Source organism: Elephas maximus, chromosome 1, assembly GCF_024166365.1.
Source record: "Elephas maximus indicus isolate mEleMax1 chromosome 1, mEleMax1 primary haplotype, whole genome shotgun sequence".
Taxonomy (NCBI): domain Eukaryota; kingdom Metazoa; phylum Chordata; class Mammalia; order Proboscidea; family Elephantidae; genus Elephas; species Elephas maximus.
In genome coordinates this window covers 183,511,248-183,583,336 of record NC_064819.1, presented here as the reverse complement: position 1 = coordinate 183,583,336, position 72,089 = coordinate 183,511,248, and the positions used below count along the sequence as shown (strand labels likewise).

Below are 72,089 nucleotides of genomic sequence, written 5' to 3'. Positions count from 1 at the left end.
TGCAAAAATCCTCGACAAAATTCTAGCTAATAGAATTCAACAACATATCAAAAAAATAATTCACCATAACCAAGTGGGATTCATACCGAGTATGCAGGGATGGTTAAACATTAGAAAAACAATTAATGTGGTCCACCACATAAATAAAACAAAACACAAGAATCACATGATTTTATCAGTTGATGCAGGAAAGGCATTTGACAAAGTTCAACACCTATTCAAGATAAAAACTCTCAGCAAAATAGGAATAGAAGGAAAATTTCTCAACATAATAAAGGGCATTTATACAAAGCCAACAGCCAACATTACCCTAAACGGAGAGAGCCTGAAAACATTCCCATCGAGATCGGGAACCAGACAAGGATGCCCTTTATCACCGCTCTTATTCAACATTGTGCTGGAGGTCCTAGCCAGAGCAATTAGGCTAGATAAAGAAATAAAGGGCATCCAGATTGGCAAGGAAGAAGTCAAAGTATCTCTATTTGCAGATGACATGATCTTATACACAGAAAACCCTAAGGAATCCTCCAGAAAACTACTGAAACTAATAGAAGAGTTCAGCAGAGTATCGGGATACAAGATAAACATACAAAAATCAGTTGGATTCCTCTACACCAACAAAAGAACATCTAAGAGGAAATCACCAAATCAATGCCATTTACAGTAGCTCCCCAAAAGATAAAATACTTAGGAATAAATCTTACCAGAGATATAAAAGACTTATACAAAGAAAACTACAGTACACTTCTGCAAGAAACCAAGAGACTTACATGGTATGTAAGTGGATACCTTGCTCATGGATAGGAAGACAGCATTATGAAAATGTCTATTCTACCAAAACTGATCTATACATTTAATGCAATTCCAATCCAAATTCCAATGACATGCTTTAATGAGTTGGAGATACAAATCACCAACTTCATATGGAAGGGAAAGAGGCCCCAGATAAGGAAAAAATTACTGAAAAAGAAGAACAGAGTGGGAGGCCTTACTTTACCTGATTTTAGAAAGTGTTATACTGCCACAGTAGTCAAAACAGCCTGGTACTGGTACAACAGATACATAGACCAATGGAACGGAATTGAGAATCCAGACATAAATCCATCCACATATGAGCAGTTCATATTTGACAAAGGCCCCAAAACAGTTAAATGGGGAAAAGACAGTCTTTTTAACAAATGCTGCTGGCATAACAGGATATCCATCTGCAAAAAAATGAAACAAGACCCATACCTCACACCATGCACAAAAATGAGCTCAAAATGGATCAAGGACCTAAATATAAAATCTAAAATGATAAAGATCATGGAAGAAAAAATAGGGACAATGTTAGGAGCCCTAATACATGGCATAAACAGTATACAAAACATTATTAAGAATTCAGAAGAAAAACTAGATACTGGGAGCTTCTAAAAATTGAATACCTATGCTCATTCAAAGACTTCACCAAAAGAGTAAAAAGACCACCTACAGACTGGGAAAATTTTTTAGCTACAACATTTCTGATCAGCGCCTGATCTCTAAAATCTACGTGATACTGCAAAAACTCAACTGCAAAAAGACAAATAACCCAATTAAAAAATGGGCAAAAGATATGAATAGACACTTCACTAAAGAAGACATTCACGTACCTAACAGATATATGAAGAAATGTTCACAATCATTAGCCATTAGAGAAATGCAGATCAAAACTACAATGAGATTCCATCTCACTCCAACAAGGCTGGCATTAATTCAAAAAACACAAAATAATAAATGTTGGAGAGGCTGTGGAGAGATTGGAACATTTATACACTGCTGGTGGGAATGTAAAATGGTACAACCACTTTGGAACTCTATCTGGTGTTTTCTTAAAAAGTTAGAAATAGAGCTACCATACAACCCAGAAATCCCACTCCTTGGAATACATCCTAGAGAAATAAGAGCCTTTACATGAACAGATACATGCACACCCATGTTTATTGAAGCTCTGTTTACAATAGCAAAAAGATGGAAGCAACCAAGGTGCCCATCAATGGATGAATGGATAAATTATGGTATATTCACACAATGGAATACCACTCATCGATAAAGAACAGTGAGGAATCTGTGAAACATTTCATAACATGGAGGAAGCTGGAAGGCATTATGCTGAGCGAAATTAGTCAGAGGCAAAAGGACAAATATTGTATAAGACCACTATTAGAAGAACTTGAGAAATAGTTTAAACTGAGAGAAAACATTCTTTTGTGGTTACGAGAGTGGGGAGGGAGGGAGAGTGGGAAAGGGGCATTCACTAATTAGATAAGAGATAGGAACTACTTTAGGTGAAGGGAAAGACAGCACACAATACAGGAGAGGTCAGCACAACTGGATTAAACCAAAAGCAAAGAAGTTTCCTGAATAAACTGAATGCTTTGAAGGCTGGTGTAGCAAGGGCAGGGGTCTGGGGACCATGGTTTCAGGGGACATCTAAGTAAATTGGCATAACAAAATCTATTAAGAAAACATTCTGCATCCCACTTTGAAGAGTGGCATCTGGGGTCTTAAAAGCTAGCAAGCAGCCACCTAAGGTACATCATTTGGTCTCAACTCATGTGAATCAAAGGAGAATGAAGAACACCAAGGACAGAAGGTGATTACAAGCCCAAGAGACAGAAAGGGCCACATAAGCCAGAAACTACATCATCCTGAGACCAGAAGAACTAGATGGTGCCTGGCTACAATTGATGACTGCCCTGACAAGGAACACAACAGAGAACCCCTGAGGAAGCAGGAGAGCAGTGGGATGCAGACCTCAAATTCTCATAAGACCAGACTTAATGGTCTGACTGAGACTAGAAGGACCCCAGTGGTCATGGCTCCCAGACCTCCTGTTGGCCCAAGACGGGAACCATTCCCGAAGCCAACTCTTCAGACATGGATTGGACTGGACAATGGGTTGGAGAGGAATGCTGGTAAGGAGTTAGCTTCTTGGATCAGGCAGACACTTGAGACTATGTTGGCATCTCCTGCCTGGAGGGGAGATGAGAGGGTGGAGGGGGTTAGAAGCTGGTGAAATGGACGCGAAAAGAGAGAGTGGAGGGAGAAAGCGGCCTGTCTCATTAGGGGGAGAGTAATTGGGAGTGTGTAGCAAGGTGTATATGGGTTTTTGTGTGAGAGACTGACTTGATTTGTAAACTTTCACTTAAAAAAAAAAGTACAATAAAAATTATAAAAAAACAAAGGCCTCAATTCTTCTTCAATCTTTCCCATTCATCGTCCAGCTTTCACATGCATATGAGGCAATTGAAAGTACCATGGCTTGGTTCAGGTACCCCTTAGTCCTCAAAGTGATATCTTTGCTTTTGAACACTTTAAAGAGGTCTTTTGCAGCACATTTGCCCAATGCAACAGGTAGTTTGATTTCTTGACTGCTGTTTCATGGGCGTTGATTGTGAATCCGAGTAAAATGAAATCCTTGACAACTTCAATATTTTCTCCATTTGTCATGAAGCTGGTTATTGGTCCAGGTGTGAGGATTTTTCTTTTCTTTATGTTGAGGTGTAATTCCTACTGAAGGCTTTGAATTTAGTAAGTGCTCCAAGTCTTTTTTGCTTTCAGCAAGCTAAATTCCGTCACCTGCATATCACACGTTGTTAATGAGCCTTTATTCAATCCTGATGCTGCACTCTTCACATAGTCTTTCTTGGATTATTTGGTCAGCATACAGATTGAATAAGCATCGTGAAAGGATACAACCTTGGCATACACATTTTCTGGTTTAAACCATGCAGTATCCCCTTGATCTGTTTGAACAACTACCTCTTGGTCTGTGTACAGGTTCCTCATGAGCACAGTTAAGTGTTCTGGGATTCCCATTCTTCACTGTGTTGTCTATAATTTGTTGAGATACACACCATTGAATGCCTTTGCAGGCTCAATAAAACACGGGTAAATATCTTTCTGGTATTCTCTGCTGTAAGACAAGATCCATCCGACACCAGCAGTGATATCATTCCTTCCACGTCCTCTTCTCAATCAGGCCTGAATTTCTGTCAGTTCCCTGTCGATGCACTGCTGTAACCACATTTGAATGATCTTCAGCAAAATTTTACTTGTGTGTGATATTAACAATATTGTTCGATAATTTCCACATTCTGTTGGATCACCTTTCTTTGGAATGGGCACAAATATGGATCTCTTCCAGTCATTGGCCAGGTAGCTGTCTTCTAAATTTCTTGGCATAGACCAGTGAGCACCTCCAGCACTGCATCCATTTGTTGAAACATCTCAATTGGTATTCCATCAATTTCTAGAGCTGTGTTTTCTGCCAATGCCTTCATTGAAGCCTGGACTTCTTACTTCAATACCATTGGTTCTTGATTATATGCTAACTCTGAATTGGTTGAACATCAACCAATTCTTTTTGGTACATTGACTCTGTGTATTTCTTCCATTTTCCTTTGATGCTTCCTGCATCGTCCAGTATTTTACCCACAGAATCCTTCAAAATTGCAACTTGAGTCTTGAATTTTTCCTTCACTTCTTTGAGCTTGAAAAATGCTGAGAATGTTCTTTCTTTTTGGTTTTCTAACTCCAGGTTTTTGCACATTTCATTATAATACTTTGTATTCTTGTGCTGCCTTTTGAAATCTGCTCAGCTCTTTTACGTCATCTTTTCTTCCAATCCCTTTAGCTACTCTAAGTTCAACAGCAAATTTCAGAGTCTCCTCTGACATCCATTTTGGTATTTTTTTCTTTCTTGTCTTTTTAATGACCTTTTGCTTTCTTCATGTATGATGTCCTTGATGTCATCCCACAACACATCTGGTCTTCAATTATTAATGCTCAATGCATTAAATCTATTCTGAAATGGTCTCTAAATTCAGGTCATATTTTGCCTCTTGTGGACTTGTTTTAATTTTCGTCAGCTTCAACTTGAACTTACATATGAGCAACTAATGGTCTGTCCTGCAGTAGACTCCTGGTCTTATTCTGACTGATGACATCTAGGTTCTCCTTCTTCCCTTTCCACAGATGTAGTTGATTTTTTTTCCTGTGTATTCCATTCAGTGAGGTCAACCTGTATAGTCACCATTTATGTTGTTGAAAAAAGATATTTGCAACAAATAAATCAGTGATCTTGCAAAATGCTATAGTGTGATCTCCAAGGTCTTTTCTATCACCAAGACCATTATTTTTCAATTACTGATCCTTCTTCTTTCTTTCCAGCTTTCCCGTTCCAATCACCAGTGATAATCAATGCATCTTGATTGCATGTTTAATCAATTTCAGCCTGCAGAAATTGGTAAAAATCTGTTTCTTCATCTTTGGTATTAGTGGTTGGTGTGTAAATTTGATTAACGGTCAGATTAACCAGTCTTCCTTGTAGGCATATGGATATTGTTCTATAACTGATAAGGTTGTACTTCAGGATAGATCTTGAAATGTTCTTTCTGATGATGAATGCAACACCATTTCTCTTCAATTTGTCATTATCAACATAGTAGGCCATATGATCATCCAATTTAAAATGGTCAGTATCAGTTTGTTTCAGCTCGCTAATACCTCGGGTATCAATCTTTATGCATTTCATTTTTGATGACTTCCAATTAACCTGGATTCACACTTGGTACATTCCATATTCCAATTATAAATAGATGTTTACAGCTGTTTCTTCTCATTTTGAGTTGTGCCACATCAGCAAATGAAGGTCCCAAAAGCTTGACTCCATTCACATTATTAAGGTCAACTTTACTTTGAGGAGGCAGCTCTTCTCCAGTCATATTTTGAGTACCTTCCAACCTGAGGAGCTCATCTTCCAGCAATACATCAGATAATGTCCTACTGTTATTCATAAGGTTTTAATTGGCCATTTTTTTTCAGAAGTAGACTACCAAGTCCTTCTTCCTAGTCTGTCTTAGACAGAAGCTCCACTGAAACCTGTCCACCATGAGTGATCCTGCTGGTTTTTGAAATAACAGTAGAATAGCTTCCAGCATTCCAGCAACATGTGAGCCACCACAGTACGACAAACAGATGGATGAGCGGTGGATCAAAAAACATAACAGATGGGAATTTTTCACAATAGAAAGACCCTAGGCTTCCATTATAAGAGGGCAACCAGATGCCCACTCAGTGAATTGAAAACAAAAAAGTCCTACACTTAAACACATTTTTAGTTAAATGTCAGAATGTTAATAATGAAGCATCATAGGTAAAACAAAACCCATTGTCACTGAGTCAATTCTGACTCACAGCACCCCTATAGGACACAGTAGGCTCTCCAAGGAGTGGCTGTGTGATGGTTATTTTTATATGTCACCTTGGCTGGGCTATGGTGCCCAGTTGTTTGGTCAAACACTACTCTAGATGCTGTTATGAAGTAGTAATATGTGATTAAATTAGTTGGCTCTCTGGTGAGGACTGAGTTTCTTGGATCAAACAGACACATGAGACTGTGTGGACACCTCCTGTCTGGAGGGGAGATAAGAAGGCAGAGGGGGACAGAAACTGGCTGAATGGATGTGGAAATACAGGGTGGAGGGAGGGAGCATGCTGTCTCATTAGGGGGAGAGCAACTAGGAATGTATAGCCAGGTGTATATAAATTTTTTGTATGAGAGGCTGACTTGATTTGTAAACTTTGACTTAAAGCACAATAAAAAAAAAAAAATTAGTTGGCTTTCAGTAAAGTTGGTTACCTGGAGGTGGGCCTCATCTAATCAGTTAAATGCTTTGAGACCACAAAGTGTTTTCCTAGGGTGTATTCTGCCTCCAGACTATACATAGACATTTTCAGAACTCCCTCCCTGATCTATGCATCTTGGCACCTACATATTTTGTACTTGCCAGGCCCCTATATTGTGTAAACCAACCACTGTGTCACCAGGACCCCAATCATATATAGTTTCTTGTAAAAATAATAATAATATCACGATCAAAAATGTATTTTCTAAAGAAATAAGATAACTGGCAACAGAATTCCGATCTTCATCAATAAATGCTAGCAGCGTTGGAAAATTTCCTTTAAAACTCTAAAGAGAAGATAGCAACAACACACAAAACTAGATGGACTTCTTCTTGATACATACTACTACATGGATGAACATTGAAAACATTATACTGAGTGAAATAAGTCAGTCACAAAAGGACAAATATTGTATGATACCACTTATATGAAATATTTAGAAAAGGCAAGTATATACAAATCAAAGCTTATTAGTGGTTACCAGGAGTGGGTGCAAGGGAGGGGTAAAGAAAGACACAATGCTTAGGGAACACTCGGCATCTGTAAAGTTTTACAGAAAAATTTGGAAATGGTTAACGACAATGGTCGAACAACATGAATATAATTAATGTCATGGAACTATACATGTGAAGATTGTAAAAACGGCAAATATTTTGTTACCTATAAGTTTATCACGATTAAAAAAAAAAAGACCTAGATGTACTTCAGAATGATTTATTTAACATACTGTTTTCATCTAGAAAAAAAAAGCAATTTGGAACAAGAAAATTTTGACTCAGAAAAATATGCTGATAGAAAATGCTATATAACACAAATTATCAACCAAGTGTGGAACCAGAATAAAGACATCATTATTAGACATGTGCACTTACATTTTACTGAGAATTTCCTTGTGTATGTGCCCCACTGAAACAGTGGTACGTGACAAAAGCAGAGGAAATCACAGAATTCACGAGATAGTGAATGCAAACCAGAAACCTAACTGCCTATCAGACAAGATTAAATAATGGAGGGTACCACAAGGGGAAATCTAGGGAAAAGGAGATATTCATAGATACTGTCCTTGAGATAATTAGAACAATTTAAATACGTAATAAAGGGCACAAAAAGCCAAATGAAAATGGAAAGAGCTACCCTAGGAAAAACTCTTTATAATTCACTAGTTGACTGTGCAGTTAAAAATAATTACATTTCCATAATATAATAAACGCTTCTTTATTTGATTTATTTGATAAAATATCAAACTGTCTTAGGGTTCTCTAGAGAAACAGAGCAAGTATATGTACATATATATGTAATACAGAGAGAGAGAGATTTAAGTAATTGGCTCACACAATTATGAGGGCTGGCAAGTACAAAATACATTAGAAATATATATATAACCTATTTTATAGGTAAGATGATGGCTGCTAGCCAAAGGGTCGGCAGTTTGAATCCACCAGGTGCTCCTTGGAAACCGTATGGGACAGTTCTACTCTGTCCTATACGGTCGCTATGAGTAGGAATCCACTCAACGGCAACAGGTTTGGGTTTTTTTTTTTTTTTTTTTTTTTAAGGTGATGGGAAGAGTGAATTGTGAGGGAGTTCTGGACAAATGTCTATTTATAATCTGAAGGCAGAATGTTGTTGTTGCTGTTGTCAGGTGCTATTCAATTGGTTCCCACTTATAGAAATACTGTGTACCACAGAAGGAAACACTGCCCAGTCCTGTGCCATGCTCACAATCATTGTTATGCTTCAGCCCATTGCTGCAATCACTGTGTCAATCCATCTCGCTGAGGGACTTCCTATTTTCCACTGACCCTGTACTTTACCAAGCATGATGACCTTCTTCAGGAACTGATCCCTCCTGACAACATGTCCAAAGTGTGTAAGACAGTCTTGCCATCCTTGCTTCTAAGGAGCATTCTGGTTGTACTTCTTCCAAGACAGATTTGTTCGTTCTTTTGGCAGTCCAAAATATTCTCCAACACCACAATTCAAAGGCATCAATTTTTCTTTGGTCTTCCTTATTCATTGTCTAGCTTTCACATGCATATGATGCAATTGACAATACCATGGCTAGGGTCAGGGGTATCTTAGTTTTCAAGGTGACATCTTTGATTTTTTTTTTTTCCAACACTTTAAAAAGGTCCTTTGCAGCAGATTTGTCCAGTTCAATGGGTCTTTTGATTTCTTGACTGCTGCTTACATGGGTGTTGATTGTGGATCCAAGTAAAATGAAATCCTTGACAATTTCAACTTTTTCTCCATTTATCATGATGCTACAGTTGTGAGGATTTTTGTTTACTTTATGTTGAGGTGTAATCCATACGGAAGGCTGTGCTCTTTGATCTTCATCAGTAAGTACTTCAAGTCCTCTTCACTTTCAGCAATGAAAGTTGTGTCATCTGCACAACCCAGGTTGTTAATGAGTCTTCCTCCAATCCTGAAGCCCCATTCTTCTTCATATAGTCCAGATTCTTAGACTATTAGCTCAGTGTACAGATTGAATAGGTGTGGTAAAAGGATACAACCCTGAGGCACACCTTTCCTGACTTTAAGCCATGCAGTATCCCCTTGTTCTGACCAAACAGCTGCCTCTTGATCTATGTACAGGCTCCTCATGAGCACAATTAAGTGTTCTGGAACTCCCATTCTTTGCACTGTTATCCATAATTTGTTATGATCCACATAGTTGAATGCCTTTGCATAGTCAGTAAAACACAAGTAAATGTCTTTCTGGTATTCTCTGCTTTCAGCCAGGATCCATCTGACGTCAGCAATGATATCCCTGCTTCCGCTTTCTCTTTTGAATCTGGCAGAATTTCTGGGAGTTCCCTGTCAACATACAGCCCTAGCAGCTTTTGAATAATCTTCAGCAAAATTTTACTTGTGTGTGATATTAATGACATTGTTCGATAATTTTCACATTTGGTTGGATCACCTTTCTTGGGGACAGGCATAAATATGGATCTCTTCCAGTCAGTAAGCCAGGTAGCTGTCTTCCAAATTTCTTGGCATAGATAAGTGAGCACTTCCAGCACTGCATCCATTTGTTGAAACATCTCAATTGATATTCCATCGATTCCCGGAGCCTTGTTTTTCACCAATGCCTTCAGTGCAGCTTGGTTCTCTTCTTTCAGTACCACTGTTTCCTGATCATATGCTACCTCTTGAAATGGTTGAATGTCAACCTATTCCTTTTGGTATAATGACTCTGTGTATTCCTTCCATCTTTTGATGCTTCCTGCATCGTTTAATATTTTCCCCATAGAATCCTTCACTATTGCAACTTGATGCCTGAATTTTTTCTTCACTTCTCTCAGCTTGAGAAATTCCAAGAGTTTTCTTCCCTATTGGTTTTCTATCTCCAGGTCTTTGTACATGTCATTATAATACTTTGCCTTCTCAAGCTGCCCTTTGAAATCTTCTGTTCAGCTCTTTTACTTCATCATTTCTTCCTTTTGCTTTAGCTGCTCAATATTCAAAAGCAAGTTTCAGAGTCTCTTCTGACATCCATTTTGGTCTTTTCTTTCTTCCTGTCTTTTTAATGACCTTTCTTTTTTCCTGTATGATGTCCTTGATGTTGTTCCATAACTCATCTGGTCTTCGGTCCTTAGTGTTCAACACGTCAAATCCATTCTTGACACGGTCTCTAAACTCAGGCAGGATATACTCAAGGTCATACTTCAGCTCTCATGGACTTGTTCTAATTTTCTTCAGTTTCAACTTGAACTTGCATAGGAGCAATTGATGGTCTGTTCCACAGTTGGCCCCTGGCCTTCTTCTGACTGGTGATGTTGAGCTGTTCCATGGTCTCTTTCCACAGATGTAGTCGATTTGATCCCTGTGTATTCTATCTGGCAAGGTCCATGTATATATACAGTCGCCATTTATGTTGGTGAAAAAAAGGTATTTGCAATTAAGAAGTCATCGGTCTTGCAAAATTCTATCACAAAATCTCTGGCATTGTTTCTGTCACCAAGTTCATATTTTCCAATCCTTCTTCTTTGTTTCCAACTTTTGAATTCATATCACCAGTAATTATCAATGCATCCCAATTGCATGTTCAATCAATTTCAGGCTGCAAAAGCTGGTAAAAATCTTTAGTTTCTTCATCTTTGGTTTTAGTGGTTAGTGTGTGAATTTGAATAATAGTCATATTAACTGGTCTTCCTTGTGGGCTAATGGATATTGTAGTATCACTGACAGCATTGTTCTTCAGGATAGATCTTGAAATGTTCTTTTTGATGATGAATGCAAAGTCATTCCTCTTCAAGTTGTCATTCCCGGCATAGTAGACCATTTGATTGTCTGATTCAAAATGGCCAATACCAGTCCATTTCAGCTCATTAATTCTTAGGATATCGATGTCTATGCATTCCATTTCATTTTTGACGATTTCTAATTTTCCTAGGTTCATACTTCATACATTCCGTGTTCCGATTATTAATGGATGTTTGCAGCTGTTTCTTCTCATTTTGAGTCATGTCACATCAGCAAATGAAGGTCCTAAAAGCTTGACTTCATCCATGTCATTAAGGTCGGCTCTACTTTGAGGAGGCAGCTCCCCTACATGTCTGTTAGTTTGCCATGCTGTGGGAGTTTGGGTGTTGCTGTGATACTGGAAGCTATGCCACTGGTATGAAGATACCAGCAGGTTCATCCACAGCAGACAGGTTTCAACTGAGCTTCCAGACTAAGACAGACCAGACAGAAGGGCCCGGCAGTCTACGTCTGAAAAGAATTAGCCAGTGAAAACCTTATGAACAGCAGCAGAACATTGTCTGATATAGTGCCTGAAGTTGAACCCCCCCATGTTGAAAGGCACTCAAAAGATTATTATGGAGGCAGAATACACCTTAGGAAAACACTCTTTTTGCTCTCAAGGCATCCCACTGATTAGATGAGGCCCACCTAAAGGTAACGAACTTTACTTAAAGCCAACTAATTTAATCACATGTAACTACTTCATCACAGCATCTAGATTAGTGTTTGACAAAACAAATGGACACCATAGCCCAAACAAAATGACATATAAAAATAACCATCACACAGAATATACTTGCACATTGCAAATGTATTTAAAAAGTAATCAATTGATACAATTACAGTAAGAGATGAAAGGAGGAAAGGAGGTCATGCATGTTGGTGAAATATTCACCTACCAGGGCTGGAAATCAATAGATAGTATCTCAATTTGGTAAATATAAAAAACTTGTCAAGAGATATGAAAGTATCAAATATATATGAAAGATACGAAAATAAATAGCATAAAATCTATACAAAGAAACAGTGAAAATGTTTAAGTACAAATTATGCTGAGCTGTAGAAACAAGGCTTTGGAAAGGTGATGGAGGAGGCGCTTGCTTTTCATTACGTACTTTCAGAATTATTTGATTTTCCCCTTGCCTTTGTGTTGTTTTATAATTATAACACAAAACACAAATGTATTATATTTTAAATAACACTCTACAATGTATCACTATTAAAGAAATAATTTTCTCATGAACATGTATAAATTAAGATAGTATAATAAATTATTTCTATATCCTACTTTGGCTTTTTTGTTCTTCAGTCCTCTTGGAACCAAATAATATGGTAAGTGGCTATGGAGAACTCGAGGGGAGGGCTTCTGTCCCAAGTCTTGATGATCCATACTATACTCGATGAAAAGCATTTTTTTAAGTATACTCGGTCTTGAAGTTTTGTTACGATAGTCTTCAAAATTAATCAAGGCTAATATATGGAAAATAAAATAAAATAAAAATAAATAAATTTTTTAATTTTTTTTAATATATGGGAAATCCAGGTACTTCCTAGAAAACAAAAAGATAATATTTTTTTAACTCCATCTCTTCATCAGTAATAATGTCATTTATTATGGGACCTAGGATTTTTGTTTCTTTGTTCATTTTACCAATTTAGGTACAGTTTTCCTATTGTCTCAGTGTTCCACTGAGTTCATACTAAGCTAAAAAGGCAAAACCCAACCCATTAGTCCAAACCACCATCATCCTTTATTTAGATTCCTGCAATAATAAGTAGTCTCTGCTCTTTGGACCATATTTTATTATCCTCTTCCAGTCTATTTTTCACATAACAGCAGGAATTATTGTTTTGAAACATAAATATGATCATATCATTTTTCTGTCTAATGCTAATTGCAGTTAAAGTTAGAATGAAATCTAACCTGATTAGCATGACCTACAAAGCCCTCAAATTTTGGACCTGCCTCACCATCTACCACATTTCATATCCCTTCCTAATTCATCCACTATGTTGTAGATACATGAGTATTCTGTCTATTCACAGAACTTACAAAGCTCGTTCCTGCCTTAGACCATCTGCACTTGCTATTCCAAGTGCCTAAATTGTACAACAGGCAGTATGGGCTTAGTTACTATTTGTTATTTTGTTTTTCCTTTTAATAATACCACCTTGCTAAAGTTTCATGGTCTCTGTCAATTTATAGACCATGTATTTTCTAAACTTGCCCTCATGTGTGATTCTCTTTACACTGGGCGCTCCCTCAGTCCCAATTTTAAGCATGACCTTTGGAGCTATAGAGTAATACAGAGCATAAAATTAGGTTTATACAGAGCATAAAATTAGGTTTATTACTGGACTGTAAAGGACTATGAAGGATTACTTTCAATATATGCAAGTTCTAGGAAGGTGTAGAGTGCATCTACTTTATTCACCGTTTTAACATCATGCCTGACTCAGAGTTGGTGTTGGTTACGGATTGAATTGTGTTAGAATACTCATTCCTATACCTGTGCATGTAAAGTAATGCACTTACCTTACATTTTATGTAATGTAGAGGTCCTTAGGTGGTGCAAATGGTTTGAGCTCGACTGCAAACCTAAAAGTTGGCCGTTAGAATCCACCCAGCAGCACTGACTTACACTTGACTTACAGTGAAGACTTACAGTCAAAAAAATGCTATGGAGCAGTTCTACTCTGTAACACATGGGGTCACCATGAGTCAGAATCTGCTAGGCAGCAACTAACAGCAACAAAATAATGTAATGTAATCATCTTCCATAGTGCAATATAATGTAATGCAATCAATCAATTGCAGTGAGGCCAGGGTAAGGTGGATCCTAAACCTAATCACTTTTGATTTATATAAAAAGCAGCGTAGACACAGAAACACATGCACACAAGCGGGAAGACAGATGTCATGTGGGGAATCACCAAGGAATCAAGGAATGTTCAGGGCTACCAACAAGAAAGGAATTAATATGGCTGAGACCGTGTTTTGGACTTTAAGCCTCTCGGGGGGAAAAAATTTCCTATTCTTTAAATCCACTGACTTGTGGTATTTGTGTTACAGCAGCAGTAACTAAGACAGTGTTTAATAAATATTTGTGGAATACATAGTTCTTAGTTTTTTTCTCCCATTTCTTGTCTGCAGCCATGAGGACTAGGGTTTATCTAAACTAAACAAGCATAGCCCTTGACTGTATATATAAATATGGTGTCGTAAACAAAAAAATAGAGGATGAATATTTCTTATTCTAATTGCCTCTGGTCTTTTTGCCCTGTCCACCTGTCATCAGACTTTAAAGTGAAAGATAAGTATTCCACTTAAAGTGATACAGAGAAGACTAGACATATTTGTTATAGTTTGCTGTTATTGATACATTCTCTTCCTGAGTGGTGCATACCAAACTGTGCTGAAGGAAACTTAATGGCAAGAAATTGCAAGGGTATTAAATACTAGTTTATTCATAGAATCATTATAGATGCATCCCTTTGGAATTCTTAAAAACTTTTTGTCTTTTTTCTGAACAAGCATGCTACTTAATAAAATGACACACTGTATAGGAGCCAAATACTACGGTTTTCATATATCCTCTAAATTTTGGAATTGGGTGCTTTAGCTATTAAAAATGATCTTATTTTCACAGCATCCTTAAGCCAATAGAAAGTCTTACAAAAATATTCCTAGTTAACATTAGCTTCTGGTTCCTTTGCCTTTATATTATAATGTCTGGCTTACCAGATTTTGGATAGGATATTATGAAGACATTATCATCTCTAATTTCTAAGTCTTCTACCTTTTCCAAAGAATCACGATCAACCATGTATTGGTTAAAATAACATCCCTTGAATTTTAATGAATAGCCGCCAGTGTCTTCCATTATTAGTTAACCTGCAAAAAAGACAGATATTATACTTCTTGAGATAGCTATTTAATATAATTCTATAGCATAATTGTTATTCTAGTTCAATATAGTAAGAATTCTATTTCTGGACTATTTTTAGTAAAAGGGCATTAAAACCAAAATAAGACACCCTCAAGTTGATTCCAACTCACGGTGGCATCATCAGAGAGAGAACTGAGCTCCATAGGGTTTTCAACTGTACTGATTTTTCAGAAGTAGTTTGCCAGGCCTCCGTCCTGAGGTATCTCTAGGAGGACTTGACTCTTCAACATTTTGGTTAGCTGCCAAGCACATTAACTGTACCACCCAGGGACACCAAATGGGTACTACAAAGTATTATTACTTCTAGACCCATAGTTTTTATTCAAACACATTGGAAGTGTGTTTCTAATGGATTGGACATTCTAATGGATTGGACATATCCTTTGTTAATAATCATATGGGTATATGTACTTAATATGTTACTTTTAAATTTATTATAATTATTTTTAATACATAGTAATATTAGACAATCATACTTTAAAAAGACGTGAGAGCCCTCTCTTTCCACATTCCTTTTCCCCCACTTTTCTTCATTTTTTTCCCCTCCTAGCTCTGAGACCTCAGTGCCCAGTGTCAAAGAGGTGCTCAGGAAAACCAAAAAATCAGTGCAATGGGTTCCATGCTGAGGCAATGCAGAGTTCATAGATGCTGTCCAGTGAGGGGAAGCATTGTCACAGGAAAGCAGTAGAGGAAGTCCACCCAAAGCCCTTTGAAGTGGGAGGTGAAAGAGAAGGATGTCTAGTAGAACAATCCTTGTTGGTGTATATAGTAGCTAGTTACCAAAGAAATGAGGTGGTGAAGGAATACTGGAAGTAGCTAGTGGAAAAGGTGAGCAAAACAGGTGGGGGAAGAAGGAAATGGGAGTGGATGTTCAATGGATTTCATTGGGACAATACACTGATTGAGGAAATACATATATATTGGAGAGAATGGGGGTAAATTTTCCCACTGAAAAAAAGACTCACAAATATGGAAACAGAGTAAGGCTAGAAAAAAAAAATCCAAGTTACTGAAATGCAATTAGCAATATTAATATGATTTTTGGGTGATGTTAATATTTAGATAAACACGTAGTTATAAACGTGTGTGTGTGTGTTTGTGTAAGTAAATGTGTTTGTGACAAAGAGAAAAAGAGAATTTCCTTGCCACTCCTTTTGAGAAAGTCTGAAAGCAATAAAACCTTGATAGCAAAGAAGATATCTAGAATCAAGATTTTGATTACTAATTATCACTTTTCACCAAAAAGAATCACAGCTCATTGGGAAAATATTTGGTTCTAGGACTAATGCAAAAAAAAAAAAAAAGAGTTTGGAACATCTTATCGTACCCTAAAATAAGAAAATATTCAAGAATTATGGGGACAATTCAAAAGCACACAGGATTCAACTTGTACCAAATATATAGCACTATGAACATCAGAAGAAATATAGAGGGTATTGGGCTACAAAAGACTGAATAAAGCAGAAAGCCATGAAAACATGCAGATATAAATAAACAAATAAGCAAATGAATAAATAATGAGAAGTAAAACTTTGTACCAAGAATCCCAACTAAAAATGTAGAAAGAATGCTTCAGATAGATAATCACCATTAGCAACCATCGTATTAGTAGATGATTGAGGCAGGAGTCATCAGTAGATTCTAAGACTAGTCACTGGTGATTTGATGAGAAATTATATTGGCATAATATCAGAACATCTCTTCCAAAATACCAATGGAATCAATAGCAAAAATAGTGACTTTCAAGTGGAAACACCTGGCAGAGGCCAACTGGACCATGTGGCTTAGGTTAGCAGTGAAGCGTTAAATTGACATTATGTCCCTCTGGATATGATATACTAAAAAGAGTATGTTATTTCTGTGACATTCCAGCTTATAATGCAATTTCTGGCTCTGGTCATCAGGAAACAAAAGAAGGACCCAAGTTTAGTAGTATTCTTTCAAATCAAAAGCCCACAATCTTCAAGTCTATTAAGGACATGAAAAACTGATGAAATATTCCAGATAGAAGGACTTATAATACATGCCAATGAAATTAACACATGGAGAGGATTCTGTTAGAGCAAGAAAAAAAGAGTTAGCAAAATTTCAAAGGAGCAAGTAGATTGGAGGGCAGTGTTATACTGCCATTGATTTTCTAATCGGAATCTCAGTGTGTGGTAACGTAAGAGAGTGTGCTTGTTTTGTGGAGGTACACATTGGAGTATTCAGCATTCATATATCACCACATGAGAAAAAATAGGAGAAAGAGAAAGGAAAAAATGATGATGAAGAAAATGTGGTAAAGTACTAAAAATTGAAGAATATCGGTAAAGGAGATATGGTTTTTCCTTTTGGCACTCTTGCAACTTCCCTTTAGAAACATGAGGTTGTAGTATAATCGTAAAACAAAACAAAACAAAAACCAGTTGCCATCAAGTTGATTTCAACTTGTGATGACCTTAAAAGACAGAATAGAACTACCCCCATGGAATTTCCAAGGCTGTAAATCTCTGTGGAAGCAGATTGCTATGTTTTTCTCCTGTGGAGTAGCTGGGGGTTCAAATCACTGACCTTATGATTAGTGGTCCAGCGGTTAACCACCATGCTACTAGGGCTCCTTTTGTAATGTAATATAAAAGGATAAGTCATATTCTTTCCTTACCAGACATGTCTCTTTTATTCCAGCTGGACACAATACAAACCACAAACTACTAAAGCAGTTATATAAATAAAATTCCCATTTTACACCCTGATGCAGATCTTTGCCTTTGCCTTTGCCTTTGTGGCACTAGTGTAAGTTGTGGACTTAATTGTGCGTTAGTAAATGGTGGTGGGCCTCTGAAGTACTATTTGGTGGGTGCTATTCCACAGCTACTATGTCCTAGCAAGGTATATGTTCACCTCATATATAGAGCATCATTGATGAATGGACAAAGTTACCATCTAGTTTCTGATTACTTATTAGCCTGGACCCAAGAATCTTAACCATGCTGTCTCCAACTGGACTTCCTTTCTCAAACTTTACCATTTTTTAAGTTACTCAATAAAGTCCTCACACTGAGCGTTTAAGTACTGCCCATGTTGTCTCAGCTTAGGCACTTCCCCTGCTACCATACATTTATAAACACTAAAATTAAAATTCATTTTTAAATGATGACCAAACATATTAGAAGAATGCAATTACATTCTCCTCTTCCATAAGTCATGAGAGCCCAAATAAGGCACTGGCATATGGCATATACATAGGACTAGATTAAAAGTAGGCATTTTCAAATTAGTTGTTCTACAAATAAACAAATAAATAAAAATTGACAGAGAAAGCATAATGAAAAAAGCTCTGGAAAAGGAGAAAAGAAATCTGGGTTTAAAGCCCATTCCACTCATTTATTTGCTGTATGACCATGGACAAATTAATTTTGGTACTGAAGTTCTATTTCTGATTTTATCTCATTAGTTATTTTTAAAATTTAAAGAATAATGCATATATACCTCATGAGATATGGCATGGCCACATGAGAATCTCCATGGACTGAATCCCTATAAAACTGGTAAAAATTATTTAAAAATGAATAAATAAAACCCCTCACAACTATTTAAAATATCTAGAAACAATTCTAAAACCATCTACCAAAAGAGAAAACATTTATTCAAGACGATCTACTAAAACTCAGTAAGAACAGCAAGAGTCTGTGGCATTTGCGTCATGATCTGCTCTCTCTTTCCCCTCCCAGTTCAGTGCAATGGAAACTCCACTACAGACGGGTGCAGCCAAGACACAGAGCTTCTTCTCCCCGCAGTTCCCAACCAGAAGAATGGAGTATATTATCAGGAGTGCAAAACATTAACATTTCTCATCCTGCCTTTGCTACCTCTTGTAGAGAATAAGTTCTTGGTAAGAACAGACAAGAGACAAGGGCTCATTTCTTCCATCTAGCTCCCGTATGTGAACCAGAGGCTGTACCTTAGGCATGGCACACTGAGGATACTGGGGGCCTGACTTGCAAGGAGGACATCCCACTCCAGGAGAGGCAAGCCTAGAAGACCCGAGGATACTGCCTCCCCCTCCTTGCCAAGCACTCAGCTTCTAAAGCAGGTAGGTCAATCAGAGAGAAGCACTCCATAGTCCTGTCCCCAGCTTCAGAGCTGTGGCTCGGAGATTTAGCCCAGAGGGAGAGACGTGCAATAAAACAACTCTTCACAAAGAAACTAACTTCATTTTCAATAGAATGTGAGAAATTTCAAACCTCAAGACACTCTCAAAAACAATGGAGGTCTCAGTGAAAAGCAATTAAGAGAAGACTGGTAGATTCATTAGGGATTTAAGCCAAACCATATGCCAGCTAGTTTACCAAAGAAAACCATGGAGAGAGACAGCAAGGAAGAGTCTTCCTGGGGTCAGAACAAATCTCAAACACTGATATAAAAAATTACCTCTACAAAGGTGCTTGAATTTATTTGGTTCATCCTGGGAAAATTTATCCTTCAGGTAGCTGCTGAAAACATTAGAACAATTAGTTCAACTTAGTAGCCGGTGTTATCAGGGAAAGGGAAAGTCAACTAAAGCCCTGTCAAAGCCACTGACATCCCAGGGTGACTGCATGCCCATGGCTGCATCCTCTAAGAAGGGACATCAGAGGATTCACACTGTCAGGTAATTAGACTTCACTAAAATAATCTACCCTGTCACTAAACAAATAAATAAGCAAATAACAATAATAAACATGGGGTGGGTACCAGTATCCAGAGCTGCTACAATATATTATCTAAAATATTCAGTTTCTAATAACAACAACAAAAAAATTATGTGGCATGTGAAGAAACAGAAAAGTCTGATCCATACATGGGAGGCAAGAGGGAGGAAACAGAGAACAGAAACTGCTGTGAAAGCAATCCGATGTTAGATTTAAAAGAGAAAGATTCAAAGTAAGCATTAAAAATATGTTCAAAACACTAAAGGAAACCATTCTTAAAGAACTACAGGAAGGTCTAATAATGATGTCTCACAAATACAGATAAAGACATAAAAAACTGTAAAGAGAACCAAATAAAATTTGGAGTTGAAAAGTACGATAATTAAAATGAAAAATTCACTAGAGAGATTCAACAGTAGATTTGAACTAGCAGAAGAAAGAATCAGTGAACTAGAAGATAGCTTCGTAGTAATTATGCAATCTGAAAAACAGAAGAAAAAGAATAAAGTGCAGAGCTCAGAGACATGTGGAACACCATTAAACACACCAGAATGTCAGAAAGAAAGAAGAGAGAGAAAGCATCAGGAAAAATATTTGAAAAAATAATGGCTGTAAACCTCCCAAATTTGATGAAAAACATTAATCTACACATTCAAGAAGCTCAATAAACTCCAAGTAGGATAAACGCAAAGATATCTACAAATAGACAAAGTAAAAATGCTGAAAGTCAAAGACAAGGAGAAAAATCTTGAAATCAGCAAGAGAAAATGACTCATCACTTACAAGAGAACCACAATAAAGTTGAGAGCTAACTTCTTACCTGAAGATATGGAGGCAAGGAGACAGTGGTATAACTCAATGAAGTGCTCAAAGAAAAACAGATAAACAAAGACTGAAAGATTCGTTGCTAGTAGATCACTAGCATACGATACACTAATGGAAATTTATCATGGTGAAATCAAGGGACTCCAGATAGTAATTTTAATCCAAGTGAAAAAAACCTAACATTAAATTTTTAACAGAATTTAAGGGGAAAACAGGCAATTCAACAACAAGAATTTGAGATTTCAATATCTCTTTTTCAATAATGGATACAACAACTAGGCCAAAGATCAATGAAGAATAGAAATTTTGATAACACTATAAATCAACAGGTTGATTGTTGTTGTTGTTAGGTGCCCTCAAGTCAGTTCCAACTCACAGCGACCTTATGTACAACAGAACGAAACACTGCCCAGTCCTGCACCATGCTCACAATTGTTGTTATGCTTATGTCCATTATTGCAGCCACTGTGTCAGTCCATCTCATTCAGGGTCTTCGTCTTCCTCATTGACACTCTACTTTACCAAGCATGATGTCCTTCTCCAGGGACTGATCCCTCCTGACAACATGTCCAAAGTATGTGAGACATAGCCTAGCCATCTTTGCTTTTAACAAGCATTCTTGTCGTACTTCTTCCAAGACAGACTTGTTCATTCTTTTGTCAGTCCATGGTATATTCAGTATTCTTCTTCAACACCACAATTCAAAGGCATCAATTCTTCTTCAGTCTTTTTTATTCATCATCTAGCTTTCACATGCATAGGAGGTAATTGAAAACTAGTTGATAATCCACAAATAAATACATTTGTTTACGGTCAATTGATTTTTGATAGTGATGCCAAGATCATTCGATGCAGAATGAATGTTCTTTTTGACAGCTGGCTCTGGGACACTGGGAGTCACATGCAAAAGAATGAAGTTGGACCCTTTCCTGTCACTATATACAAAAATTAACTCAAAGACCTACACATAAGAGCTAAAACTAAAACTTTTAGAAGAAAACGTAATGGGAAATGTTCATGCATTTGGATTTAGAAATGGATTATTAAATATGACACTAAAAGCAAAAACAACAAAAAATAGATTAATTGCATTTTGTCAAAATGAAAACCTCTTGTTCTTCAAAAAACACTATAAGCAAAGTGAAAAGACAATTCACCGAATGGGGAAAAATATTTGTAAATCACATCTTATAAGGCACTTGTATAGGTCGCCATGAGTCAGAATTTACTAGAAAGCAATGGTTTTTGATTGTTTTTGATGTCTAGAACACGCAGAAAACTTTAACACTCAATAATAAATAGACAAATAACTCAATTTTAAAATGGGCAAAGAAACTTCTGCTTTCTGGTCTGGCATGTAAAAATCTTGGAAGTCATCACTCCCAACCTTACAAGAAAAAACTGAAAAACCACAACTCTTTTAAGATCCATCAAAGAACTGAAGTCACAAGGCAAACCATCACCTCAAAACCTGGAGCAAATAGACAGGTTGATAAAGAGAATCATCATTTACTGGGAACAGAAATCTCTGCAGCTATACCCAGAATCAAGTAGCAATACTTAAAGAGTAATAGGATGGGAAAACAAATTCATGGTGCTCCTAACAGAAGACAGAGCACCCAGTAACCAGGGATACACACTTTCCTAATCCACACCCTTCTTCCCTGTACAAGGCCTCAGCTACTTTCCAACAGACACAGCTGCTTGACCTGAGAGACACCAGCTCTTTGCCACCCCGATTTGCCATCTTGGACCTCAGCCACCAAGGACTGTGGACAGGGAGTATGTGAAGGCAATTTCAAGGGGCTGCCAACAGGAGACAGAGCACCTGGTAGCCAAAGATACACACTTTCGCATCCCCCCTTCCCTCTACATGGCCTCTGCCACTTTCTAACAGGCCACGGTAACTCTGCCAGAGAGATGCCAGCTCACTGCCACCTGGGTCTGCTTGCCCCCACTGGCCAGCCCCTTCAGTGCCATTTTTTTGGTTATTGTTTTTTTGACTTTTTTATTGTTTCTCTCTCTCTCCCTTCCTTCCTTTCTTTTCTCCTACCCTGCTAGCCCCATGTAACATCCCCTTCCCTTGCTGATGGGCTGTGATTTTTTGGTTTGTTTCTTTGTTATTTTGTTCGTTTGTTTCTTCTCTCTCTCTCTTTCCCTTTCTCCCACCCATCCAGCCCCATGCACTGCCCCCGCCCCTTCTTGAGGGGCCATGCTGCACTGCTCAGCTGAAGAGTCATTGCAGGAGGCTTCCCAGGGTCTGCACCGCCATCACCAGCCACCTCCCTCAACACTGTTGTACTTATTTATTCTTTGTTTTTTTTTTTTTCTTTTGTTGTTGTTGTTTCTTCTCTTTCTCTTCCTTTCTTTACTTTTTCCCACCCACCTAGCCTTGTGTGGCATTCCCCCTCCTTCTTGGCAGGCTGTGCTGTACTGCTAAGCTGGAAAGTCTCTGGAATATGGCCTTCCTGTGTCTGTGCCACCCCCACAGGCCAACTACCTCAACATCATATTTTTTATTTTTCTTTTAATTTTTGCCTTCTCCCTTTTCCTTCTCTCTCCCCCTTAGGCCCTGTGCAGCCTCCACCCCTTCCTGACAGGCCTTGCTATGCCACACAGTAAGAGAGACATTAGCTCACGGCAACCCCAAATCTGCCCCACCCCCATCTGCCAGCTCCCCTACCACCATATTTTGTTGTTGTTGTTGGTAGTGATTTTATTTGTCACATTTTTTTGTTTGTTGGTTGGTTGGTTTCTTCTTTCTCTTTCTCCCTCTTTCCTCCCCTTTCTCCTGCCCACCTAACCATGTGTAACACCCATGCCCCTTCTCAACAGACCAAGCCATACCACTCAGCTAGAGAGCCACTGCCACATGACCTCAATGGGTTTGCCCTGCCCAATGTGCTGAATCCTACTGCACTGCCATTTTATTTACCTTTTTCTCTTTCTTTTTGCTTTTGTTTCTCTCTCTTCTTTCATTCACCTACTTAGCTCTGCACATCACATCCTCTCCCTTCCCTCCTGCCTATCTGCACCATGTGCCAAGTGCTGTGCCCACAAGTGGCACCAACTCAGTCCCCCAGAACCCACCCTGCACCGTCTCCCTGTCCTGCACCATTGGCCCCAGTTCATGACATAAATTACCCCCACTTCTCCACTCCCACTGGGCCCACCCTCTTGCACCAGAGCTGAGTGACTGGCCCTGTCCACCTGGTCAAGGTGAGAAATATCGTGCACACAGATGAGCAAGCAACAAAACACAAAACATGCCCGCCTGCTCAGATATAACCAAATACAACAAAAAAGCAGGATTAAAAAAAAAACTACAATCAATAAATAAAGAAATAATTCCTGAATGTACCAGAGACAGTAGACAATATCAAAAACATAAAAAAAAAAAAAAAAAAAAAAGACAGGATGGCTTCAGAAAGCAATCAAAATAAAACACCAGATGACATTCTGGTAGAAGAAAAGGCACTGGAACTACCTGATGGAGAATTCAAAACTCTAATATTCAGGGCTCTTCAAAAGATGAAGGAAAATGCAGACAAAAATTAGGAAAAAATAGACAAAATCATGGAAAATACAGACAAAATCAGGGAAAATACAGACAAAGCAATGAAAGAATTCAGGAAAATAATATAGGAGTGAAATGTCAAAATAAATAAACAGGTAGAAATCATACAAAAACAGCAATTAAAAATTCAAAAGATAAACAACAAGATTTCAAAAGTGGACATTGTCATAGAAGGTTTTAGGAGAAAATTTGACACACTTGAAGACAGCATCAACAAAATTTAAGACAAATCCTTGGATACCAATTTGTCTGAGGAAAAATCGGAGGAGAGAATGAAGAAAAATGAGGAAACACTGAGAATATTGTGGGATACAATCAAAAGCAAAAATCTGCATGTGAGTGGGATTAAAGGACGGGGGAGAAAATGGAAAACACAGAGGGGATCATGGAAGAGTTGATGACAGAAAACCTCCCTAATACCATGAAAGACAAAAAGCTGACCAACCATGAAGCTCAAGGAACCCATATCGGATAGGCCCCAAAAGAAAATCACAAAGACATAACATAATCACACTCACTAAAGCCAAAGATGAAGAAAGAATCCTAAGGGCAGCTCAAGAAAAATGAAGAGCCAAATACAGAGGGGAAACAATAAATCTAAGTTCTTATTACTTGGCAGAAACCATGCAGGCAAAATGACATATATAAAACCTTGAAAGAAAAAAACCTGCCAATCAAAAATAATATATTCCGCAAAACTCTTGCCCAAATATGATGGTGAAATTAGGAAATTTCCAGATAAACAGAAATTAAGGAAACATGTAAAAACCAAACCAAACTTACAAATATTATTAGAGTCCATTGGTTAGAGAATCAACGACAACCTGAATCTAAGACACAACACAGCATCAGCCAGACACAAACCTAGGTAATGGAATCTCAAGGATAAAACAAAACTAAAAACTTACAGCAGGAAACCAGGGATGTTAATCTGTAAATAACAACAATGTCAGAACAGTAAAAGAGGGAGTAAATGGTGAAGTTATAGAACTTTCAAAGGAAGAGGAATTCAAGGTTATATCAAGTAATAAAAGATTGGTTTAAACTTAGGAAGATGGGGTAAATTTCAAGGTAACCACAAAGAAAGTTAACAAACCTACTCATCAAAATAAAGAAGAAAAACATAAACTCTATAAACACAAACTCTACAAAAATGAAAGAAATGAAAAAAAAAAGGCCACGGACAAAAGAAATTCAGCACATAAGACTAAGAGGAGCAAAGAAAATGGCAGCACCACGAAAAAAAAAAAACTACAAAATAACAGCAATATACTCACACCTATCAATAATCACACTGAACTTAAATGGCTTAAATGCCCCCAAAAAGAGACAGAGAGTGACAGAATGGATAAAAAAAAAACCAAAACCCATCAATATGGTGTCTACGAAAGACACACCTTAGAAACAAACACGTAAATGTATTAAAAAATCAAAGCATGGGAAAAAATATATCACGCAAACAGCAACCAAAAAAGATCAGATAAAATAGGCTTAAAAACCATGGAACAGAATTGAGAACCCAGATGTAAATTCATCTATGGTCACCTGATCTTCAACGAAGGCCCAAAGTCCATTAAATGGGAAAAAGACAGCCTTTTTAACAAATGATGCTGGCAAAACTGGATATCCATCTCTAAAAAAATGAAACCGGACCCATATCTCACACCATACACAAAAACTAATTCAAAATGGATCAAAGACCTAAATATAAAACAAAAAACTATAAAGACCACAAAAGAAAAAATAGGGTCAGTGCTAGAAGCCCTAATATATGACATAAATAGGATACAAACCAAATAACAATACACAAACACCAGAAGATAAGCTAGATAACTGGAATCTTCTAAACATTAAACAGTTAGGTTCATCAAAAAAGTAAAAAGAGAAACTACAGACTGGGAAAATTTTTTGGCTATGACAAATCCGACGAAGTTCTGATCTCTAAAATTTATAGGAAAATCCAATATCTCTACAAGAAAAAGGCAAATAATCCAATTAAAAAATAAGCAAAGTATATGAACACTTCACCAAAAATGACTTTCCGACAGCTAACAGACACATGAGGAAACGCTCATGATCACTAGCTGTTAGAGAAATGCAAACCAAAACTACAGTGAGATAACGTTCCACTCCAACATTACTGGCACAAATCCCCCAAAAAAAAAAAAAAAACTCCCAGAAAATAGTAAGTTTTGAAGAGGCTGCAAGGAGCTTGGGACTCTTATACAGTGTTGCTGGGAATACAAAATGGCACAACCATTTTGGAAAAAAACATGGCACTTCCTTAAAAAGCTAAAAATAGAAATACCATTCCATCCAGAAATCTCAATTCTAAGAATATATCCTAAAGAAATAAAAGCTGTCATACAAATAGACATATGCACACCTATGTTCATTGCAGCATTATTCAAAATAGCAAAAAGATGGAAACAACCTAAGTGCCCATCAACAGACGAGTGAATAAACAATCTATGGGACATGCACACAAAGGAATACGATGCAACAATAAAGAAAAATCATGAATCTTCAAAACATCTCACAACATGAATGAATCTGGAGGGCATTATGCTGAGTGAAATATGTCAATTACAAAAAGACAAATACTATATGACATCATTATTATAAAAACTCATGAAAAGGCTTACACATAGAAACAATCTTTGATGGTTACTAGGGAGAGGAGGGGTGGGAAGTGAAAAACACTAACTAGAAAATAGTGGTAACTTTGGTGAAGGGTATGACAGTACACAATACTGGGGAAGTCAGCACAACTTGACCAAGGCAAGGTAATGAAAACTTCATAGACACATCCAAACTCTCTAAGGCTCTGAATTAGGGGGCTGAGTGATGGGGATCCTTGCCTCTGGGGACGTCTTGCTCAATTGGTATAACATAGTTTATAAAGAAAATGTTCTACATCCTACTTTTGTGAGTAGAGTCTGAGGTCACAAAAGCTTGTGCACAGCTATCTGAGATGCTCCACAGGTCCCACCCTATCTGGAGCAAGGGAGAATGAAGAAAACCAAAGACACAAGGGAAAGATTAGCCCTAAGGGCTAATGGACCACCCCACAGTGTGCACAGATTGAGTCTAGCACAATTAGATGGTGTCCGGCTACCACCACTGACTGCTCTGGCAGATCACAATAGAGGGTCCCAGACAGAGGTGCAAAAAAATGCAGAACAAAATTCTAACTCACAAAAAAGACCAGACTCACTGGTCTGACAGAGACTGGAGAAATCCCAAGAGTATACCTCCCCAATACCCTTTTAACTCAGTACAGAACTCATTCCTGCAGTTCACCAGCCAAAGAGTAGATAGGCTCATAAAACTAAAGAAGACTAAATGGGCACACCAGCCCAGAGTCAAGGACGATAAGGTGGTAGAAAAAGGAAAACTGGTAATGGGAAACCCAAGGTCAAGAAGGGGAGAGTGTTGACATGTTGTGTGGTTGGCAACCAAAGTCACAAAACAATATGTGTATTAATTATTTAATGAAAAACTTAGTTGCTCCATAAACCTTCATCTAAAATACAATTTTAAAAAAAAGGAATGCCTTTAATGGTCTCATCAGTACATTGGACATGGACAAGGAGAGAATCAGTGAACTTGAAGATACATCAATTGAAACTCTCAAACTGGAAAACAAAGAGAAAAAAGACTGAAAAACTGGAAAAGAATATTCCACATCTGTGGAACTATTCCAAATGTGTGACATATATACATAAAGGGAATACCAGAAAAAAGAAGCCAGAAAGAAAAGCACAGAAGAAATACTTGAAATTTATGAAATGGCTGAGAATTTTCCAAAATTGTTTCCAGATATAAAACCAGATATTCAGGAAACTCAGAGAACACTAAGCAACATAAATACTTAAAAATATACACATAGGCATATCACATTCAAACTGCAGAAAGACAAAGAGAAAATAATGAAAGAAGCAAGAATGGGAAAACATTTTCTATTTAAAGAAGCAAAGATAAGAATTACATTAGATTTCTCTTCACAAATGATGCAAGCAAAGAGAGTGGAATGAAATATTAACAGTGTTTAAAGGAAAAAAAAAAAAAAAGCCTAAAATTCTGTACCCAGCAAAAAAATCCTTCAGAAGTGAAAGAGAAGTAAAGACTTTCTCAGACAAAAATTGAAGGAATTTGTTTCCACTAGAGCTGCTTTGCAAGAAATGTTAAAAGATGTTCTTCAGAGAGAAAGAAAGTTATATAGTTCAGAAAATCAGGTGTACATAAAGAAAGGAAGAGCATTAGAGAAGGAAAAAAAGAAGTTAAAATCTTTTAGTTTTCTTATCCTTAAATGATCTAACAGATAAAACTTTCTTTAAAAGAAATCTAGCAATAATATATGATTATGATGGTTACAGATTATCAGTTAGTGAAATGTATGACTGTGATGTTATAAGTGGCAGCAGAGAGAAATTTGGAACACAATGTTACCTCCCCAGATGAAATACACAAAAATCAAATCAACTGCATATGTGGAAAGAGACCATGGAAAAGCTCAATATCATCAGTCAGAACAAGGCCAGCGGCTGACTGCAGAACAGACCATTAATTACTCATATGCAAGCTCAAGTTGAAACTGAAGAAAATTAGAACAAGTCCATGAGAGCCAAAGAATGACTTTGAGTATATCCCACCTAAATTTAGAGAACATCTCAAGAATAGATGTGATGCATTAAATACTAATGACCAAAGATCAGAACTGTTGTGGAATGACATCAAGAACATGATACATGAAGAAAGCAAGAGGTCATTAAAAAGACACGAGAGAAAGAAAAGACCAAAATAGATGTCAGAAGAGACTCTGAAACTTGCTCCTGAACATCAAGCAGCTAAAATGAAAGGAAGAAATAATGAAGTAAAAGAGCTGAACAGCAGATTTCAAAGGGCAGTTAGAAAAGACAAAGTATTACAATGACATGTACAAAGACTTGGAGATAGAAAATCAAAAGGGAAGAAAACGCTAGGCATTTCTCAAGTTGAAAGAATTGAAGAAAAAATTCAAGCCTCAAGTTGCGATATTGAAGGATTTTACCGGGAAAATACTAAAGGATTCAGAAAGCATTAAAAGAAGATGGAAGGAAAACACAGAGTCACTATATCAAAAAGAATTGGTCAATGTTCAACCATTTCAGGAGGTAGCATATAATCAGGAACTGGTGGTAATGAAAGAAGAGGTCCAAGCTGCACTGAAAAAAAAAAAAAAAGGCATTGGCAAAAAACAAGGCTCCAGGAATTGATGGAATATCAATTGAGGTATTTCAACAAACGGATACATTGCTAGAAGTGCTCACTCATCTATGCTAAAGCATTTGGAAGACGGCTACCTGGCCAATCAACTAGAAGAGATCCTATTATATACCTATTCATTGTAAACGTATATTGCAAACACTAGGACAATCGCAAAGATTTTTTTTTTTTAATTTTTATTGAGCTTCAAGTGAACATATACAAATCAAGTCAGTCTGTCACATACAAGTTTACATACACCTTACTCCATGCTCCCACTTTCTCTTCCCCTAATGAGTCAGCCCTTCCAGTCTCTCCTTTCATGACAATTTTGCCAGCTTCCAACTCTCTCTACCCTCCCATCCCCCCACCATACAGGAGATGCCAACACAGTCACTCCCGGCTCCAAAAACAGTCGCTGCCTCCTGGTGACTTCTCCTCCTGCCAGCGGCGTTGCTGCACTGCCCACGCAGACCGGCTGGGCCCCCTCCCGAGGTCAGTTCAGGGGGGTAGGGCTGTGCCCCGTGTTTGCGCCTCACAGAATGCCGTGCTCAGCTCCCCTGCACCCAGTCCAAAGCCCGGCGCCAAGGTTTCCTGACTGTGACGCTGGCTCCAGGCTCCAAAAACAGTCGCTGCTTCCCCGTAGTTGTTCTTTCTGGGTCTCTGTCACTCAGGTCAACTCTTTAAATCTGTGTTTGTTGGTCAGGGTTCGTAGATTGTCACGTATGTGATCGATTCACTTGTTTTTCCGAGTCTTTGTTGCAAGAGGGATCCAAGGTGGCGTCTACCTAGTCAGCCATCTGGGCCCCCCCCAAAGAATTTTTTTAAAGAAATATAATTGATACACTAAAAGAAGAGAGAAAAATGAAATCATACAAACTTCCCAATTAAAACCAGGGAAGTTAAAAAAAAAAAAGTGGAAGACAAAAAAGGAACAAGGGAAAATGGTAACGAATAGAAAACAGTTACAAATAAGTAGATATTAACTCAAAAATATCAAAAATTGCTTTAAATATGAGTGGTTTTAATATATTCTCTTAGCTCCTCAGTGCTGCTGGAACAGAAATACAAATGGGTGGCTTTAATGAACAAAAGTTTTTTGTTTTTTTTTTTCTCCTCACAGTTGGGGAGGTTAGAAGACCAACTTCAGGGCACTGGCTCTAGATGAAATCTTCCTCTTCTCCTCGTCTCTTTTCAGCTTCTGTTCTTTGGGCATCTTCATGTGGTGTGGCATCTATCTTCCCCCATCTGTGCTTGTTTTCTTCTGTGCCTAATCTGCTCTTTTTATGTCTCAAAGTGATTGGTTTAAAACATACCCTAGATTGATATGACCTCATTAAAATAAAAAAGAAAAACTATTTCTAAATAGGACTACTTCCACAGACATAGGGACAGTGTTTTTTTCTGTTGTACATAGGATCACTATGAGTTAGAACAGTGGCACATAACAAGTTTGGTTCTTGGTGATGGTTTTAAAAGGTGGCCATGGAGATAAGAATAACTGCCTATTTCCCAATAAGTGCTACCTTCTGTGAACTTAAAATGAGTGTTAAATATTTACAGAACAAAGGAAGAGAGGCTATCTTAAAGTACTACTTTAGAGTGGGTCTTAAATATTTACAAAGCAAAGAAAGAAAAGCAATCTTTCAAGAATACCCTTGAGTAAATAAGGTTAAAAGTCCTGGATTTCTTGTACCTGTTGATTAAATTTAGTCTTTGATAAGGAAACATGCTGTGCTTTTTATGTAACCACTTATAGAATACAGAGAGTATAACTTCTAAATTAGTAAAAGGGTAAAAAGGACAGGCAAAAAATAATCCATTTAAAGAAAGGCAAAAAAGAAGAGGAAAAAAAAAAACCATAGAACAATTTGGACAAATACAAAACATAAAGTAAGAGTTGTTTTAAAAACAAATACATAAAAATATACCCTGAAGTCTTCTTAAGGCCAAACAATAGTTTAAGCTAAACTTGCAAAAAATATCTCCTTTGAGCATTATGCTCTTTTAAGAAATATCTATTTTTATATGGGATGGAAATGACAACAGAAACTCAAAAGATTAATAAGAACTTTACGTGCAATGAGTTTATGTTAATGAGGGAGGAACAACTCAGAAAAAGAGGGTTGTGCAACTCAAAGAATGAAATCAATGTCACTGAATTGTACATATTGAAACAGTCAGATTGGTGTATGTTTTATTGTGTATACTCTAAACAACAACAAAATAAATTTAAAAACACAAATATATCCATAACTACATTAAATGCAATTAAAATTCAAAGACCAGATATAGAAACAAACAACAAAAAAGGAATATCCAAGGTGGAGCCAAGATGGCGGAATAGACAGACACTTCCGGCAAGCCTTCTTTACAACAAAGACCCGGAAAAAAAAAAAGTGAAACCAGTACATTTCTGACAAGCTAGGAACCCTGGACATCAAAGGCAAGCTTAGAAAATGAATTGAGGGGCAGGGGGAGGAAGAGACAGTTCAGAAATGGAGAGGAGTTACCAGACCTGAATCATGGGAAGCCCTCAGACACCATTCCTGGGACCTGTAGCGGTGGGCTGGAACTAGCATTCGGCCACAGTTTCCTCAGGGAGAAGCAGCCAGCCCCACAGCCTACTCACACCTCCAGAACCAAAGAATAATGGCACCTTCGGCAAAAGCTAAGTACTTGAGTATGTTTTACCACCACCACCACCCTCCCCCGCCACCGCTGGCTTCAGCGGTTGACTTCCCTGGACATGAAATAGGCCCTGTTGAGTGCCTAGAGCCATCCTCCTGGCCTTGGAAAAGGAATAAATTTGCAATTTGAGGAAAAGATAATTTGCCAGCTCCACTAACTGGGGGAGCTCAGGACACAAGCTGCTACTCTCCAGGCATAAATGGTCTGTGGACTTTGAGTAACTTTCCCCTCTGCATGGACCTGTGTGGGTCCATTTCAGGAGAATAGGCTCTTGTTGGCAGACCCCAACCGTTTACCTGTGTGGCAGACAGGTGGCTGTTTGATGTTTGACATTGCCTATTAAACAGGGTCTTTTTTTTTTTTTTTTCACCTACCCACATCTGGGGCTTAAGGACTGGTGGCTCCACTCAGGTCACTTAGCCACCCACGACAGGGGCCCAAGGATAACTGGTACTTCCCAGTCCTTACAACCAAAAACACTGGGTGCCCGTGGTCTGTCTGCAGAGCCCACCCACCTGTACGCTGTAGGGAACAGGGACACGCTTTCCTCAGAGACACGTGGGGGATGATGCTCAGTCCCCTGCCTTTTCAGAGTGTGACCCCCTGCTGAAGCCAGAAACTGGTACCTACACAAATCACCCCTGCCCCTCTAAGACTGTAAGACAGATCCTGAACCACATACTTGATGATCAGCTACCTTGACAAGTGAGCTGAATTCATACAAGAAAAGTGAATGGACTCCTAAACTGATACACCTGATAACAGCTCTATCCTCCGGGCACAGGATGTCAGAGCTCCAAAGGTGAAAACAATCAAGGTAGCTCACTCGAGCAACCTGTTGGGCATGTCAAAACAAAACAAAGCAAGAAGCTACGAAACAGTAAGCAAACATAAAATAAACTAGTACAATAACTTTACATGGCTCAGAGACAACAGTTAATATCAAGTCACATAAAGAAACACACCATGATGGCCTCAATAGGCTCTCAAAACAAAGAATCAAGGGATCTTCTATATGAACGTGCCTTCCTGTAATTACCAGAGGCAGAATACAAAAGATTAATATACAGAACCCTCTGAGACATCGGGAAGGAAATGAGGCAATATGCAGAACAAGCCAAGGGACACACAGATAAAGCAATTGAAGAAATTAGAAAGATTATTCAGGAACATAAGGAAAAATTTAATAAGCTGGAAAAATCCATAGACAAACAGCAGTCAGAAATTCAGAAGATTAACAATAACATTACAGAAGTAGACAACTCAATGTAAAGTCAGAGAAGCAGATTTGAGCAAGTGGAAGGCAGAGTTTCTGAACTTGAAGATAAATTACTTGGCACTAATATATTTGAAGAAAATCAGATAAAAGAATTAAAAAAAAAATGAAGAAACCTTAAGAATAATGTGGGACTCTGTCAAAAGAAATAACCTGTGGGTGATTGGAGTACCACAATGGGAAGGAATAACAGAAAATACTGAAGGAATTGTTGACGATTTTTTGGCAGAAAATGTCCCTGATATCGTGAAAGATGAGAAGATAGCTACCCAAGATGCTCATCGAACTCCACATAAGGTAGATCTTAAAAGAAAGTCACCAAGACATATTATAATCAAACTTTCCAAAACCAAAGATAAAGAGAGAATTTTAAGAGCAGCTAGGGATAAACGAAAAGTCACCTACAAAGGAAAGCCGGTAAGGATAAACTCAGACTAGATGGCAGAAACCTTGGAGGCAAGAAGGCAATGGGATGACTTATATAAAAAACTGAAGGAAAAAAAATTGCCAGCCAAGAATCATATATAATTGTCTCTCAAATATGAAGGTGAAATTAGGACATTTCCAGAAAAACAGAAGTTTAGGGGATTTGTAAAAACCAAACCAAAACTACAAGAAATACTAAAGGGAGCTATTTGGTTAGAAAATCAATAATATTAGATATCAACCCAAGACTAGAACACTGGGCAGAGCAACCAGAAGTCAACCCAGACAGGGAAATCAAAAACAATAAATCAAGATTAAAAAAAAAAAAATGCTCAAAACAGGATAACAGCAATGTTATTATGTAAAAGCAGACAACATTAAAACAATAAAGAGGGACTAAGAAATGTAGTCATAGGTCTTCCATATGGACAGGAAGATAAGATGATACAAAAAAATAAAAGGTTTAAATTTAGAAAAATAGGGATAAATAGTATGGTAACCACAAAGGAGACAAACTATCCCACATATCAAGATAAAATACAAGAAAAAAATAGAGACTCATCAGAAGCAAAACCAACAACAATGAATATGAGGAAAAGACAATATATAAAGATAATCTACTCAGCACATAAAATTAAGAGGGAAAAAGAAACTGCCAACAACACATGAAAATGACATCAAAATGATAGCACTAAAACCATACCTATCCATAATTACGCTGAATGTAAATGGACTAAATGCACCAATAAAGAGACAGAGAGTGGCAGAATGGATTAAAAAACACAATCCATCTCTATGCTGCTTACAGGAGTCACACCTTAGACTTAGAGAGGCAAACAAACTAAAACTCAAAGGATGGGAAAAATATATCAAGCAAACAACAATCCAAAAAGAGCAGGAGTGTCAATATTAATTTCTGACAAAATAGACTTTAAAGTTAAATCCATCAGAAAGGATAAGGAAGGACACTATATAATGATTAAAGGGACAGTATACCAAGAAGATATACCCATATTAAATATTTATGCACCCAATGACAGGCCTGCAAGATACATAAACTCTAACAGCATTGAAAAGTGAGATAGACAGCTCCACAATAATAGTAGCAGACCTGAACACACCACTTTTGGTGAAGGACAGGACATCCAGAAAAAAGGTCAATAAAGACACAGAAGATCTAAATGCCACAATCAACAAACTTGACCTCATAGACATATACAGAACACTCTGCCCAATAGCAACTAAGTATACTTTCTTTTCTAGTGCACATGGAACATTCTCTAGAATAGACCACGTGTTAGGTCATAAAGCAAGCTTTAGCAGAATCCAAAACATTGAAATATTACAAAGCATCTTCTCTGACCATAAGGCCATAAAAGTGGAAATCAGTAATAGAAAAAGCAGGGAAAAGAAGTCAAACACTTGGAAACTGAACAATACCCTGCTCAAAAAAGACTGGATTATAGAAGACATTAAGGATGGAATAAAGAAATTCAGAGAATCCAGTGAGAATGAAAACACTTCCTATCAGAACCTTTGGGACACAGCGAAAGAAGTGCTCAGAGGTCAATTTATATCAATAGAAGCACACAACCAAAAAGAAGAAAGGGCCCAAATCAAAGAATTATCCCTGCAACTTGAACAAATAGAAAGAGAGCAACAAAAGAAACCCACAGGCACCAGAAGAAAACAAATAATTAACAAGATCAAAAGCTGGTTTTTTTAAAAAAATCAACAAAATTGATAAACTACTGGCCAAACTAACAAAAGAAAAACAGGAGAGGAAGCAAATAACCTAAATAAGAAATGAGAGGGGAGATATTACAACAGACCCAACTGAAATTAAAAGAACCATATCAGATTACTAGGAAAATCTATACTCAAATTTGAAAACCTAGAAGAAATGGATGAATTCCTAGAAACACACTACCTACCTAAAGTAACACAAACAGAGGTAGAACAACTAAATAGACCGATAATAAAAGAAGAGATTGAAAAGGTAATCAAAAACTCCCAACAAAAAAAACCCCTTGGCCCAGATGGCTTCACTGCAGAGTTCTACCAAACTTTCAGAGGAGAGTTAACACCACTTCTCCTAAAGGTATTTCAGAGCACAGAAAAGGATGGAATACTCCCAAACTCATTTTATGAAGCTACCATATGCCTGATACCAAAACCAGGTAACAAAAATAGAAAATTACTGACATATATCCCTCATGAACTTAGATGCAAAAATCCTCCACAAAATTCTATCCAGTAGAACTTAACAACATATTAAATAATAATAATAATAATTCACCATGACCAAGTGGGATTCATACCAGGTATACAGGGATGGTTCAACATTAGCAAAACAATTTATGTAATCCATCATATAAATAAAACAAAACACAAGAATCACATGATTTTATCAATTGATGCAGAAAAGGCATTTGATAAAGTTCAACACTCTTTTGCAATAAAAACTCAGCAAAATAGGAATAGAGGCAAAATTCCTCAACATAATAAAGAGTATTTATACACAAAAAAATTTTTTTTTTTTATACAAAGCCAATAGCAAACATCATCCTAAATGGAGAGAGCCTAAAAGCATCCCCCTTGAGACTGGGAACCAGACAAGGATGCCCTTTATCACTGTTCTTATCCAACATTGTGCTAGAGGTCCTAGCCAGAGCAATTAGGCAAGATAAAGAAATAAAAGTCTTCCAGACTGCCAAGGAAGAAGTCAAAGTATCTCTATTTGCAGATAACGTGATCTTATACACAGAAAACCCTAAGGAATCTTCAAGAAAACTACTGAAACTAATAGAAGAGTTAAGCAGAGTATCAGGATACAAGATAAACATACAAAAATCAGTTGGATTCCTCTACACCAACAAAAAGAACATCGAAGAGGAAATCACCAAATCAATGTCATTTACAGTAGCCCCCAGGAAGATAAAATACTTAGGAATAAATCTTACCAGAGATGTAAAGGAATAAATCTTACCAGAGATGTAAAAGACTTATACAAAGAAAACTATGGAACACTTCTGTAAGAAACCAAAAGAGGTTTACATAAATGGAAAAACATACCTTGCTCGTGGATAGGAAGACTTAACATTATAAAAATGTCTATTCTACCAAAAGCGATCTATACATTTAATGCATTTCCCTTCCAAATTCCAATGACATTTTTTAATGAGATGGAGAAACAAATCACCAACTTCATATGAATGGAAAGAGGCTCCAGATAAGTAAAGGATTACTGAAAAAGAAGAACAAAGTGGGAGGCCTTACTCTACCTGATTTTAGAACCTATTGTACCACCACAGTAGTCAGAACAGCCTGGTACTGGTACAACAGATACATAGACCAATGAAACAGAATTGAGAATCCAGATATAAATCCATCTGCATATAAGCAATTGATATTAGATAAAGGCCCCAAAACAGTTAAATGGGGAAAAGACAGTCTTTTTAACAAATGGTGCTGCCATAACTGGATATCCATCTGCAAAAAAACTGAAACAAGACCCATACCTCACTCCATGCACAAAAATGAGTTCATAATGGATCAAAGACCTAAATATAAAATCTATAATGATAAAAATCATGGAAGAAAAAATAGGGACAACATTAGGAGCCCTAAAACATGGCATAAACAGTATACAAAACATTACTAACAATGCAGAAGAAAAACTAAATAACTGGGAGCTCCTAAAAATCAAACACTTAATGCTCGTCCAAAGACTTCACCAAAAGACTGAAAAGATTACCTACAGACTGCGAAAAAGTTTTTAGCTGTGACACTTCTGGTCAGTGCCTGATCTCTAAAATCTACATGATACTGCAAAAAGACAAATAACCCAATTAAAAAATGGGCAAAAGATATGAACAGACACCATCAAAGAAGACAGTTGGGTAGCTAACAGATACGTGAGGAAATGCTCACAATTGTTAGCCATTAGAGAAATGCAAACCAAAACTACAATAAGATTCCATCTCACTCCAACAAAGCTGGCATTAATTCAGAAAACACAAAATAAATGTTGGAGAGGCTGTGGAGAGATTGGAACACTTATACACTGCTGGTGGGAATGTATAATGGTACAACCTCTTTGGAAATCTATCTGGTGTTTTCTTAAAAAGTTAGAAATAGAGCTACCATACAATCCAGCAATCCCACTCCTTGGGATATATCCTAGAGATACATGCACAAACAGATACATGCACACCCATGTTTATTGCAGCACTGTTCACAATAGCAAAAAGATGGAAGCAACCAAGGTGCCCATCAACGGATGAATGGATAAATAAATTATGATATATTCACACAATGGAATAGTACGCATCCATAACAGTGATGAATCTGTGAAACATTTCATAACATGGAGGAATCTGGAACGCATCATGCTGAGTGAAATTAGTTGCAAAAGGACAAACATTGTTTAAGACCACTATTATAAGAACTCGAGAAATAGTTTAAACAGAGAAGAAAATATCCTTTGATGGTTACGAGAGGGGGGAGGGATGGAGGGAGGGTGGGAGAGGGGCATTCACTAAATTGTAGATAAGAACTACTTTAGGTGAAGGGAAAGACAGCGCACAATACGGGGAGGTCAGCACAACTGGACTAAACCAAAAGCAAAGAAGTTTCCTGAATAAAATGAATGATTTGAAGGTCAGCGTAGCAGGGGTGGGGTTTGGGGACTATGGTTTCAGGGGATGTCTAAGTCAATTGGCATAATAAAATCTGTTAAGAAAACATTTTTTTTAATAATTTTTATTGAGCTTTAAGTGAACATTTACAAATGAAGTCAGTCTGTCACATATAAGCTTATATACACCTTACTCCATACTCCCACTTACTCTCCACCTAATGAGTCAGCCCTTCCAGTCTCTCCTTTCCTGACAATTTCGCCAGTTTCTAACCCTCTCTACCCTCCTATCTCCCCTCCAGACAGGAGATGCCAACACAGTCTCAAGTGTCCACCTGATACAAGTAGCTCACTCTTCGTCAGCATCTCTCTCCTACCCACTGTCCAGTCCCTTCCATGTCTGATGAGTTGTCTTGGGGAATGGTTCCTGCCCTGGGCCAACAGAAGGTTTGGGGACCATGACCGCTGGGATTCCTCTAGTCACAGTCAGACCATTAAGTCTGGTCTTTTTATGAGAACTTGGGGTCTGCGTCCCACTGATCTCCTGCTCCCTCAGGGGTTCTCTCTTGTGCTCCCTGTCAGGGCAGTCGTCGGTTGTGGCCGGGCACCATCTAGTTCTTTTGGTCTCAGGATGATGTAAGTCTCTGGTTCATGTGTCCCTTTCTGTCTCTTGGACTCATAGTTATCGTGTGACCTTGGTGTTCTTCATTCTCCTTTGATCCAGGTGGGTTGAGACCAATTGATGCATCTTAGATGGCCGCTTGATAGCATTTAAGACCCCAGACCCCACATTTCAAAGTGGGATGCAGAATATTTTCATAATAGAATTATTTTGCGAATTGACTTAGAAGTCCTCTTAAACCATGGTCCCCAAACCCACGCCCTTGCTCCGCTGACCTTTGAAGGATTCAGTTTATCCCGGAAACTTCTTTGCTTTTGGTCCAGTCCAGTTGAGCTGACCTTCCACGTATTGAGTATTGTCCTTCCCTTCACCTGAAGTAGTTCTTATCTACTAACTAATCAGTAAAAAACCCTCTCCCACCTTCCCTCCCTCCCCCCCTCATAACCACAAAAGTATGTGTTCTTCTCAGTTTATACTATATCTCAAGATCTTATAATAGTGGTCTTATACAATATTTGTCCTTTTGCCTCTGACTAATTTTGCTCAGCATAATGCCTTCCAGGTTCCTCCATGTTATGAAATGTTTCACAGATTCCTCACTGTTCTTTATCGATGTGTAGTATTCCATTGTGTGAATATACCACAATTTATTTAATCATTCATCCGTTGATGGACACCTTGGTTGCTTCCATCTTTTTGCTATTGTAAACAGAGCTGCAATAAACATGGGTGTGCATATATCTGTTTGTGTAAAGGCTCTTATTTCTCTAGGGTATTTTCCCAGGAGTGGGATTTCTGGGTTGTATGGTAGTTCTATTTCTAACTTTTTAAGAAAACACCAGATAGATTTCCAAAGTGGTTGTACCATTTTGCATTCCCACCAGCAGTGTATAAGAGTTCCAATCTCTCCGCAGCCTCTCCAACATTTATTATTTTGTGTTTTTTGGATTAATGCCAGCCTTATTGGAGTGAGATGGAATCTCATCATAGTTTTAATTTGCATTTCTCTAATGGCTAATGATCGAGAGCATTTTCTCATGTATCTGTTAGCTGCCTGAATATCTTCTTTAGTGAAGTGCGTGTTCATATCCTTTGCCCACTTCTTGATTGGGTTGTTTGTCTTTTTGTGGTTGAGTTTTGACAGAATCATATAGATTTTAGAGACCAGGCGCTGGTCGGAGATGTCATAGCTGAAAATTCTTTCCCAGTCTGTAGGTGGTCTTTTTACTCTTTTGGTGAAGTCTTTAGATGAGCATAGGTGTTTGATTTGCAGGAGCTCCCAGTTATCTGGTTTCTCTTCGTCATTTTTGGTAATGTTTTGTATTCTGTTTATGCCTTGTATTAGGGCTCCTAAGGTTGTCCCTATTTTTTTTTCCATGATCTTTATCGTTTTAGTCTTTATGTTTAGGTCTTTGATCCACTTGGAGTTAGTTTTTGTGCATGGTGTGAGGTATGGGTCCTGTTTCATTTTTTTGCAAATGGATATCCAGTTATGCCAGCACCATTTATTAAAAAGACTATCTTTTCCCCAATTAACTGACACTGGACCTTCGTCAAATATCAGCTGCTCATATGTGGATGGATTTATATCTGGGTTCTCAATTCTGTTCCGTTGGTCTATGTGCCTGTTGCTGTACCAGTACCAGGCTGTTTTGACTACTGTGGCTGTATAACATGTTATGAAATCAGGTAGAATGAGGCCTCCCACTTTCTTCTTCTTTTTCAGTAATGCTTTACTTATCCGAGGCTTCTTTCCCTTCCATATGAAGTTGGTGATTTGTTTCTGCATCACATTAAAAAATGACATTGGAATTTGGATCGGAAGTGCATTGTATGTATAGACGCCTTTTGGTAGAATAGACATTTTTACTATGTTAAGTCTTCCTATTCATGAGCAAGGTATGTTTTTCCACTTAAGTAGGTCCTTTTTAGTTTCTTGCAGTAGTACTTCGTAGTTTTCTTTGTATAGGTCTTTTACATCTTTGGTAAGATTTATTCCTAAGTATTTTATCTTCTTGGGGGCTACTGTGAATGGTATCGATTTGGTGATTTCCTCTTCGATGTTCTTTTTGTTGATGTAGAGGAATCCAAGTGATTTTTGTATGTTTATCTTATAACCTGAGACTCTGCCAAACTCTTCTATTAGTTTCAGTAGTTTTCTGGAGGATTTCTTAGGGCTTTCTGTGTATAAGATCATGCCATGTGCAAATAGAGATAATTTTACTTCCTCCTTGCCAATCCGGATGCCCTTTATTTCTTTGTCTAGCCTAATTGCTCTGGCTAGGACCTCTAGCACAATGTTGAATAAGAGCGGTGATAAAGGGCATCCTTGTCTGGTTCCCGTTCTCAAGGGCAATGCTTTCAGGCTCTCTCCATTTAGAGTGACGTTGGGTGTTGGCTTTGTATAGATGCCCTTTATTATGTTGAGGAATTTTCCTTCAATTCCTATTTCGGTGAGAGTTTTTATCATAAATGGGTGTTGGACTTTGTCAAATGCCTTTTCTGCATCAATTGATAAGATCATGTGGTTTTTGTCTTTTGTTTTATTTATATGGTGGATTACATTAATGGTTTTTCTGATATTAAACCAGTCTTGCATACACACTTGGTCGTGGTGGATTATTTTTTTGATATGTTGTTGAATTGTATTGGCCAGAATTTTGTTGAGGATTTTTGCATCTATGTTCATGAGGGATATAGGTCTGTAATTTTCTGTTTTTGTGATGTCTTTACCTGGTTTTGGCATCAGGGATATGGTGGCTTCATAGAATGAGTTAGGTAGTATTCCTTCATTTTCTACGTAAGCAAACATTCTGCATCCCACTTTGGAGAGTGGCGTCTGGGGTCTTAAATGCTAGCAAGTAGCCATCTAAGATGCATCAATTGGTCTCAGCCCACCTGGATCAAAGGAGAATGAAGAACACGAAGGACACAAGGTAATTACAAGCCCAAGAGACAGAAAGGGCCTCATAAACCAGAGACTACATCAGCCTGAGACCAGAAGAACTACATGGTGCCCAGCTACAACCGATGGTTGCCCTGACAGGGAATTCAACAGAGAACCCCTGAGGGAGCAGGAGAGCAGTGGGGTGCAGACCCCAAATTCTCGTAAAAAGACCAGACTTAACGGTCTGACTGAGACTAGAAGGACCCCGGTGGTCATGGCCCCCGGAACTTTTGTTGGCCCAGGGCAGGAACCATTCCCAAAGCCAACTCTTCAGACAGGGATTGGACTGGACAATGGGTTCGAGGGAAAAGCTGGTGAGGAGTTAGCCTCTTGGATCAGGTGGACGCTTGAGACTATGTAGGTATCTCCTGTGTGAAGGGGAGATGACAGGATAGGGGGGTTAGAAGCTGGCAAAATGGACACGAAAAGAGAGAGTGGAGGGAAGGAGCGGCCTGTCTCATTAGTGGGAGAGCAATTGAGAGTATGTAGCAAGGTGTATATAAGTTTTTGTGTGAGAGACTGACTTGATTTGTAAACTTCCACTTAAAGCACAATAAAAATTTTAAAGAAAGGGTATATTGCATAAAATCCTGATAGCATTATAGTAAGCATTATAGTAAAAGAAAAACTCAATTTAGAACAAGAAGGATAGTTGACTAACAACTCCAATTTTTCTTACAAGTCAAAGTGAGTTGGCAGTCAGGTTCTCCCCAGTCCAGATTCTGACTACTTACTATGTTCTGGACCTCAATTAGGGACTGTTCTGATGAAGTGGTTAAGAGCTACAGCTGCTAATTAAAAAGTCAGCAGTTCGAATCCACGAGCCACTTCTTAGATACATTATGGAGCAGTTCTACTCTGTCCTGTAGGATTGGTATGAGTCAGAATCGACTCAGTGGTGGAAGGTGTGGTTTGATTTTGGTTGGACCTGGATTAAGCACAGAGATATTTACGACTCAGTACTAGACTGCCTTCACTTTTCAAGGATAGTAATTTATTCTGCTACCCAAAAGGATATTTAAATCTTCTAGCATTAGATCATAACCATATGAGATATTTTTTCTGCAATGGCCAGTAATTAATTCAAATTTAATTTACTCATTATTTTTTTGATAGGAATGATTTACTGATAGATTCCCATGAAAGAAGGGTGAAGGAGCCTTGTCTCAATGGGCAGAATTAAAGGTAGTTCTTATGACTTACAATCAGGTTCAAGAGTTAAGACAAGACGTGAACCTTATTTACACAAACAATTGGCATGTGACTAATGGTTTGGTTGACAGATGTGGCTATGGGTTTGGAAGTTGGGTAAAGCCTATATTAGCCAAATTCTATGGCTTCAATTAGTGAATAATTTAAACAAGATTAAAATCCCATTTTTCCATATGTATGGCACCCAAGCTACTGGTAGAAACTCACATTAGTACATTTTTGATGATGCTATAACAAGTCCAGTGTTCTCTGAGAGGTTGAAACCACAGAGGCAGGTGTGTAAGTAAATGAATAGAGTGTCAGTGGAGGCAAAGAGGCTGTTCTGGCATAAGCATTAATTTTAGTAATTTTTGAAGCAAGCTTCACAATATTTCAAGGTATATGGTATTTGCTGGCAAAACAAACTAGATTCCACTCCTTGGTACACTACTGTATATTGAGGTATTAACTCTTTATATGAAAATAAGGGATGTGAGATTGAGTAAAATAACATGTTTCTAACAGTTGGTTTTTTTTTTTCAGTTTATAGGGCTGATTTGTCGATAACACTAGGTACTAGCAGCCCCAGAGTAAGGGGAAAGGACTTCAAAATGGCAGAGTGAGCTGCTCAGAAAATCCCTCCCCACCAAAAAAAACAGGAAACTAGACAAAACTGTCAAAATGAAAAACCATTTCCAAATCTGGAAATTGGCTAAAGGCATACAATGATAAAAAGCATTTATTCAAGAAAAACTATTGAATCTCAGTAACAACCGGGGCTCCATGGCATTTTAACCTGCTCCCACAATTCGAAAGTCCTCCGGCTTTGTGGCTTGGAGTTTCTATGCAGTTTAATAGCTTGAGATGGCTGATCAAATTTGGAGCAGAGTTTGGAAATGTCCTGTGCCTGGGTACTTTATTGAAAATGATAGTCTTGGTGGCAAGCATTCAGGGGAGGCCAACATCGTAACTCTGATGCTGGATGGTACAAGTGACAGACCAAACAGGACTTTAATAGGGAGATCCAGAGGATGAAAACGCCGTGGTAGGTTTTCATGAAAAGTCACATGTTCTTGGGAGTCTGGGAGTCTGATGCATTCACAAGGCAGCATGCACACACAGGGTGAACTGAAGGCAAATCCAGCTATCAGTTTTCACTGGCTAAACATGAAATCCTGTGCAAGGAGAAGGTAAAAACCATGACAGACTTGTAAACTGCTTGAACTTTGAATGTGCACACCAACTCCCACATAGATCCCTTGACAAAAATATGGAAACCTTACTGGCTCAAGGTGTTTGCACACAACCTAGAACATTTACTGGCTGGTCAGTTACATATGCTTATCCAGGATCACCACCTAGGAAGGTAATCTTTAAAATACAAATGAGAAAAAAAACTAAGGAGAGACATCAGTGACCACAGTGGCAGGAAAGACAGATTGCAGAATTAGTCAAGGCAAGTCACAATGGTAAGACATACAGAGAAATAGGAGAGTGTGACCCTTAAATAAGGGGATAAAAGAATTAAATAAAACCTGCTTCTAAGGTACCCAGATGTTAGAATTAACAAAGACTTTAAAGCAGCTATTATAAACAAATTCAAAGAACTATAGGCAATGATGTTTAAAGAATTAAAGGAAAGTGTGATGACAATAGTTATCAAAGTAGAGAATATCAATGAAGACATAGAAATTATAAAAAAGAACCAAATAGAAATTCTGGAGTTAAAAATTACAAGAACTAAAATTAAAAATTCACCAAAAAGACTCAGTGACATATTTGAGCTGACAGAAGAAAGAAACCAAGAAGTCAAAAAAGGGTCAATAGTGATTATTCAGCGTGAAAAAAAAAAAGAGAAAGAAAAAAAGATAGAGGTGAACAGAACCTCAGTGAACTGTGGCACACCATCTAGCATATTAACATACATGTACAGAGAGTTATAGGAGGAGAGGAAGAAACAATGGCTGAAAATTTCCCAAACTGTTTTAAAAAAATTAATCTTCTTATCAAAGGAGCTCAACAAAGTCCAAATAGGATAAACTCAAGGAAATTTAAATCTGTATAGATGACAATCAAATTGCTTAAAGCCACAAAGAGAAAAATATTTTTTTTCTGAACTGTACTTTTTATTTTATTGTACTTTAGATGTAGGTTTATGGAACAAACTAGCTTCTCATTAAACAATTAATACACATATTGTTTTGTGATATTGGTTGCCAACCCTGCAACATGTCAACACTCTTTCCTTCTCAACCTTAGGTTCCCCATTACCAGCTTTCCTGTCCCCTCCTGCCTTTTTGTACTTGCTCATAAGCTGGTGTGCCCATTTAGTCTTGTTTTGTTTTATGAGCCTGTCTAATGGTTGGCCGAAGGGGAAACTCAGGAGCGACTTCATTGCTGAGCTAGAAGAGTGTCCAGGGGCCATACTGTCAGGGTTTCTTCCGTCTCTGTCAGACTGGTAAATATGATCTTTTTGTATGTGTGAGTTAAAATTTTGTTCTACATTTTTCTCTAGCTCTGTCTGGGATCTTCTACTGTGATCCGTCAGAGCAGTTGGTGGTGGTACCTGGGCAACATTTAGTTGTGCTGGACTCAGTTTGGTGGAGACTGTGGTAGTTGTGGTCCATTAGCCCTTTGAACTAACCTTTCCTTTGTGTATTTGAGTTACCAAACCCAGAAAGGTGGGTCCTTGTCCCATGCACCGAGACTTGCCAATTATCTGGACACCAGTCTTTGAGAAACAGAAAGTAACTTTTTTGCAATGCACAGAGCAAGGACCCGGGAGAAAGTTCCTCATATCTGGCTTTCCTGACTACAGGGAAACAGGGCTTATATGTGATGTGGACAGCAAGATGGCAGCCTGCAGGTGTTCTGGGGAGGGAAAACTCTAGAAGGTGGCCAGGAAACAGGTGATGTGGTTCTTTTCAGACCTTTTTCCTTGAAATAGGGTCTAGTTGATGATTTTCCTTCTGATCTGTTCCTCCTTTTGCTGCACCCTCTGTTGAGGTCAGTTAGAGGTCACTGTTGGCTTTTCTGTGCACGCAGGGTAGGCAAAGTCTGATTTGGGCTAGTTTAAGGACTAATGGATATTCACTGGCATTAGTAAAGTCAGGTTACATTTGATTTTGTTTACTCTCCCTTGCTCCAGATGGGATGACACCAGTGGAGTATCTTAGATGGCCATCCACATGTTTTTAAGATTCCAGAAGCTACTTACCAAAGTAGAATTAGAACATTTTCTTCATAGACTATGTTATGCCAATTGAGCAAGATGTTTCTAGAAATCATGGTACCCACAGCTTTCAGCTTAGTAGTTTTTTCCCTCAGGGAGTTTGGATGTGTCTATGGAGCTTCCATGGCCTTGCCTTCGTCAAGTTGTGCTGGTTTTCCCAGTATTGTGCATTGTCTCACCCTTCACCAAAGAGAAAAATCTTAAAAGAAGCAAGAGAAAAATAATTTATCATGACAACGGAACATCATTAGGATTAACTGATGATTTCTCAACAGAACAATGGAGGCTATAATGCAGTGCTGTGACATATTCGAAGTGCTGAGAGAAAAAAGTGTCAACCAAGAACTATATATGCAGCAAAATTATCCTTCAGGAATGAAGGTGAAATAAAGATATTCCAAGACAAAAAAAAAAAAAAAAAAAAAAGGAGAAAATGTGTTACTAGCAGACATACCTCACAAAAAATAGCAATGAAAGTCCTTCAGACTACAAGGAAATGACATCAGACAGTACTCAAATCTACGTGAAGAAATAAGGTGCACCAGTAAGGGTATTATAAAGGTAAATATAAATGGCAGTTTAAATACATTTCTTTCTCATTTCTTAACTGATTTAAAAGACAAGAATCTGAAACAATAGTTATAAAATTGTATTTCTGAATTTATAACACACACAGATGTAATCCCTATGGCAATGACAGAAAAAGGAGATGGCGGGGGAAGAAACCTATATTGGAGCAAAGTCTCTATTTTAACTAGAATTAAATTAATATTGTTATTAATATGAAATTGATTATGTTAACTTAAAATGCTTGTTGTAAAACCCAGAATAGCAATCAAGGAAATAACTTTAAAAACTTTCAAAGGGGAGATTTAAACTTACGCACCACAAAATATGTACTTAACATATAGGAAGGCACTAAAAGAAACCCCCCCCCAAAAAAATAATAATAACCCATTGCCGTCAAGTCGATTCCAACTCACAATGACCCTATAAGATGGAGTAGAACTGTCCCGTAAGGTTTTCAAGAAGTGGCTGGCGGATTTGAACTACCAACTTTGTGTTAACAACCATAGCTCTTAACCACTGTGCCACTAGGGCTCCAAAGGAAAAACAGAGGAACAAAAAAAGCATAAGACATGTAGAAAACAAACTGCAAAATGACAGTTATAAATCCAGCCATATCATAAACAAAATTAAATGTGAATATATGTTTGCTGCTAACCAAAGGGTCGGCAGTTCGAATCCGCCAGGTGCTCCTTAGAAACTCTATGAGGCAGTTCTACTTTGTCCTATAGGGTTGCTATGAGTCGGAATTGACTCGACGGCACTGGGTTTTTTTTATATTAAACATGCCAATCAGGAAACAGAGATCAGATTGGATAAGAAACAAAACAATCAAAAAACAAAAAAATTCAGCTAGGGGCTGTCTATGAGAGATATAATTTCTTTTTCTTTTTTTATTGTACTTCAGATGAAAGTTTACAGAACAAACTAGTTTCTCTTCAATTAGTACACACATTGTTCTACGACATTGCTTAACAACCCCAGGACATGTCAACACTCTCCTTTCTATAAGAGACATAATTTAGAGTCAAATGTGCAAAACAAAAATACCCTTTGAACAAATAGCAGGGAAGTTACGGGTTTAGATACAAGAAAGCCAAACCACACTAGGAACAAGTAGTGCTTGGGCCCAGCAAATATTGAATATGTAGCTGTAAAGGAATTTAAAGTGGTAAATGTGTTTAAATGACATAAATCTTAAAGTAAATCAATATCGCTCTAATTTTTTTTATGATGTGAAGAACCTAGTTTAGGAAGAGGATATAGTTCTGCAAAAAATGATAAACAAGAGCATCATTAATTAACTTTTGGTGAAGGTTGAGAAAAAATCGTGCAGAACAGACGTGTGACAGTGATGACTGGCCAGTTACCACTATATCCTCAGATTATCACATGATCTGCTTTTATTTGGGCAGAAAGTTTAATCTTTTGTTTATTGATCATTTCCTCTGTGTTGACACTCTGCTGGACGTTAGCAAATTCTCTGGATCTCCATTTGATGTGATCTGATGCTATATTACTCATCAAATTCTCTCCAGGACCAAAATAAATCTTGTCTCAGTGAGGAGGACAGAGAACAGGGTATGAACTAGCTCCTTTTCCTCAATGGCAGGCAGAAAACCCTGGAAGGTACATTTTAGAGATCTCTGACAACATAGTTCAGAGCGAATCCTCAGGATTTTACTGTTGACCCTCATATTTGTGAAGAAAAAGGCCTTCTTTTCTTGTCCCATGTTCTCTCCTTTTTTTTTAAGAAAAATTAAAAAAGTTATGAATTAAGGAAAATTTCAAAAAAGTTCATAATCCATAAATGCACAGCAAAAAGACTCTCTAAAGTGAACACCCACAGAAACACCACTCAAGTTGAGAAATAATAATAATTCAGGTTCTGGATCTGCAGTGCTGATTTATTTCACCTAAACAGTCTCTTCAATATGTGTTTTAAAGCTGTGTGCATACTTACAGGTACTGTACAAATACTAAGACGTACTTTACATAATAATTTTTAACACAAATATTTTTTCTTTCTAGAAATCTAATCTCATACAAAAAACCTCTATTAATGTAGGGAACACTCAAACCAAAACCAAATCCATTGCAGTGGAGTCAATTACGACTCATAACAACTCTACAGGACACAGTACAACTGCCCCATAGGATTTCCAAGGCGGTAATCTTTACTGAAGCAGACTGCCACATTTTTCTCCCTCAGAGCAGCTGGTGGGTTCAAACCACCAAACTTTTGGTTAGCAACTGAGCACTTAATTTTTTTTCTAATAGGGAAAATACAGGTTTAAAAAAAACAATGATTTGTAAATTAAATCTTCAACCATTCAGGAGGTAGCATATGATCAAGAACTGATGATACTGAAGGAAGAAGTCCAAGCTGCACTGAAGGTATTGGCAAAAAAAAAAAAAAAAAAAAAAAACTGGGCTCAAGGAACCAACAAGATACCAACTGAGATGTTTTATCAAACGGATACAGTGCTGGAAGTGTTTGCTCATCTATGCCAAGAAATTTGGAAGACAACTAGCCTGACCAACTGACTAGAAGAGGTCCATATCTGTGCCCATTCCAAAGAAAGGCGATTCAGTCGAATGCAGAAATCATGAACAATACCATTAATATCACACGCAAGTAAAATTTTGCTGATGGGCATTCAAAAGTGGTTACAGCAGTACATTGACAGTGAACTGCCAGAAATTCAAGACTGATTCAGAAGAGGATGTAGAATGAGGGGTATCATTGCTAATGTCAGATGAATCTTGGCTGAAAGCAAAGAATACAAGAAAGATGTTTACCTGTGTTTTATTGACTATGCAAAGTCATTAGACTGTGTGGATCATAACAAACTACGGATAACACTGCTACGAATGAAAATTCCAGAACATTTAGTTGTGCTCATGAGGAAACTGTCTATAGTACAAGAGGCAGTCATTCAAACAGAACAAGGGGATACTACATGATTTAAAATCAGGAAAGGCGTGTGTCAGGGTTGTATCCTTTCACCATACTTATTCAATTTGTATGCTGAGCAAATAACCTGAGAAGCTGGACTATATGAAGAAGAATGGGTGCATGAGGATTGGAGGGAGACTCATAAACAACCTGTGATATGCAGATGACACAACTTTGTTAGTTGAAAGTGAAGAGGACTTGAAGCACTTAACTGATGGAGATCAAAGACCATAGCCCTCAGTATGGATTATACCTCAACATAAACAAAAATCCTCTCAACTGGACCAATAAGCAACAGCATGATTAAGGGAGAAAGTATTGAAGTTGCCAAGGATTTCATTTTATTTGGATCCACAATCAGTTCCCATGGAAGCACTAGTCAAACAATTGAAGAATATATTGCATTGGGCAAACCTACTGCAAAAAACCTCTTGAAAGTGTTAAAAAGCAAAGATGTCACTTTAAGGACTAAGGTGTGTCTAACCCAAGCCATGGTGTTTTTGATCACCAAATGGATGCAAAAACTGGGCAAGGAACAGAATAAGGAAAACCAAAGAAGAATTGATACCTTTGAATTATGGTATTGGCGTAGAATCTTGAACATATCTTGGTTTGCCAGAGGAACAAACAAACTTGTCTTGGAAGAAATACAGCCAGAATGCTCCTTAGAAGCAAGAATAGAGAGGCTTGTCTCATGTACTTGGAGCATGTTATCCCGAGGAACCAGTCCCTGGAAAGGGACATCATGTTCGGTAAAGTAGAGGGTCAGCAAAAAAGAAGAAGACCATCGATAAGATGGATTGACACAGTGGCTACAACAATGAGCTCAAACATAGCAACAACTGTGAGGATAGTTTACGACCATGCAGTGTTTCGTTCTGTTGTACATATGGTCGCTGTGAGTCAGAACCCACTCGAGGACATCTAACACACAAACAAAAGCAGCCCTTTGTTACCGGAATCCATCAAAACCTCTTTCAGAGTGTTGAAGATAAAGAGATTCAGAAAATATTAATAAAGGTAGCTTTAGAATCTGAGTTTATAAACCAATGATTAAATATTCCAAAATGAAATTTTGGTATGAAATAGCTTTGTAGAAAGGTAGTGCTTTGGATTGAATTGTGTCCCCCAAAAAATATGTGTCAACTTGGCTAGTCCATGATTCCCAGTACTGTGTGATTGTCCACCATTTTGTCATCTGATGTGATTTTCCTATGTGTTGTAAATTCTACTCTATGATGTCAATGAGGTAGGATTAGTGGCAGTTATGTTAATGAGGCAGGATTCAATCTACAAGATTAGATTGTGTCTTAGGCCAATCTCTTTTGAGATACAAAAGAGAGAAGCTGGCAGAGAGACATGGGGACCTCATACCACCAAGAAAGAAGAGCCATGAGAATAGTGCATCCTTTGGACCCGGGTTCCCTGCACTGAAAAGCTTCTCGACCAAGGCAGATTGATGACAAGGACCTTCCCCCAGAGCCAACAGAGAAAGAAAGCCTTCCCCTGAAGCTGGCACCCTGAATTCAGACTTCTAGCCTCCTAGACTGTGAGAGGATAAATTTCTACTTGTTAAAGCAATCAACTTATTGTATTTCTGTTATAGTTGCACTAATAACTAAGACAGTTGGAGACATAGATACACACACATACACATCAGATAACAACTCTGACAAATATGAGAAAGTCATACATTAATGTCACTCAAAATGCTGCTGCAAATACCCAAAAATTTCAAACTTACTGATCTTCCCAAGATCTGTTAAATCAGAATCTCTGTGGGATGGGGGCTTGAAATTAGTATTTTTACACATATACCAGGAGACTCCTATATTCTAAAGTTCAAAACCACTGTTACAGTATAAGTTAATCTTGGTTGCAATAAAACCTTTGCCTCAACTCAGAGAAGGCCATTTGAGGAAGGGAAATTTGGGGATGGATATATGTGAAACTTAGTAACAAATACTCAGCTAATGAAGACAAGAGTCTCCAGATATACTGTTAAATAAACTACATACCACAAATGGTATATAAATGATACTTGTGCCAAAGCAAAGACTTTTTACTTTGGACAAATCTGCTGCAAAATACCTCTTTAAAGCATTAAAAAGCAAAGATGTCACTTTAAGGACTAAGGTGTACCTGATTCAAGCTATGGTATTTTCCATCGTCTCATATGCACGTGAAAGCTGGACAATGAATAAGAGAGATCAAAGAAGAATTGACACCTTTGATTTATGGTGTTGGCAAAGAATATTGAATAAACCATGGACTACCAGAAGAATGAACAAATCTGTCTTGAAAGAAGTACAGCCAGACTTCTTCTTGGAAGTGAGGATGGTGAGACTTGGTCTCACATACATTGGACATGTTATCAGGAGGGACCTGTCCCTGCAGAAGGACAACAGGCTTAGTAAAGTAGAGGGTCAGTGAAAAAGAGGAAGACCTTCAAGCAGATGAATTGATGCAGTGGCTTCAACAATTGGATCAGCCATAACAATGATTGTGAGGATGGCATAGGACTGGGCAGTGTTTCGTTCCTTTGTACATAAGGTTGCTGTGAGTTGGAACCGACTTGGTGGCACCTGACAACAACAACATATCAGAAATATTGGTCTTTCCACAGATAAATTATGTTCATCAGTTTATCTCTCTTTCCATAATACATAATAGTTTAGTAAAAGAACATGTGACAGTGCTGTTTAAATATTCAAAGTTGTGGGGTTTTTTATTATCAATATTCCAATATGATAAGACAACTGGAACACACTCAAGGAATGTTAAAATAGAAGAATGCCTTATATTACAAAGTGTGTCATAGCTTTGGGAATCATTGGATAAAGTACTTGAGCCACCAATAGGGCCATGTACTTGGATTACCTATTTATAGACTGTGACTCTCACTTAAGACCCATGTTGCCCTACAAATGTATTTTAGATTAAAAGTACCAAGAATGAAATTAACTATCACACAGTGTTAGTTGATTTTCTTGGCTACAACTGAAAGACTAGACAACATAAACTCTTCAGAATTGGAGAATGGTCATCACGACTCTTCTATTATAGTAGCTAGATGGGGAGTTAGTGACAAATCTTAGTGCAAATCATTAAAAATCTGGCTCGAACTTCCTCTCCTGAGTAGGATGTAGGTCATAGGTGGTCAATGCTTCCATTGCAACAACCAGCAAAAAACAGGTAAAGTGCTGTCTTAGTCACCTAGTGCTACTATAACAGAAGTGTCCCAAGTGGGTGGCTTTAACAAAGAGAAATTTATTCTCTCACAGTTTAGGAGGCTAGAAGTCCGAATCCTGGGTGCCAGCTCCAGTGAAAGGCTTTCTCTCTCTGTTGGCTCTGGGGGAAGGTCCTTGACAGCAATCTTCCCCAGTCGAGAAGATTCTCAGTACAGGGACTCCAAGTCCAAAGGATGTACTATTCTCCTGGCTCTTCTTTCTTGGTGGTATGAGGTCCCCATATCTCTCTCTGGCTTCTCTCTTTTATATCGCAAAAGAGATTGGCTTAAAACACAATGTAATCTTGTAGATTGAATCCTGCCTCATTAACATAACTGCCACTAATCCTACCTCATCAACATCAAAGAGTAGAATTTACAACACATAGGAAAACCATATCTGATGACAAAATGGTGGACAATCACACAATACTGGGAATCATGGAGTACCCAAGTGGACAGATATTTTGGGGGTACACATTCAATCCACAAGGCCAAAAATCATACTTTTAGAAGCATCAAATCTGTGGAAGCAACAATTCCAGAACTACAATTCCAGAGGGGGAAGAGCCCTTTTAAAGTAAATTATTGTTGGTTTTCATTCCTGGGTGCATTTCCCAATTTTGGGCTTAGTCTAAGGATCACACTTGGCCTTGAAAGGGGTGGTTTAGCAGAGGTTTTCATGGGCCTATAGGTTGGCATGATGGATTGGAATCTAGACTTCCCTCAGATGCCCGGTCAGAATTCTCTTCCCCTCCCTACTCCCCTGGGACATTTCCTGAGTTCTGGGGCAGAATTGGAGGTTAGTGTGCTTGGGCCAAATAATTCTATGAATCAGAGTGGAATCCCTGAAGTTCCATATTACTTATGAGAAAAAGTGCCAGCGGAAAGAGGGGGGCTGGCCTCAAACACACAGTCAGAGCCTTTGTGTAAATTCAAAATTTTAGGAAAGAGATCTAAACCTCATACAATAAGAAGTGAATCTTTTAATTTGTAAGGGCTGAGAAACAAAACAAAACAAAACCTTCTGGGTTCTCAGTGGAATGTGGATGAATCAGAGGTCAATTGAATCATAGTAAAAGAACAACCTAGCCTCCAAGCAACTTGATCCTGCATTGGGAATTAAAAGCTAAAGAAAAGAGTATTAAAGACTTTTGATTCTTAAGTTAGAACAGATTTTGAATCATGGTGATAACACTAAATTTTGCCTCTCTAAATTTCTGTTTTCTCATTTATGAAATAATACCTACATTGTAAGGTTATTGGTATTATTAAATGAAATCATTGATATAAAATTCTAAGCTCAATATCTAGTATACAGAAGGTGTTCAACACTTACTGTTTAATGCACAAGAGTTCCTTCCTACTGCCAACCAAAACCCTTGGCTGAGGAGAAAGGATGAGAAAAGGAATACCTCTCTTGAGACTTATATCCCTTCCTAAGCCCAGACTATAGGAGCCCTGGTGGCACAGTGGTTAAACAGTTCAGCTGCTAAATGAAATGTCTGTGGTTTGAACCTACCAGGGGATCCACAGGAGAAGATGTGACAGCGTGCTTCTGTAAAGATTTACAGCCTTGGGAACAGTATGAGGCCGTTCTACTCTGCCCTATAGAGTTGCTATGAGTTGAAGCCAACTCAATGGCAATGGATTAAGCCCAGACTGGTGGAAGTTGTGAACCCTTTCACAAAGGAATCCAGAAAGGCAGGCAGTGATGCGCAAGGAGGGGACATGGAATGGGAAATCCTTTCTCAGTGCAAGTATTTCAGGGTTCTTTATATCCTTGTTTAAAGCAGCAGCTTATGGAAAAAAAAAAAAATGATGTCTGTTTCTTAGGAAGGATTAGCAGAGTGATAAAGCAAGTTGAAATAAAAGCAGGTGAGGCAGCCAGAAGCCATAAGTTGGGCATGAAGGAATGGAGATGTCCCAGTGGGACTGCAGAGTCAGAATTTGCACTATTGCTGACATCAGACTAATTGTATTGCTTCTCACTCAGCCAGGCCTAATACCAGAAGCCCAGATGGTGGATAACAAACCAAAACAAAATCCATTGCCATTTAGTGGATTCTGACTGATAGTAAGCCTATAGGACTGAGTAGAACTACTCCATAGGGTTTCCAAGGAGCTGCTGGTGGATTCAAACTGTTGACCTTTTTGTTAGCAGCCGAGCTCTTAACCACTGTGCTACTAGGGCTCCAGATGGTGAATAAGCAAGCAAAAACATATGAGCAGCAATAAGCAGGTATAAAATGTAACTGAAAAAAGTGTCCTACTCACTATGGCAACAAATACTATCATATATTTGGGAACAAACTTAAGATATGAGCAAGGCTTTTATAATAATTCCATATGTTTACCATACAACCTGAAACAAAACACAGATAAATGGTGAGACTTACAATATTGTACATGGGAAGACTCATTTTTTAATGATGTCAATTCTGTTTAAATTGTTTTTAAAACGTGAAACAATCCCTAACAACATTACAACAGAATTATTTATGGAAGTTTACTGTTTATTGTATTTTAGAAATTAAAATGTCATGGTCTTGGCAAAAGAAACAATAAGTAGGTCAATAGAACAATATGCACAGAGTCAACTCATGTACACAAAATCATTTTGAACAAGATAATGTCAATTTCAGTCAAAGGGAATGTAACAGAATATTCAATAAATGATGTTGGGTCACTTTGACCTCTATTTGAAAAAATAATTGGATTGTTTTCTTACAACAAACATAATAGTACTATCCAGACAAAATAAAGTATGAGTTTAGTAACATATAACTATGTTTAGGATAGGGACCCTCCTAAGTAAAACACAAAACTTAGAAGCCATAAAATGAAAAGTTGACTCAGTTGATACATAAAAATTAAAGTCTTGCATATGACAAAAAGACCATAAGCAAAGTTTAAACAGAAATTGACAAAGATTCCACATCAAGATGGCAAATTGATCCCATATTATGATCACTTTTCTGCTCAAGAACTTAGGACTTACTGAAAAGTAAAATGAAAAATATTTAATCATTGTCTGCCAAAACAGTAACGGGAATCCTCTAACTGGACCAGAAACTGAAGGATCCCTGGAAATGGAAAACAGGCTGAAGATAGCATGTGGTCTCAAAGCATTTATTAATCACTGAGGTTTCTCAGGAGCCCTGGTTTTTCAATAAATAATCCAATGATATTCAAAAAACCGAAGTGTACAATTAAATATATTTTTTTCTGAAAGTGCATTCTTAGGACTCTGTGTGCTGAACTTAAAATTCTATACCTCATTTATATCTCAGATGATCGTCAAGGGAAAGTCATCTTCCTTTGGAAGATCCTGTCAAACCTTTTTCACTCTGTTCCACAGTCACGTGATTTTTTTTTTTTTTTTTCCCTTCACCAATACTACCTGGTAGGAAAAACAGGAATTGCTTCAATGAAGTTTGGAACGGAAGCGCACACACACACACACACACACACACACGATAACACAGTGTTGGGAGAAACTATTTTTCCGACTTTTACTTGTCTCCCCGCTAAACTCCAACTTACTCATCCACTTGGCTATGACTCTTCACTTTTCACTCTTCCACTTCATGACAATCAGGTAAACAAACTTACCATTGCAGTTATTCTGTGATTCTAGATACATCATAGCCACTTTTTCAACTGTCAGTTACCTGGGAAAAAAGAGAATTAATACAACGTGATCACTACTTTGTTTCAGGCATGACATTGGTTACTGTATCTTACAGAAGTCTCTTAAAAATTCCACTGGATCAGATATCATTGGGCTGATGTTTGCTAATGAAGTCATGAACGCGCAGAGAGGTTTTAAAAAATAGCCTGAGGTCTTACAGTTCATAATAATAATAATAAAAAAAGTTGCTGTGGAGAGTATTCCAACTCATAGCGACCCTATAGGACAGAGTGGATTAGAACTCCGAGCCTTTCGGTTAGCAGCCAGTTTACAATGGCAGAGCTGAAATTACTCTACCTTTACTCCGTTTAGGCATTAGACAGCCTAAAACCAAATTTAGAGATTTAGAGCTGCAATGAGAAATAGAAGCTGACAAAAGACAGGCAAGGAAAGAAACGCTGACTTAAATAAATACACAGAAACTAAAACCCAGTGTAGGCAAGGAAAAGTTGATGTAAACGAGGTTTAGGAAGGTAACTTCCACGAGAGAAGTGTCATACGGGCAGGTGCTTCACTTTCACAAAGAAATTTTGCTCGCTCCTTTTTTCTTACCAACCATTTCAGTCTCTCATTTTCAGGTTTCACTAAAGACACACAAACACAGAAAAAATTCTTGTCTCAAAAAAACAAATAAACAAAACGAAACAAAATACAAGTGTAACAATAATGAAAGTTGACAACAGTAGTTAAAGACTAGGGTCGGGTCTCCTCCTCAAGTTGGCTCAGTGTTAGCAGTGCTTCGGATTTTTCAACGGAAAGGGGAATAATGTGCCTAAGAGAGGCGGTTCCACTTTTCACGGCTTCAGTTACCCACAGCCAACTGTGATTCAAAACTACTAAACGAAAAATTCCAGAAATAAACAATTCCTCACTTTTAAATTGCACACCGTTCTCAGTAGTATGATGAAATCTGGCGCCATCCTGCTCCATCCCAACCTGGAAGTGAATCGCCCCTTTGTCCAGCATATGAACACTGTATGCTACCCACCTGTTACTCAATTAGTAGCCTTCTGGGTTATCAGATGGACTGTCAAGGTATCGAAGTGCTTGAGTTTAAGTAACCTTTGTTTTACTTAATAATGGCCCCAAAGCACAAGAGTAGTTATATCGGCAGTTTGGATATGCCAATGAGAAGCCGTAAAAGTCCAAGTTGAAAGTTCTTGACTTAAGGTACTTTGAGAGAAAGAAAGAGGACCACATTCACAACTTTTATTACAGTATATTATTAAAATTGTTCTAATTTATTATTAGCTATTATTGTTAATTTCTTACTGTGCTTAATTTATCAATTAAACTTTATCATAGGAATGTATGTAAAAAAAAAAAATATATATATAGAGTTTGGTACTATCCTCCACGTCAGGCATTCACTGAAGGCCTTGGAATGTATCCCCCACAGATAAGAGGGCACTTACTGTACTAACTTAGAGAAATACAAGCCAACATCTATTGCTACTTGACATGGAGGCAGATAACCCAATAATGAAGTGCAAAATCTATACTGTAATGCTGAGTTGTGCAGTATTCATGATATTAAGCTGGAAAATCATGAAATATAATTTTAAATGGTTGCACAAAACAATAATATATTTTAATAGGTTCAAATTTAATCTGTTATATGAAGAATTCATTTGTCCTTAAATTCATTCACCAAAAGTCAGATAGATGTATTACCATAAATATTTATAATGTGTGATTTTAAAAGACAAGTTAAAATAACAAGAATAGAGCCAGTGTTTGTTATTATTTCACCCCTGGCAGAGGTTCAGGATAAATCATGGAGAATGAATGGAAGAGGGGCCAATGATGGCCAACAGACCTGTCATTACTCAGTCGTTAGATGCTGTGACCATGTTGATGAGGGGAAAGTATCAAATACTAAATGAACATCCATTTTGTAGTAGGCAATATGCTGGGCACTGGTAGATTTTCAGGGGTCATGTAGAAGACCTTGTGATTTTAGATTACTCATCAGAAGGGTACTTCAGGGACCAGATAATATAGTCACCTGATGATAATATAGTCTTATGCAGAAATCACGGGAAATAAGATGTCTAGAGAAGAGAACAGAGACATGAAGCCTCCATTTTTTGAAACTCTGGCAGCACACCTGGGGGATGAGATTTGGTCCATCTGCTTCACAGTCCAAAACAAAAATTCATTGCTTCTCCACTGAGCTTAACCTTTACATAAGAAATGACCTTCTTCTCTTTTTAGCCCAGGTTGGCTGTTTAGCACATTTTCATAATTTGCAAGTGGGTCATACTTCATCTTTTGAAACATGATCTGTCTCACAAAATTATCCATGGGCTCCTCACTCAGTTCTTTCCCCAGAAATTTACATATTTTTAGTTCAGAACTTCTGAGATCCTGAAATAAATCAGAATATAATAAATGATACAATTTACGAGGAAGAAGAATTACACAAGTGTCACGGCTAAATATATATAAAAAAAAGGTAGTGAAAAATGTGGGTGCTTCTTGGGAAATTAATCCTTCATTTGTCTCCTGTTTTAGTGCTTCTTTTGGTTAATGTTAAGAGCATTTGTCCTTAACTTTTTTCCTTTAATAAGTAAGCAAACTTTTTAGGAGCAACTATTATATGTCAGACACTGTCATAGGTAATGGTACTAGTGAGCAGTGGGGTAAAACACCATAGTGGCTAACTTATCCACAGATATATCCATTTCTGTGAGGGAGAGACAGGAAAGCATGTAATCATTGTACAAGGGAATCAGTGCTGAGCGTTGAGTACAAAGCACTATGAGGAGAAGACTAATTTTGTAACAAACTTCAGAGAAAGTATCAACAAAGAAGAAATTTGTTTTGGGTCTTGAAGGAAAAACAGGAATTAGTTAAGTGGACAAAATTGGAGCTAGCCTAGACATAAGAAACTGTATATGCAATACTATGGTTGTGTAGAATGTGTGAAAAATCGACTTACAGAAAAGTTAGAAGTTAGCATTCCTGGAGCTTGATGTGAACAGGTCCGGAATGAGACAGTCGGGGGACGTGGCTGGAGAGCATGGTTGGGGCCAGGAAGTGAAAAGTGCTACAAAGTTAACCAAATACTTGAAACTTTTTTTTTTTTTTGTAGGTGATGTATAGGCAACAGGAGAGTCTAAGTTTGGTACCATGACTTCGGGGGCAGGTTTTAACCAAATCTATTCATAATTATGTAGAAGTTGGAAGTCATTGTTTATTGCCTACATTTTCAGCTCTTTCCCTTCTTTTTTGGTAGCAGATTCCCCAGTGCTGTTTTGGCAGCAGAGCCCAGTCCCTTTCAGAGGTTGAACCCTAATTGATCTTACAGCTTCAAGGTAATTTCATTCTCCTTTGCAAAAGATTGGCTGGGGTGGCCATATGACCCAATTTTGGCCATTGGAACATAAAGAGGAAATTAAATAGAAGCTCATAACATTAGTTTTCCTCCTGGAGTAAAGGTAGGGACAGAGCAAAGGAAAAAGTTCTTTTTGTCCCAGTCCCTTAATCCTTTGTTTAGTTGCTATCTATCATGTGAGGACATGTGTTTTAAATCTGTGGCAACCATCTCACAACTATGAAGGGAGACACCATTGACAAACCAAGAATTATAAAATGGAAAGACAGAATATGCTTGGGAAATTTACATGATCGGGTAGTTTCCATACTCAACCTTGGTGCAATCTACCTCCGGACTTTAGACAATAAACAATAAATGTTCTTATGTCTTAAGTCACTCACAGTTGACTGCTACTGTGGGCTGGATTCTTCCTAACAAATACACAAATGTTTTCATTTAATTTATCATGCAATTCTTCACTGAACACAATGTAGACAAGAACAAGATTACACAGTTTCCCAACAACTGCATCCCACTGTGATGAACATAAAATATGAAATGTTAAAAAGATAAACAATGAAGAAAAACAGAATTAATAATCCATGACTTTGAGATCTTAATAACCTGGTTAAAAAAAAAATGAAGCATGTACAGGCATACATACACACACAGGCAATCTCTCACTCACATACAAATTTTTAAAAGAAAAAAATTTTATGTCGTTAACTGTAAATGAAAACCTAGTGAAAAAAATTCAGATATGATGCAGACAAAATGGTTACATTTCATCTTGGATTTCAAATTCTGTATTGTCCTGGGCATGGACTACAAATTCAACAGGCCACGCCAGGCTATAGCTCAGATCTAATCACAAATGTGATTTCATCTCACCTTTTTCATCTCCTAATATATCATAAACTTAATATTGAAGTGGCCTTTGTGCTCATACCAACCTTTGATTTGGTCAAACCAAAGGCTTCCTACCACTGTGGGAAGAATAAATAAGTAATTAGGTAAGTATGTTGAATGGGGTGAAAAATATTTTAAATCTTCTGATGAGGTACAGAAATCTTTTTAACAAAGAAAGAAAATTGTCCCTGTCACATGGTTATAGAAATATTATTCAGCTGCCACCAGGCAACAATTACATGAATTCAAGGGGGAAATCAGTCACTTACAAATGTACTTTGTGTAAACAGAAAAGCAGCTTAAAGTGGGATAAGCAATAAAAGAAAAATGAAGAATAGTCAGAGGAAAAATTCCTCTCTTTCCTGCTCCTCTCACTATCCTCAAGTGTGTACAACTATGCCCCTCTCTACATACCACTATAGTTTCCCTGATGACTCACTTCAGCTATGCACCATGGACCAAACCTAAACCCAGAGCATCTATGTGAGAGGCCTTGCTCCTACTCAAAAGGCTACATTGACTCCTCAGAAAAAGACAGCGACACAGGACTACATACAATGGAAGTCCTGAGAGGTGCCACACACAGTGTGCAGTGGTAAGGCACCAAATCTCCTGTGGTCTAAATTCAGCTGAGCTGGAACACACACCTATGAGCTGGTGAAACACTAACCTGCTCACATTCCTTTCATGGATCAATTTATATATTCGTTGCTAATATGATTTCTCAGTCTAGACAAACCTTTCAGATTGTCTTATGGCATGAGTGAGAGTGGGAGGCATCCATACGGATGGCAGGACATGGTTACCCAAGACGATCTTATCAACTGGCTCGATAAAGTGTCCACTGCCTACTGTATCCACCACTTTTTTTCTTCCTTCCTCCAAATTCACTAAGCTTAAAAACTCACCACTCACCGCATGACAGCAAACTTACTGCTTGGTTTATAAATTCAGTTACCTTTTTCTTCTAGAGTGTCATGAATTCCTCAATGGTTGCTGTATCTTTAAATGCTGTCAACATATTTGAAAAATGAAAATAAGATCACATAAGATCCGTAGGGTTCTATATGCATAATAATCTGCAAAGAAAGAAAGGGATTGTTGTTTCTGTTGCTTTCATTCTACCATATTTTCATCTGGATACATTTCCATTGGGTTAAGCCCAGTATTTTAAGTTTTCATAATTTCCTAACCATGTCATGACATACTCAGCCCTCTCCTTCGTATGTAGCTTTTCCACTTGTCTGCAATGCCTCTCTCTCCATGGTTAATTTTCAATCACTCTTCAAGATGCATCTCAGAAGTTACACCTTAACCCCCCAGGCAGACAGAGAAACTTCATTCATCTGCCCCTAAACACATGAGCCTAATGCATGTGAAAGTGTTTCATAGACTATAACATTATATGTGAATAAAAATAATTACTATCATCATTACTAAGAAGTTTTCAAATCATATCATAAAATTGAAAGTATGGTTTTCTCATCCTGTAGGGTGCCAATTGAGGGTTTCTTCATCCCTGAGCGTCATACCCCACCATCCCTGAGAAGAGAGTCCTCCAGCCCTGGGAAAGTTTCATCAAGACCATGGTTGATATTTCTGCAAAGAAAAGAACACCCCTCCTGGACATGAAGAGAAGAGCTCTCTTTCAGTCCTTAGCTGAGGTGTTTTGTGTCTAGCTTTGGATTTGAGAATGGTTTCTTGTCACACATCTATTTGCTTACGTAAAAGCGACAGTGGTTTCATTGAGAAGCTTATGCCATGTGTTCTGACCCTCCCCCTCTGAGGTAATCCATGCTCCCATAATACATTCTGGGCACTGAAGCCCCCGTTTTCCTCCCAGCTGCCCTCTCCTGAGAAGGAGAGTACAGGTATTATTGCACAGTAAAATGAAGGTGTCTCTTCTTCTATAAGGTCATGCCCAGTATTCTCCAGTCCTTTTACTTTTTTAAAACACCTTGATACAAGATTCCGGAATCAAATCTCCAAACTCCCCCAGGAATATTTGACTACTGTAATGAACTAAGCCCATTGCCATTGAGTCTATCCCAACTCATAGCGACCCTATAGGACAGAGTAGAACTTACCATAGATTTCCAAGGTTGTAAATCTTTATGGAAGCAAATTGCCACATCCTTCTACCACAGAGTGGCTGGTGCGTTCAGATTTCCCACTTTTAGGTTAGCAGCTGAGTGCTTTAAACACAGAGCCACGAGTGCTCCTTACTGAAGCTATGTAATCACAGAGCGTAATTCCAAGAAGTTAACATGCTTGACTAAATTATCTACCTACCCCCCTCCACCACTTGTCATAAAGTTCCATGTGATTCAAATGAGTTCAGCTAGTGGGAGAGATCAGAGACAAAGTTATGGATCTTCTCCTTCCTCTCATCTCAGCTATAAGCCTAGCAAACAAAGAGCTTTGAGTATTTCTGTCTAGCTAATAGTCATTGTTAATTTTTGTTTATTCTTCTTAATTTTAAGGTTGAGTCACATCTCCAGGAAAATGAACCCTTTGAAGAACTCTCATATTTCCTGTGCCTTACTGTTTTTCATGGGTCTCAAGTAATCTGCTGTTCACTCACTGAACATCACAAGTATGCAGATCTGCTTCACATCCTTAACTGCTTCATCTCTGCTTTTTATTGTCTATCATTTTGTTCATCAAAGGAGTCAATGGAAACTTGTTAAATATTATTCAAGCATGATTTCAACCCAGCTCACGTAGATGCCAAAGCCCGTACTCTTTATTTAATGTTCATTCATCCATGTAAAAATATTTATCGAGTAATCATCATGTGTCAAGCACTAATGTAGACATTGCTGTAGTGGATGCTGTGATGTACTCCCCAAAATCCTTCAGAAATGAAAGACTTATTCCCCAGCTACTGGGAGTGCTGCTGGCTGAAAACTCTCAGTGAACTCCTTTCTGGAAATTGCCCTTAGTTGAAGAAGGTCACCTTGCACAAATTCATGCTCCTTCCCTGCGGGCAGGCCACGTGCCATGACTGGTGATGCAGAGGCATAAAGGCCTGGTCCCCTTGCCTCAACCTGAGACAGTTCTAAAGGGTTATCACAGCCTCACAGTTCCCTACAGGTTCTGGCTGAGGTCTTTATTGAGACTGCATCTTAGCCCAACTTCTCTGTCTGTCTAATACTGCCTCCTTCCCTCTTCCAAGATCCCTTCATGCAAGAGCACTCCCTAATATACTCCTTACATGCTAATCTGCATCCCAGTATGCTTCCTGGGGAACCTGACCTACAACAATTGGCATTAACAAAATTAACAAAGAAAACATGGTTTCTGATCTTATGGGATGCATGTTCTAATTGGAGAAGACACATACACAGACAGAGACAACTAGTCAAAGTAATCTCAGCTATAGATAAAAACTATGAAGTAAAAGAAGCCGAATAATGTAATGAAGATGAATGGGGCTGGAAGCTCTCTAGAACCTCTCTGAGAAGGTTTTTTTTTTGTTTTGTTTTTGGGTTTTTTGTGTGTGTGTGTGTGTGTGCTGATACCTAAAAGACAAAAAGGAGCCAGACATAAAAAAAAAAAAAAATTGGGGGGCCAGACATAGGATAATCTAAAGGTAGAATATTCCTGGCAGAAAGGAACAGAAGGTACAAAAGCCCCAGTTTTAGAATGTGTTTAGAGTGATTATAGAGACTCAAGAGGGCCAGGGTATGTGAGGCACAAGGAGCAAGATATGTGGAGGCATTCAATGAGCTGGAGAGATTTAGAACCTCTGGATTATGGTGGACCTTCTAGGTCAATCTCAAGTAGAAGCCATCGGAGGGCTTATTGTTGAGGTTTTATGGAGAGAAAAGAAAACATAAAATAGTCCTTTGGGAACGTAGGAAAGCAATTCAATTTAGAGATGTAGAATATGAGATTTGTGGCCGTGTAAATGGCATGATGGAGTCAGACCTTGTCTAACTTCACAAGGGGGAGGAGACAGTATCAAGATCATCAGCCTAAGGCTGATCCCTATGAGGTTGAGGTCAAACATATCTCTACCCTACAATCTTTCTACCAATTCAAACACCAGTCTTCCTTTATACTGTACTCTCTACTTCTCTGCTGGCTTTTAGAATTCATTACGATGGCCACACAGAACTCACAGATCACACTCACAGTTATGAGGTTTATTAGGGAAGTAACAGGTTACAGTTCAGGAACAACTCAGGATGCAGTTCTTCCATCAGGACAGCTTCTTCTTAGCTGTTCCTGCAGGCAGGCCTCTCCCTGGACCCTCGTCCCTAGTCTCTGCCTTGCTTCAGGAAATGTTACGAAGCCCTTTAGCTCTGCTGATAAGTGTTTGGATGAACCCCACTCCACCAGGAAGCTTCCTGCCTCAAGGATCTCAGCTCTCTCTCTCTGGGTGGGCATGCAGACTTCCATCAACAGAGCTTGGTAAAGTAGAGGGTCAGCGAAAAGAGGAAGACCCTCGACAAGATGAATCAACACAGTGCTGCAACAATGGGCTCACACATAACAACGATTTTGAGGATGGCACAGGACCATGCAGTGTTTTAATCTGTTGTACATAGGGTCACTATGAGTAAGAACAAACTCGACGACACCTAACAACAACACGCTTATCAGGATGGCAAAACTGACCAATTCCTTGTTAGGGTTCCATATACCTTATTTTGATGATTTCACCTTGTTTGTGGTTCCATGCACCTTATTTGCATAATTATCAGGCTATCCAATCCCCTTAGCAGGCCACAGGCACCTTATTTGGATCCACAATCAATACCAACAGGAGCAGCAGTCAAGAAATCAAACAATGTAGCACTGGGCAAATCTGCTGCAAAAAAAAAAAAAGATCTCTTTAAGGTGTTAAAAAGCAGAGGTGTCACTTTAAGGACTAAGGTGCACCTAACCCAAGCAATGGTGTTTTCAATTGCCTCATATGCACATGAAAGCTGGGCAATGAACAAGGAAGACCAAAAAAGAATTGAAGGCTTCGAATTAAGTTGTTGGTGAAGAATACCATGAATGGCCGCCAGAAGAACAAACAAATCTGTCTTGGAAGAAGTACAGCCAAAATGCTCACTCGAGGCAGGATAGCTAGACTTCTCACATAATTTGGACTTGTTAACAGGAGGGACCAGTCCCTGGAGAAGGGCACCATGCTTGATAGAGTAGAGGGTCAGCAAAAAAGAGGAAGACCCTCAATGAGATGGATTGACACAGAGGCTGCAACAATGGGCTCAAGCATAACAACAATTGTGGGGATGGTGCAGGAGTGGGCAGTGTTTCATTCTGTTGTACATGAGATGTCTGAGAAGGAACCGACTCGATGGCATCTAACAACAACAACATAGGTAAAAGACAACAAATATTGCTTCTGTTTTCTTTTTAAAGAGATGTTCCATTCTAAACTCTGTGAACATTTGTCACACACTTTTATTCTTTCACTCCTTCCTTGTGATTTCTTCTGCTTCATATATGGTCTTTTTTAAACTGTCTTCTATGGCCACCTATAGATTTCATGCTTAAGTTCCACTCCAAGGTCATTAGCTAATATATACACAGAAAAAAAAAAAAAAAGATGTTCTTTGCAGAAGTTATTTTTAATCTTTTCTACCTTCTCCATGTTTCCTTACTTTTCCTATGATCTCTACTTAAGGAAATGACGTTTTTCATAGAAACCTAATAGAGAGCCTATGACCTCACATATGTTGTTGTTAGGTGCCGTTGAGTAGTTTCCTACTCATAGCGACCCTATGCACAACAGAACAAAACACTGCCTGGTCCTGAGCCATCCTTACAATTGTTGTTATACTTGAGCTCATTGTTGCAGCCACTATGTCAGTCCATCTTGTTGAGGGTCTTCCTCTTTTCCGCTGACCCTGTACTCTGCCAAGTATGATGTTCTTCTCCAGGGACTGATCCCTCCTGACAGTATGTCCAAAGTATGTAAGATGCAGCCTCACCATCCTTGCTTCTAAGGAGCATTCTGGTTGTACTTCTTCCAAGACAGATTTGTTCATTCTTTTGGCAGTCCACAGTATATTCAATATTCTTCACCAACACCACAATTCAAAGGCTTCAGCTCTTCTTCAGTCTTCCTTATTCATTGTCCAGCTTTCACATGCATGTGATGTGATTGAAAATACCATGGCTTGGGTCAGGCGCACCTTAGTCTTCAAGGTGACACCTTTGCTCTTCGCACTTTGAAGAGGTCCTTTGCAGCAAATTACCCAATGCGACGCATCTTTTGATTTCTTGACTGCTGCTTCCATGGCTGTTGATTGTGGATACAAGTAAAATGAAATCCTTGACAACTTCAATCTTTTCTCCGTTTATCATGATGTTGCTCATTGGTCCAGTTGTGAGGATTTTTGTTTTCTTTATGTTGAGATGCAATCCATACTGAAGGCTGTGGTCTTTGATCTTCATTAGTAAGTGCTTCAATTCCTCGTCACTTTCAGCAAGCAAGGTTGTGTCATCTGCATAACGCAGGTTGTCAATGAGAAGCTGGACTATATGAAGAAGAACGGGGCATCAGGATTGGAGGAAGACCTCACATATATAAAGGGAAAAATGATGATTTGGCCCTTAGTGAGATTTGAGAAATTCTAGTGATGACTACTTAGATTAATTCCAGTTAGAGTGAAGTTGGTCTCAAGGGTTAGTAGTCGGAAAAGCCACCACTTGATTGCCTCGTTTGAAGCAGTCATGAACCCAGGACACTGGAAATGGGCTTAGAGTGATGAACTACCAAACAGACTGGATGAGTGGGGGCAGGGACAGAATGTGACTTTGGTACATGAAATAAAACTGGATAACCTGAGAATAAACTATGTAGAATAGAAAATGAAATAAAAATCAGGAATTAGTCATTGGGGTCATCAAGCAGAAAAAGTCAGGTGAAGAGAGAGACTGAAGACACTAGGCACTGAGGCAGACACTTGGGAGTGAGCTGAGAAAAAAGAGCTCAGTGCTGAGGACAAGAGGCAAGAGGCAGCCTCTGGAAGTCTTCCCTGCACAAATCAATATTTATAATATTGCTTTAAGGGGTCTCAAAAAATGTTTTGGGGTTATTACCTACTAGGATAGCTAGTGTAAGTTAAATGTTCTCCTTCTTGTACACTTAGTCATTAAATATGGCTTTAATTATAGGTCCCAGGTCCCTGCCTGTTTTTGTTAATGTTGTTAGGTGCTGTCAAGATGGTTCCGACTCATAGCAACCTTATATACAACAGAATGGAACACTGCACAGTCCTGCACCGTCTTTACAACGTTGCTATGCCTGAGTCCATCATTGCAACCACTACGTCAAACCACCTCATTGTGGGTCTTCATCTCTTTCACTGACCCTCTACTTTACCAAGCACGAGGACCTCCAGAGCTGCATCCATTTGTTGAAACATCTCAGTGGGTATTCTGTTAATTCCTGGAGCCTTGTGTTTTGGCAGTGCTTCAGTGCAGCTTGGAGTTCTTCCTTCGGGATCATCAGTTCTTGATTTATGATACCTCCTGAGTGGTTGAACATTGACCAATTCTTTTTGGTACAGTGACTCTGTGTATTCCTTCCATCTTCTTTTGATGATCCCTGCATTGTTTGATATTTTGCCCATAACATTCTTCAATATCACAACTAGAGGACTGAATTTTTTCCTCAACTCTTTCAGTTTGAGGGATGCTGAGTATGTTCTTCTTTTTTGGTTTCCTAACTCCAGGCGTTTGCACATTTCATTTTAATACTTTACTTTGTCCTCTCCAGATGCACTCTGAAATCTTCTGTTCTGTTGTTTTACTTCATCATGTCTTCTTTTTGTTTTAGTTGCTCTGTGTTCAAGAGCAAGTTTCACAGTCTCCTTTGACATCTATTTTTTTTTTTTCCTGTATTTTAATAACCTCTTGCTTTCTTCATGTATGACGTCCTTGAAGTAGCCTTACAACTCATCTGGTCTTCAGACACTAGTGTTCAATGCGTCAAAGCTATTCTTAAGATGGTCTCTAAATTCAGGTGGGATGTACTCGAGGTCGTACTTTGGCTTTTGGGGACTTGTTTCAATTTTCCTCAGCTTCAACTTGAAGTTGCCTATGAGCAATTGATGATCTGTTCTGCAGTCAGCCTCAGCCTTGATCTAACTGATGATACTGAGCTTCTCCATCATCTCTTTCCACAGATGTAGTCACTTTGATTCCTGTGTATTCCATGGTGAGGTCCACGTGTACAGTCACCATTTTTGTTGTTGAAAAAAGGTATTTGCAATGAATAAGTCTCTGGTCTTGTAAATTTCTAGCATGTGATCTCCAGCATCATTTCTATCACAAAGGCCGTATTTTCCAACTAACAATCCTTCTTATTTGTTTCCGGTTTTCTCATTCCAATCACCAATAATCATCAATGCATTTTGATTGCAGGTTTGATCTATTTCAGACTGTAGAAGTTGGTAAAAATCATCAATTCATCTTTGGCATTAGTGATTGGTGCATAAATCTGAATAGTGGTCATATTAACTGGTCTTCCTTGTAGGCATATGAATATTATCCTATCATTGACAGGGTTGTATTTCTGGATAGATCTTGAGACGTTCTTTCTGACAGTGAATGCCAATCCGTTTTAGCACACAAATGCCTAGGATATCGATATTTATGTGTTCCATTTTATTTTTGATGACTTTCAATTTTCCTAGATTCATACTTTGAACATATTATGTTTTAATTATTAATGAATTTTGGAGCTGTTTTTCTCATTTTGAGTCACGCCATGTCAGCAAATCAAGGTCCCAGAAGTTTTACTTCGTCCACATCAATAAGGTCCACTCTACTTTGAGGAGGCAGCTTTTCCCCAGCCGTATTTTGAGGGCACTTCAACCTGCAGGGCTCAATTTTCAGCCCTATATCAGACAATGTTTCACCGCTATTTGTAAGTTTTAAACCATCCAATTATTTCAGAAGTAGTCTGGTGAGTCCTTTCTCCTACTCTGTCAGCCTGGAAGCTCCACTGAAACTTGTCCACCATGGGTGACCCTGCTGGTATTTGAAATACTGGTGGCATAGTTTACAGCATTGGCAAAATCAAGTCATATAATTATTTTTATTTTGTAAATGCATGTTAATGTACATATTAATATTACTAAGGTATTTATTTCCCCAAAAATGTCCAAAGAGAGGATGGGTGTTTGAATAGAATGTTTCATTTCATTTTCAAAAGTATGAATCATTTTTCTTTCATAGTTCTGAGGGAGGCTAGTAATTTCCAGGCATTGATTATTGACTTTAAAGACCTAGAATGTGAGCCAGACTTAACTCTTGGATGCAGACATTGTCTTCAGATTCACACTGCCTTTCCTTAACTCAGTTACTGCCTCTGGCTTCTGGATCTGGATGGTTTACCCAGATCATGTAATTCTAGTTATAATATATTGGCAACCAAAATAAAAGCCTTTGAGTCTGAAAAGAACTGCCAGCAAAACATTACCATCGCTCACCGTCCTTCAATTTCCCCCTCTTAAAATATTTCCCTTTACAGATGTGCAATCTTTAGTCAAATGTTGCCTTTTAGATTCTTGCACATTCTTGCTAGCAAGAATTCTTAATGACCAAAGGAGAAACACTGTGCTTATATCATATCACTTTGGACTCAACTTTGTCTAAGACTACAAAGGCCCTTGCTATGGGATGGTTGTTTATATTACAATGATTTCCATCAATGGAGATAATTGTTTTTCCCACCTTGCTACTTGTTTCAGCTAAAATTAAGGGTAGTGGTTCTGACTCAAGCAGGGTCAATGAGATTTTTGGTACCTGAATTTTAAAACTTTAACAGAGAGAATGAGGCTGAAACTTTAGAATTCATTCTAGAGGACTTTAGGGCTGTCCTGGTTCTTAGCTTTTTTCTTCCATTCCTGAAGCTTTTCCAAGATTCTTGTAACACATTCCTTATCTAAAAATTGGCTTCCAGGGTTTGTTACTTGCATTAAAAAACTTAATCAATGTAGGAATTACAGGGAGAGATAATATTTAGTTCTTCTCTCTTATTTTTAAAATCAAAGCAATGGAACAAACATCAGGATTCCCTCCCCCCACCCCCTTTGGCAGGTACTAGATAGACACATTAGGTGGTGAACTTAATTTTACTTGGTGGCCATCTGAACGAAACTGAAAATTTAATTACCTCTAAGAGAGCTCCATGGATTGAAGACAATAATCAGAAAATTGACTATTACAGTAGGCCATCACCCTGTCTCTTTTCCAGGCATGTGCCTTATTACTTGGTTCCCAAAAGTTTGAAAGCCAAGAAGGGAAGAGTAGATTGTAATTGTATTAAGTTTTGTTTGAAAAGACAATTTTTAATAACTGATTGAGCCATACAGTATTTCTGGAAGAAACAAAAAAATATAAAAAGCAAATTCTGACAGCTATGTTGATATAGATTCAATTAGTTAAAACTGGTCATTACTGCTAAAGAGTTTGTCAGTAATTTAATGGCAAATGATCCATCTTGTGGCTTCTCCTATGCATTTCTACTCCTTTATTCCATCTCCTAGTTTTCCATTGATGGCCTGCTTACACCATACCAGAAAGTAGCCACTGAGAGTGAGGAAACCTGAAATGCAACTCGATTATACTGGAATGTGAATATACTGGATGTTTCCCTCTTCCCCATCCTAGGAGAGCACAACAGCCTTTAACATTTTATCTATGTGTGTCCTCTAGTACCCTTGTCAATGCTCATCCTGAGCACTTCACATGGCCCTTTGAATCTTGAGAAACACGGGGCAATGTGTGGGGTCAGAGGTCTGAATCCCTAGCAACAAGAATAAAAGATCAAACCTGTGTGGATCAGATCTCTATGTATCTTTCCCTACTTATTTCTCCTTTTCAAAGCGTGTGGGATGCCCAGAATGTCTAAAAGAATATTTTTCAGATATGGAGATCTGTTATCTTCATTAAAGAATTGGATCAGAAGTGGATTATAGATAATCTTGAACTAGTAACATACCCTCCAGATCGCTGGAGTACCCAGGAGGAGGAAGTATGGATGGCTGACAAATATAAACCCTGGAATTACTTGGGTTTAGGAGAATTTGCCTCAATATCCTAATTTATTACTTAAAACTGCTTAATAGTTTCATCAAATGTAGTATGTTTAATAATGTTTATAATTATTATATATCT

General features: G+C 38.1%; 1 long non-coding RNA gene across 1 annotated transcript; it reads right to left on the bottom strand.

The window, feature by feature from the left end:
* Positions 1–45,208: 45,208 nt before the first annotated feature.
* On the bottom strand, positions 45,209–64,324 carry LOC126084795 (uncharacterized). The gene is made up of 5 exons (XR_007519068.1): positions 61,897–64,324; positions 58,818–59,077; positions 57,696–57,880; positions 56,291–56,687; positions 45,209–46,457 (listed from the first exon to the last, which is right to left on the bottom strand). It is a non-coding gene; the product is annotated as an uncharacterized LOC126084795 (long non-coding RNA).
* Between the last annotated feature and the right edge of the window lie 7,765 nt (positions 64,325–72,089).